The sequence below is a fragment of the Nansenia antarctica genome (genome assembly GCF_963989245.1).
Source record: "Nansenia antarctica genome assembly, chromosome: 20".
NCBI classification, from domain to species: Eukaryota; Metazoa; Chordata; class Actinopteri; order Argentiniformes; family Microstomatidae; genus Nansenia; species Nansenia antarctica.
In genome coordinates, this window is record NC_137693.1 from 11,948,375 (window position 1) to 12,020,463 (window position 72,089).

Sequence of the window (72,089 nt, forward strand, 5' to 3'; positions counted from 1 at the left end):
CTGAAGCGGGCGGTACATGCCAGATGTCCCTCCAACCTCTCTCAACTGGCAGAGTTCTGCAAGGAGGAGTGGGAAAAAAAACAACAGCAGATGCGAGACTGATCAGTGGTTACAGAAGTAATGGCTGTAAAAGGAGGTGCCACAAGCTACTAACTAAAAGGGATCACATACTTTTGCACAGGTCAAATTATCAGTTTAGATACATAATGAAAATACTTTTTTCTGTGTCCATTATTTGGAAAGTCTGTTTTACATTTAATGTGTGATTTAATTGGTGTTTGGATATACATTTAATTAGTTTTTTTTTTTTTTTTTAATACAAAAACAATGTCTGGAGGGTTCACAAACTTTCAAGTAGCACTGTATATTGTACTGTGCTGCAGAGTGGGAAAGATCAGGTGTAGGGCAGCAAATAATTCATATTAGTTGACCCTTGTTTGGTGGAGTCCTGCCACTGCATTTGACATTTCACCCTCCCAAATTAGATTCAGTAAAGTGGATTAAATCAGGTTACAAAAAATGCTGTTGTGAGCCAACAGATGAGGCCTCTCTAACACCCCTGATGTTAAGGATAACTTGGCTTTTAAAGCACACTTAAAAAGCACCCCTAAAAATATCTAGAGTCTAATGCAAAAATACTTCTTGGTTAGACTAACTTGGTTAGAGCAGCTCTCTGGCAGCAGAGGCCCATGCTATTGCATGGTAAAAATGACTTAATTCCATAGTTTATTCTCATTATTGTGTATAGTGACTTGTCAACATTAGCTAACACAAACAAGCAACCAGTCGGACACATCCCATACATTAACTGACGGATGGCTGGTGGAAGGGAGTGCAGCAACAAAAAAGGCACAGTCGCCAAGTGTGCAAAGCCTAGGGTGGGGTATGATGAGGAGATCAGCATCGGAGGATCGGAGACCAGTGCAGGGTTGGAGGGTTGGAGTAGGTCGGTGAGGTAGGCAGGGACCAGGTCATGGAGTGTCTTAAAGGTGATTCTATATTTTATGGGGAGCCAGTGAAGTTGTTTTAGGTCAGGGGTGATGTACTCCCAGGGTTTAGTACAGGTGAGGATCCTAGCAGCTAGTTTTGGACATATTGTAGCTGTTAATGAGCGAAGATGGATTTCAGATAAAGGTCAACAGACATAGCTAATATAAACAATACTAACAAATATACGATTTGAGTTTTCAAACTTTGGTGATGAGAATTTAATCTGCCTTGGTTGAAATGTGAATAAAGTTTGTTATAAATCACAGTTTTAGCTGGAATGACCATTTAAGGAAAAACCTTTCCACACTAATTCTGTAACAGACGTAAGGTAGTGACTGAAGAAGAAAAACAAGTATTGCATAATTCAGCAGCGTTACCCTTACACACAGTTTCCAGCAGCTTCAAGTTGCACCGACTTAAGACTTTAGCACTTTGTCAGCATGTATTTCATCATCAGTCATTAAACAGCCAGATAAAGTATGTCCACCATGCAACACACATAGCTTAAGACATTATGGGCCAACTACAAACATCACCACTGATATTGTTTGTAGTTAAAAACTGTTTGAGTTCTTCATTTACAAGGGATTCCAGAACGTTAACCAGGGCAGACAAATTGGAGATGGGCCTATAATTGTTTAAGACTGTCAGGTCACCCACATTACCCACAGTTACCAGTTTCAAGCTGCACTGACTTAAAGCTTTAGCACTTTGTCAACTTGTATTTAATCATCAGCCATTAAACAGCCATGTAAAGTATGACCAATATGCAACAAACATAGTGGAGGTTTCAGATATTATGGACCAGCTATGAATAGAATCCACCGTGGAGGGAAGGGATGGCTGGACTCCATCACTCCTGTCTAACCAGGGCTGGACACACACGCTCTAACCAGCTCCAGGCCCATAACCTCAGGGCTGATCCCTAAATGGCCATTCACTGGTGCACAGCTCAAATGGCAGCAGATCTGTTTTGATACTCAACTTTATATGCGATAGTCAGATAGCAATCCAAAATGGAGCCCTGCCACTGCTTGTGACATATCACATCCCAAATTAGATTTTAACTGCGGGGGCACTTTAATGGTTTAATCATGTTACAAAATGCTGATGTGGGCCAAATGGCCTTGACCACAGTGCCGTTTAAAACTATGATGAAGACTTACTAAGCGATCCCCAAAGATCCTACTGCCAAAATAACTCAAATATACTCAATAACAGTTGGTAAACTAATATAAACTGATAAAATGATCATGCATTCGTGGAATGAGTAACACAGCTAAACGTGTGGGAAGCAGCCCCCCAAAAATTGCCAAAATCCCCTGCAATATTCTTCTGTTGGTATTCACTCTCGTTTTGAGCTTCAAGTGCTGGCAGGTGTATGTCAGTCACAGGTGTGTGACTGGCACCTGAATGGCACCTAATTGTCAGGAATTATATTCTGGGGCCAGTGGCGATTCCATATCTCCAGAATCTGGGACCTAACTCCATCCTCTAAGATGACAACGCTCCCCCACAGAGCCAGGATCATCACAGAGCACCTCCAGAATTTGGGAGTGAAGAGGGTGGAATGGCCTGCCGTGAATCCAGACCTCAACCCAATTGAACACTTGTGGGATCAGCTTGGGTGTGCTGTACGTGCCGGAGTGACCAACGCAACCATGTTGGCTGACTTGCGGCAAATCCTGGTTGAGGAATGGGATGCCATCCCACAGCAGTGTGTGACCAGGCTGGTGACCAGCATGAGGAGGAGGTGCCAAGCTGTTGTGACTGCGTATGGATCTTCCACACGCTACTGAGGTCCCTGACAGTGTAAAATGAATAAAGTGTAAAAATGGCCAACATGTGTTGTTTTTTCCTTATTACTGTGGGAGAGTGCAATCATCCAATCCACCAAGCAACTCAAAACGAGAGTGAATACCAACAGAAGAATATAGGGGATTTTGGCAAATATTTTTGGGCCGCTACCCACACGTTTAGCTGTGTTGCTCATTCCACGAATGCATGATCCTTACAAGTTGTACCTCGTTGTAAAGGTGACTAATCAGGATTTCCAACGATATAAAATACAATACCAATTGGTATTATTAAAGGGGAGGATTAATCAACCAAAATAACGTTTCCGAACGTTGAGGGGTTTATTTAATTCCAGTGCAGTGCCTGGTGCAGGGTGTAGCTGCCTGATTGCAATGCACCCTCAGAGAAATTATGTTAATGGCAGATTTTCCATTTGAATGTCTGCATGGTGCGAATGCTCTCCACACACAAACAAGCCAAGTGCATTTTCTCTGAGCCCTTACAGTGGCTGAAATAGATTAGATTCTGAATAGATTCAAGAATGAGGTTGTGCAAAATAGCTGGCTGCTAGACAATCATTTAAATAGTTTAGTACACATTTGATGGGAGATACTGAACCCCTTGCAGGGCTAAGCTGACCAATGTAGAAACCCAGGTAAGCACACCACAGCATTGTATATCCCTCCTGGTGTCAACAGCAGCAGCAACAGTTCTGATAATACAATAGACGGGACTCTCCAGCTGTTCCCTTCTGGGCCTCTGGAGCCTCATTTATAACCACTGCACATTGAATGGACCCCAACACGTGTGTGCTTAGCTCCACGCAAACCTTCTGACCATGTGTATGTTTGTGAGAGGGGCTACAGAAATGAAATAGTTTCCTCTTTTTCCTGTTTATTTCCTCTGTGTATTTCTCTACCACTACTCACTGTTTTTGCCAGGTGAATAAAGAAAAGTGTTTAAAATGAGACGATACTAGCCTCTTGGCCTTCCATATACCCCAGATATAAAAGCTCTGGTACAGTCCAGGAGCTACTCCCTTTTATTGAAGAGTTCTGAAAGCTCCATGGCACCTGCAGAAACAATGGAGATCACAGAATGCTGACCTAACTCAACACTCTACCATGCAGGTGGGAGTTTTTGGAGTTACAAAAAGCTTTAAAAAGTATATTAGGGGGCGCTTAGGTGGCGTAGCGGGTTAAGCGCTGACCATGTAACCGCAGGGTCTCCGGCCGGGGACATATCCTGCATGTCATCCCTCCTCTCTCTCTCTCTCACCCATCCTTCCTGTCTAAATCTTCACTGTAACTGTCAATAAAAATGAAAAGTATGAGTGGGACTGCCCCACTCAGAAAAAAGAAAAAAAAAAAAAAAAAAGTATATTAGATAGCGTTTTATCAGAGCTCGTAATTTGGAGCTTTCTGCACACTGTAAAGTTGCATTGATGTAAATAGTTTGAAAGGTGTAGGAGCAGCAGTGGAACAAACATTTAATATGAAGATTTCATCGACCTCCATGTTAATATTTGCACTTAAAAAGAAAGTCGAACAGTTATTAAAAACCAAAACTTATAGCAACTTCAATAAGACCTCTCTACACGTTGTAAAGTTGGATTCGTATTTATAGCTTCAAAATTGAAGGAGGAGTAGCAGTGGAAACATTAAGAGAATAATAATATGTATGCAAGAGAAGCAACAATTTATTAAAGGGACATTCTTTAAAATATATATATATATTATTGCTCTGTCTGCTGACCTTTATCTGAAAATACAAGGACCTGTCCTGAGTCTGAATGGCTCTGATTTATTTCACAGAGAAGGAGCTTTCATCACATCGTTGTTGATTAGCATCTGCCAATAACGGTTGGTTATCCAGTTTTCTTATTCCTCCCATGACTGCTACAAAAAAGACTTTTTTTGAAGAAGATTTTGTGAACAACTGAAATCAGAGCGATTGGAGTTGTCTGGACGTGGCTGAGATGAATATCACATTGGAAAATCAGAAAAGGGCATAGGGATACAGCTATGTCTCTCATCCAATCCATCTCCTCTAGCAGTGTGGTCCATAATTAACTTCTGCTTCGGTAGCACTCTGGAACCAGATATAAGGAGTCTGAGACCACAACATCCTCAGGCAGATTCAACCACTGTGGTAAGACCCTCTACCTCCTTACATGATTTCTATGAGCTGGGTTATCTGATGCATTGTGAGAGTTGTGCTAGATGTTTCTACATTTCACTTGATTCGCTTTATTGTCCTGCATTAAGTCCTGCATTCAATTTGACAATAAATATAGTCATATAGTTTTTAAATTGTGATGGATAATTTAAAATATGTTTTACTTTGCATATTTTGAAAGCAAGTGGGCATGTTTATACCAAATGGACATTTAAGGTGCAATCCTAAAACCTTTCTGGTCAAATTACCTTCACATTACATTTAACACATAACACACACACATAACACTACAAGGTGCAAACCACTAGTTATACTCAAAAACAGGATGATCAGGTTACAGTAACAGCAAAAAAAAGATCTAAAAACAGTTTACAGTGTGTTACCGCATGTACCAGTTTGTCGAGATTACAGCGTGGGCCTTTTTGAGTATGGGCCGCTCAGCGGATGCCTAGTCGAGTGACCGTTAAAACCGCGAAATAAAGACTGAACAGAATGGACGAGTACATTGCATACTCTGCATGAGGCCATGTGCAGCTTTCTTTCCAAACATTAACACATACCATTGGAATAGAGGCACAACTGTGGCTTTGTAAACCAGTCGGGAGGTTGTGTGCAACATTCCAAATATTAACACATATCTAATATATCTCAATAGAGGGACACGGTATGGGATTACTTCGCCTTATGTAATACAAAGACTTTGGAAAAAATATAGGCTATAGGAAGAGTTTGAATAATGGTATCAATTTGCAATTTTCATAAAAACTGTCCTTTCAAAAGTATCATAAAAGGGTTTTTATGTTATTTAAATAGTCTGCATACAAAGTGATTGAAATAGATTATATCAAACCACACTGTTCTCTAGCCTCGTTTATCTGTTTGGAAGACACACCAACTAGATGGAAGAATTCATTTGAACACAAACCAATAACTGTTCATCAATTTGGTCATGTGCATTTTTGTTTCATATGAGAAAATGACATATCAGGAGCGTTGATATTCCTAACGTCCACAGGTGCTTTTGGAGGAGGGGAAGCATAGTAATAATGAGCCTAATTAATCAAATGTGAGCCTAACACATTGTGTGTAACTCGTTATCAATGTTACACATTTCCAAATGGGTTATTACAGCTTCAGCACATTTTGCGGGAATCGTTATTGAGCTTGAAATTTACAGTTTCAGTTTTGAATAATACAATAGGGCCTATACAATTCATTCAGGAAAATGTTTGTAAATGAGGTCTACTGAACATCAACAACGATCAAAAACTGTCCAAAACGGTGGTTATGAAATAACGCTCAAATAATGCCTGAGACTCCATACTTATTAAAGAAAAAATGCTTCAGTGTCCCAATAATTATTGAACTCTGTATTCACCCCTTATATCATTCTTGTTTAATTCCTCTTTCAGCTGACTGTCGTTGTAGGACGTTGGGTTACCAGAAAGATACAATTTCATCTGGGTGGGGAAAAGAAGGTGAGACATGGTTTGAGTATTCACATTATTAGAATACATTCTGTTAAATATACTGCCTCTAACTCTGTTGACTGGGGAGGGGTTAGTAGTACAGACTCAAACATGTTTGTTTTTTATTCTTTCTTTCCTAGTGAGCCGCCACCATGAGTACGGATGCGGAGATGGCCATTTATGGCGCAGCTGCCATATACCTTCGTAAGCCAGAGAGGGAGAGGATCGAAGCTCAGAGCAAACCCTTTGATGCTAAGAACTCCTGCTATGTGACTGACAAGAAGGAACTGTACCTCAAGGGTCTAGTTGTTGCCAGGGATGGGGCAAAAATATCTGTGAAAATTCTGGACACTCAGGAGGTAAGACTATAACCAAACTGCAGCTTCCATAAGCAGGATAAACCTTTCAACACAAATAGTTGAAAAACAAATAAAATAGAATCTTTTAGGAATAGGAATTTTTATTTTTTACTTAATTTCCCCTTTAATAGTCAAGTACAGTGGAGCATAGCACAACACTGGTATTGACAAACAAATCGATTTCATGGATTATGCTTGTAACAACAATGAAAAACAAATTAAATGATAAATATTCTATTTGTTTATCAGTAAAAAGTTATCCATATAGTGTTGATTTGAGTATTATCTAAATATCTCACTGTTTCAGACTAAAGAATTCAAAGAAGAAGACATCTTGCAAATAAATCCCCCAAAGTATGACAAGATTGAGGACATGGCCATGATGACCTACCTGAATGAAGCCTCTGTGCTGTATAACCTCAAAGAGCGTTACGCAGCATGGATGATCTACGTAAGAGACACATACACATCAGTGAACACCAGAAACCTTGCATGCATGGGCAAACGCATAAAACAAAATCATACAGTACAACAGTGTATTCAAACATACCTAAACTTCCACATTCCAGCTAATCTGATTTGGCTAATTCCCATATTTGATCCACTCTATCCAGACCTACTCTGGGCTCTTCTGCGCCACGGTGAACCCCTACAAGTGGCTCCCCGTGTACGACCAGTCATGTGTGAACGCCTACAGAGGGAAGAAGCGTATGGAGGCTCCACCCCATATCTTCTCTGTCTCTGACAACGCCTTTCAGTTCATGATGGTTGGTAAGTAGACTCATGGATGGATGGATAGTTAGATGTGTGACTTTATGATGATGCCTTGAATGCAATAATGTACCAAAATCCAATGAATGGGTATGAACAATATGTTTCGTTGCTTGCAGATAGAGAGAATCAGTCCGTCCTGATTACGTAAGTTGTTCACTAAGATCTGACTTTTCAAAAAGTGATTTTTAAAAAGTGAAATTCTTTGTATCAATGATTTGTGATTAACTGAGTGAGAATATTTGAGAATATTAACTTGGTTATGAAACAAAAGTTGAAGCAATGGCTAACCCTAAACCCCTCTTTCTATATCTATAAACCAGTGGAGAATCCGGTGCAGGAAAGACTGTCAACACCAAGCGTGTCATCCAGTACTTTGCCACCATTGCTGTGGCTGGCCCGAAGAAGGAGGGAGCAGTAGTTGGGAGTGGTAAAATAAAGGTCTGTTTTGCTTGTGTGTCACAATTTAGAGTAAATTGAGGGGGAATTATTGAAAACACATCACATTTCAGTCAAATATTTTTCATGAGGTCTGTACCTCACTACATCCACCTTATCAGCTAAACGGAACAGATGTTGTTGAAAGAAAAATGAAATAAGAGAGATTTTCAGTTACTAACGCTTTAGCAACTTTGTCTCATTCAGGGGTCTCTTGAGGATCAGATCATTGCAGCTAACCCCCTGCTGGAGGCTTACGGTAATGCCAAGACTGTGAGGAATGACAACTCATCTCGCTTTGTAAGTATGAGGGAAACACTTTGGCAGTTGTCGTTTTTTGATGACTGATTTCTAACTGCCTTGCACTACTGTAGGGTAAATTCATCAGGATTCACTTCGCTACGACCGGCAAACTGGCTAGTGCTGACATTGAGACCTGTAAGTTAGTATTAGTCTTTTCTCCATACTTATTCTACAAAAACGTTTTGCAATACTTTACATTTGCCTCTCCTGTGCTCACTATCAGATCTGCTGGAGAAGTCCAGGGTGGCTTTCCAGCTTCCTGATGAGAGGGGTTACCACATCTTCTACCAGATGATGACCAACCACAAACCTGAGATAGTTGGTACGCCAAAGCAGAGATCTGGGAAAACTAGCTCCCTGCTGTGAAAGTGAATACCCATACAGTAGCTGCTGCACTAAGTAGAGTCAGAGATGGTATAAGAATTAGCCTTTGATTGAGTTGTTGAAATATGCCTGGCAGGGGGAATTGGTAAAACAATCCACTGATTATTGAGCACATCTGTCATTGAGTAAATTATGTATTGAGTACAATATATATCTACATGCATTTAATTTAACAGACAACTTAATTCTCTGTTCTCCACAGAAATGTGCCTCATCACCACCAACCCCTACGATTTCCCCATGATCAGCCAGGGGCAGATCACTGTGGCCAGCATCGACGACACGGTAGAGCTGGACGCCACAGATGTGAGTCACACGAAGGGTTTCTCTTTGTATCAATGATTTGTTTTGTACAACACTGGAGTACCCAGTGTTAATGACTCCTCTTATAGGGGTGCATACGGCATCCACAAGAGTGTCCTGTGTAACATTGTTAAAATCCTATTCTGCTGCTAGTCTACTAGAGGAATAGAGAGGTCTGACATTTCCATCCATTGTGCTAGATTTAGAGCGTACAGAGCCGTACTCAGAGTGAGTTTGTCTTCAATTCCTCACTGTTTTCTTCCCATCTAACATTAAATCCCTCTCTTTCAGGACGCCATTGACATCCTGGGCTTCGTCGGTGATGAGAAAGCATACATCTACAAACTGACAGGTGCTGTCATGCAACATGGCAACATGCATTTCAAGCAGAAGCAGCGTGAGGAGCAGGCCGAGCCAGACGGCACAGAGGGTGAGTTCCACCTCTGGTCCCAAACATGGAAAAAAAATACATTTAGAAGTTGTTCCTCATGAAACATCAGAATAGCTCACTCAGGCCAGAGACAATATTTAGACTATATTTAAATGTAAACTTATTTGAAATAGTACAACATACATGCAGAAGCATTTGAGTGTGCAGGCCCACTTTTGTAAGTGACCCACTTAGCACAAAAAATGGGCCAAACATTGTATACATACATACACGCAGTGTGTGTGTGTGTATATATATATATATATATCTCCCTGGTATTCTGTTAATGCCAGGCTGATTGAGCGACTGAGTATCTGTGTCATTAGGCACAAACAATCTTGTATGGCACTGTCCTTGAGTCTGTTGTTTCTCCTTCTCATTCCAGTGGCTGATAAAATATCGTACCTCCTGGGCCTGAACTCAGCTGACTTGCTTAAAGCTTTGTGCTACCCCAGAGTGAAGGTCGGCAATGAGTATGTGACCAAGGGACAGACAGTGCCTCAGGTAAGGCATACATTTTTCTTCTCTCTCAATAATTCTTTAAATAATGATCCTTCTTTTAACATTTCTTTTTTGCCATATTGTTCTTATTGTGAACGATCTTGAAAAACATTTGGTTTTATAGTGCTTGCATGTAAGTGCAATCCTGTGGTTCAACAATGATGACAAATCATTAAAACACAAATACCCAAATCAATCAATCAATCAGTCAGTCAAAACCAATATCAATCTCACAGAAACAACACAGAAAAATAAAGACAAACAAACAGCACCCCTCCCTCTCCCACAAGTATATGCAGTCACAACACTTATCGTTTCTCTGATTCAGTGCCCTAATCCTTTAACCCTAAAAAACCCTCTAATGTCCATATCACCCTCCACCTGCATCACCTAAACTACACATGGTCATGATCTGATGTATTAACTCAAAGTATAACTTTTTACAGGTGAATAATTCTGTGATGGCTCTGGCTAAATCCATCTATGAGAGGATGTTCTTGTGGATGGTCATCCGTATCAACGAACAGTTGGACACCAAGCAGGCAAGGCAGTACTACATAGGGGTGCTCGACATTGCCGGTTTTGAGATCTTTGATGTGAGTATACTGTCAGGACGAGAAAATAACTTGAAATTATTAAAGATTACAGCCATGTATGACGACAAGATGCCTTTATTTTGAAATTCAATCACCAGTACAACAGCATGGAGCAGCTGTGTATTAACTTCACCAATGAGAAACTGCAACAGTTCTTCAACCACACCATGTTCGTCCTGGAGCAAGAGGAGTACAAGAAGGAGGGAATCGTCTGGGCGTTCATTGACTTCGGCATGGACTTGGCTGCCTGCATTGAGCTTATTGAGAAGGTAAGCAGCCTGTGAGGGTAATACTAATTATCAGTGTCAAAAGCAAACTTAATAGAGGTAGGTGTTTTGAGACTACTGTAAGATGTCCTCATTGTGGTACAACGCATCTTGGTGTTAGTAACTCAACATGTTAAAAATGTTTTAAAATGATTGACATGCAACCAACTGGTCAGTCAATTATTGGAATTTGGTATTGTTTGCTCTAGGCACAGGATCAGCCATAGTCGGTGCCCCCGCTTAATAGCCCTCCACGACATCCATGAAGTATCTGCCTCCATACAGAACAAATGTAACAAATGTAACAAAAGGAACGGTTCACTACAGAGCAACGGTGGCATGGAATTCATTGCCAAGCTTTTCAGTTTCAAATAATAACAAAAGTTGCTTTAACAAAACATTAAAGATGTATCTGTTTACATATGGGATACCCTGAAAACAATTAAGTGTTTCTCACTGGTGAATTGAGCTATCTTGTGATCCCAAAGGTAAAGAGAGTTATGTTTTTGTCCCTCCACTTTTCTTTCTGTATTCTTTTTCTTTATTTCGTTATGAAGTTGTCTTCAACTAAAAAGTAAATAATAGAGCTACTGTATGTATGTATGTATGTAACGGAAGTGTATTGTCTGTATTGTGTTTAAGATGACATGTTTTTGGAATGTATGGTATGAGGACCCCAGGAAGAATAGCTACTGCATATTTGCTGTATCTAATGGTGGATCTAAACAAACAAACAAACAAACATGTCATCATATAACGGTGACTGTTGAAGTAAAGAACATGCAAATATGAACATACTAATTTAATTCACAACTATTTTTGCACAGCCATTGGGCATCTTCTCCATCCTTGAAGAGGAGTGCATGTTCCCCAAGGCTTCAGACACAACCTTCAAGGACAAGCTGAACAACACCCATCTGGGCAAAACCAAGGCGTTTGAGAAGCCCAAGCCTGCCAAGGGCAAGGCTGAGGCCCACTTCTCCCTGGTGCACTATGCTGGCACTGTGGACTACAACATCACTGGCTGGCTGGACAAGAACAAGGACCCCCTGAATGACTCTGTGGTGCAGCTCTACCAGAAGTCCTCAGTCAAACTGCTACCTGTCCTTTATCCTCAACCTCCACCTGAAGGTAACATTTGCATTATGTATAAAGCATTATAACAAAGCATTAGTGTGATAATTAGCATTAAGCCAGCAGACACTACATGATTTCAGCCACAAATTTAAACGTGGGTCATCAGCAGTGAACCTTGAACTGCACACTGTGAGTTGGTCAACGACGTGAAGCGAAGACGCAATCACGTCCAATTTAAATTCGAACATGTTTAAACACGAAATCCGAAATGTTTGGGGGCTCCTTTCTACTCGTGCAGTGAGGGGTGCTACAGAGCGATATAAGAAAGTCAACCAATGGGAATCCAGGATTCTGTAAACAATGGCAACACACAAGTGCAGTTTGGGATCAAAAGTTAAAGATTGGCTACAATATAATTGTGTTAACTATTATGTGAAGAGCGCCATTTCTACTTCAAAGAACAAACATTGAAGGGAGTCTTTTAGAGATTTCTATCATTTTCTAACACTGTTTTACTCTTTGAAAAAGATACCACAAAGAAAGGAGGCAAGAAGAAGGGAGGTTCCATGCAGACTGTGTCCTCCCAGTTCAGGGTGAGATTTTGATAGTCCGGCCTAACACGGTGTCTACTGAAATGACTATGTTTTGAAAAAGTATAAATTAAGTCTGAGCTATTGTGAGAGCTCTATGGTTTGTAACCCCACACAGGAGAACTTGCAGAAGCTGATGACCAACTTGAGGAGCACCCACCCTCACTTTGTGCGCTGCCTGATCCCCAACGAGTCAAAGACTCCAGGTACAACACAGAGAGATTACAGACTAAGCCCATGATTAAAGTACTTATCATTACTATCCTTGAGTCTATAAAATATACATTGCATGCAATTGTACAGGTTTATTTAGGGGTTAAGATGCATTTTGTGTTTTCCAGGTCTGATGGAGAACTTCCTGGTTATCCATCAGCTGAGGTGTAACGGTGTTCTGGAAGGTATCAGGATCTGCAGAAAGGGCTTCCCCAGCAGAATCCTCTATGCTGACTTCAAGCAGAGGTAGAGTACACACACAAACACACACACACACATACACACACACACACACACACACACACACACACACACACACACACAGTGCCCTTTCTTGAAAAAATAGGCAACAGCTTTGAGACTAATATATTTAACTCTCCCCATACAGGTACAAAGTACTGAATGCCGGTGTCATCCCTGAGGGTCAGTTCATGGACAACAAGAAGGCTTCTGAGAAGCTGCTTGGGTCGATTGATGTTCCACAGGACGAGTACAAGTTTGGACACACCAAGGTCAGGGTTCAAATTCACCCATGGAAATGGTACCACATAACAGGACAAAAACATTAAAAGAGATGCTACGGGATGTAGTAGTAGTAGTGTCCCAAAGGTACCCGAACATGAAGGTGAAAATATTGCTGGTACAAAATATTACTACTGAATTATTACGTGACTGAATGAGGTAAAGCAGTGATAGATTATATTGCCCACACTGGAACATTTACAAAGTTGTAAGAACGCAGGCTTAAGACAGCTTTAATTCCTTTTTGAGTGCTTTGTGTTTGAGTGGTATGTCTATAGCTAATCTGTTCCATACCATTAGCAATCTGTTCTTCAAAATCTCATGGTATATGAATGTCAATGTCTAGCTCCTCCATTTGACATGTGTTTATCTGTGCTAAGGTGTTCTTCAAAGCTGGTCTGCTGGGTGTCTTGGAAGAGATGCGAGATGAGAAGCTGGCAAATTTGGTAACCATGACTCAAGCTCTCTGCCGCGCATACCTGATGAGGAGGGAGTTTGTAAAGATGATGGAGAGGAGGTATGGGATGGAAGATAATCTCTCTAGCACTATGTATTAACCACCTATATGTGATGCATTATGAATGCACTTACAGGAAATTATATAATCATATCATAATGTAGCCTGAGTTACTTTGCCTTGTACAGTACCAGTCAAAGGTTTGGACACACTTTCCAATAATGGGAAAGTCTGTCCAAACTTTTAACTGGTACTGTAACTTTGTTATCATTGAGCTGTTCAAAAGCATAAAACTCACTACACCACAATTGCCTTCCTCCTTGCCGTCAACCAGAGAGTCCGTCTACACCATCCAGTACAACATCCGCTCATTCATGAATGTCAAACATTGGCCATGGATGAAGGTCTACTACAAGATTAAGCCCCTGCTGCAGAGCGCTGAGACAGAGAAGGAGCTGGCCAGCATGAAGGACGACTTTGAGAAGTGCAAAGTTGCCCTGACTAAGGCAGAGGCCCGTAAGAAGGAGCTGGAGGAGAAGATGGTATCCCTCTTGCAGGAGAAGAATGACCTTGCCCTCCAAGTTGCAAATGTGAGTGAGCGACCAGGGCGGGCGGGCACACACACACACACACACACACACACACACACAGACACATTTTTCATATATTTGTATTGATTTGCTGTGTACCCTTGGACGAGAATCAGTTTATAGCTGCATACACTGAGTTTTGAAGCCGTTCGCTTTTTCATCCCTTCTGAAACTAGGAAGGAGACAGTCTGAATGATGCTGAGGAGAGGTGTGAGGGGCTCATCAAGAGCAAGATCCAGCTGGAGGCCAAACTCAAAGAGACGACCGAGAGGCTGGAAGATGAGGAGGAGATCAATGCTGAGTTGACAGCCAAGAAGAGGAAGCTGGAGGATGAGTGTTCTGAGTTGAAGAAAGACATTGATGACCTGGAGCTAACTCTGGCCAAAGTGGAGAAGGAGAAACACGCCACTGAAAACAAGGTCTCATAACACATGCAAACTACAATCTGATCAAACTGTCAATGTCAAACAATCAATGAACCCAACCATAGCAAAAACAATAACTAAATCCAAGTGATGAAACGAGAAGACATTAAATAGGAGTTCAGAGCAGAGCTCAGCAGCAAAGTACCCCCCTCATTCATAGCATATTCTGGACTCTTCATTCTATATTTGATATAAATTCATTGTATACACTGCTGTGTAGAGGATCACTTTTAGTATATGGTAACATTTGCAAGTTACATTAAATGCAATTTAAACTGCATTTCCCTTAGTGAGATGAAGTGATAAAAGACTGTCTATGTTGTGGCTGTTTTCAGGTTAAAAACCTGACTGAGGAAATGGCGTCTCAGGATGAGGCTGTTGCAAAGCTCAGCAAGGAGAAGAAAGCCCTCCAAGAGGCCCACCAGCAGACACTGGATGACCTGCAGGCAGAGGAGGACAAAGTCAACACTCTGACCAAGGCTAAGACCAAGCTGGAACAGCAAGTGGATGATGTGAGTGGGCAAAATAAATAAAGCTAGTATCAACCAAGATTGTAATAGAAGAGAAAAGCTCATTGTTTTCCATAAGTTAAAACACACAAGAACATGCAATAGTCCATAAGGTTGCAATTATTAGATGGCTGTTATATTATGAAAGCCAAGGTTAGTCATTTACTTCAAGCAATCATCAGGAACCTCAAAGGCATTACTTTATTCATCTAGTTTACTTTCATCAATAACATTGTTGTTCATTATTTAGATTTTGATGACAAATATGTGTTTATCTTCTAGCTTGAGGGTTCGCTGGAGCAAGAGAAGAAGCTCCGTATGGACCTGGAGAGAACTAAGAGAAAGATGGAGGGAGATTTGAAACTGGCCCAGGAGTCCATAATGGACCTGGAGAATGACAAGCAGCAGTCTGATGAGAAGATCAAAAAGTAAACACAAACAAATGACTAAAAAGTTGTATTTGATATAAATTGAACATTCATTTTGCTTTACATCGTTGCAGTAGTCAGAATCATCATTCTGTTGAAACAAAACAAAAACAACTTTTTATTGAATTCGTAAATAGACAAATCGGAAAAGATGTCTTTATATATCAAAGTGAACGGTATGATAGACTTTCCATGTACACTATCAAACTGCAATCAATGTGTTTGTGTTCTTTAGGAAGGACTTCGAGACCGCCCAGCTTCTCAGCAAGATTGAGGATGAACAGTCTCTGGGTGCTCAGAATCAGAAGAAGATCAAGGAACTCCAGGTACAGAACAGGACCGTCTGATGGCTCAGTTGGCTGTACAGTGTCTAACGACACTACAGTTAACATTGCCAGGATCACGATGGGAAACAGTGATCAATTCATCCTCCTATTAGCACTGTCTTGGTTTGCAATGGTTCACCTGATTTAAGCATGATGCTTAAACACCATACAGTGCATTCTGTATATTAACTGGAAGTTGCTTTTGATAAACACATCTTAATAATAAGATAATCATTTGTTAACAATTATTTTGTGAGCTCCATTGCTTTGATTGTGACAACTCAACTCTCTGTATGTGTCTCCCTATTGTAGGCCCGTATTGAGGAGCTGGAAGAGGAGATCGAGGCTGAGCGTGCTGCCAGGGCTAAGGTGGAGAAGCAGAGGGCCGATCTTTCCAGGGAACTTGAGGAGATCAGTGAGAGGCTGGAGGAGGCCGGAGGTGCTACCGCTTCTCAGATAGAGATGAACAAGAAGCGTGAGGCCGAGTTTCAGAAACTGAGACGCGACCTAGAGGAGTCCACCCTGCAGCACGAGGCCACAGCCTCCGCTCTGAGGAAGAAGCAGGCAGACAGCGTGGCAGAGCTCGGGGAGCAGATCGACAACCTGCAGCGCGTCAAGCAGAAGCTGGAGAAGGAGAAGAGCGAATACAAGATGGAGATTGATGACCTCTCCAGCAACATGGAGGCCGTCGCTAAGTCTAAGGTCAGTAGCAATGTTTGGATGGAGCAGCATGTGGGGGTCAATTCAAGTAAAAGTGGAAAAAAGGACAGCTTGGCACAAGATAATCATGTAATAATGGGTTATGTTTCACAACCAGGGCAATCTGGAGAAGATGTGCCGTACTGTTGAGGATCAGCTAAGCGAGATCAAGACTAAGAATGATGAGAATGTGCGCCAGGTCAATGACATGAGCGGACAGAGGGCCAGACTCCTGACTGAGAACGGTACCAATGATACTCCACATCCTGTAGAAGTTCATGTAGTATCAGCTTACCCACCCCGAATCCTACCCATGAACATTACTTAACAAACTGATCATGAATCAAACTTGACACAAATTAGAATAGCATTGGCAAGATAAAAAAAATGCTATTACTATACAGAAAATTTATATATCCTATAAACTCAGAAATATAACTGACCTTACTCCAACAACAATGAACATTAACCACCATTACACCCCATTAACAAGATGCTCTGTTCCCCACAGGTGAGTTTGGTCGCCAGCTTGAGGAGAAGGAGGCCCTTGTGTCCCAGCTGACCAGAGGCAAACAGGCCTTCACCCAGCAGATTGAGGAGCTGAAGAGACATGTTGAGGAGGAGGTCAAGGTAAGGAACTCAAAATAGAAACCAACGAACACATAGTTTGAATGACAGCGTCATGTTGACAGTGATTGTACTTTCTTTCTCTCTACTCCCTTCTACCTCTTTCTTTCTCTCTACTCCCTTCCACCTCTATTTGTCCCTCACCTCTTCTATTTCTCTCTCTAGGCTAAGAACGCACTGGCCCACGGTGTCCAGTCTGCCCGCCATGACTGTGACCTCCTGAGGGAGCAGTTTGAGGAGGAGCAGGAGGCCAAGGCAGAGCTGCAACGCGGCATGTCCAAGGCCAACAGTGAGGTGGCTCAGTGGAGGACCAAGTACGAGACTGATGCCGTCCAGCGCACTGAGGAGCTGGAGGAGGCCAAGTGAGTCACACACAACACCCTTATTCACCAGGGTTGGGGGATATGTCATTTCTATTCTGTTCATGCTGGAGATGAGTTGACACATTTTAATCATCTAAATTAATCCTAAATAGAAATGTAGTTATTTCCCAGATATATATATTTCAAGGAAGCCAAGTGAGTAACACAACAGCAAAAACAGTCTATCCCGCTTTTTGATGCAGGTTGACAAAGAAAGGAAACCAGAAGTAGAAATGTAGAAGCTCCTGAGCAGGGCTTCTTAAAGTTAAATTATCATCAGAACGCCACATCTGAGTTACTGTACACTGTTTCTCCCATCACCTGTAACAGCCAGATATACAGACATTCTCTGACACAGTCCCTCAGAGGTGAAGCTTTATAATCCCTCATCTGTCTAACAGGAAGAAGCTGGCTCAGCGTCTGCAGGAGGCAGAGGAGACAATCGAGGCGACCAACTCAAAGTGTGCCTCTCTGGAGAAGACCAAGCAGAGGCTGCAGGGAGAGGTGGAGGACCTCATGATTGACGTGGAGAGAGCCAACGCTCTTGCTGCTAACCTCGACAAGAAACAGAGGAACTTTGACAAGGTGTGCAATAACTACAAATCAAATCAAATATTTTTTTATTCATTCTAGCACCATATCGACTAATAGGGTGTATTGTTAAGTTATATTTCTCATTACAAAAGCCACATCAATTAGCTAACAGACAGGTAAAAGAAGAAAGCTAAATATTACAATCACATTTATTTCCCTAGGTCTTGGCAGAGTGGAAGCAGAAGTTTGAGGAGGGCCAGGCAGAGCTGGAAGGAGCTCTGAAAGAGGCTCGTTCTCTGAGCACAGAGCTCTTCAAAATGAAGAACTCCTATGAGGAGGCTTTGGATCAGCTGGAGACTCTGAAGAGAGAGAACAAGAACCTGCAACGTGAGTCAAACACCAGTACCGGTAGTTTTATTTGGCTCATGACACATGTCTTATTTCATCAAGCTACGTATTCTTCACAATGTTCAAATTGTCTAAAACCTTTGCAGACCCTAAGCTTTGCCACAGAACAAACATTTAAATCACACTCACTCTCCACTTTTAAATCCCACCTCAAAACCTACCTGTTCTCCCATGCATAAAACCTCCCATACCCCTAACCATCTCCCCTAACCCTGCTAACCCCCCTCCCGCCCGGACATTGCTGCATTACTGTGTTCCCTGTTCGTAAACTCTGTGTTCTATGTGCTCATGTTATCTGTTGCTTGTTCTTTTTGTGTTTTCTGTTTTTCCCATATTGTCAGCGTCTTTGAAAAGTGCTATATAAATATAATGAATTATTATTATTATTATTATTAAATGTATTCTAGTCATAATTCAATATGAAGTTCAGTGTGTTCCAATGATCAAAGAACATCTCCCTGTTCTGAATCACGTCTGTATTTCTGTTTGCAGAGGAGATCTCTGACTTGACTGAGCAGATCGGTGAAACTGGCAAGAGCATCCATGAGATGGAGAAGGCCAAGAAGACTGTGGAGACAGAGAAGTCTGAGATCCAGACTGCGCTTGAGGAGGCTGAGGTAGAAACGAATGCAGTTTAATCCTGTTCCTTTGCAACATATAGGGCCGGTTTCACAGACAAGGCTTAAGCCTAGTCCTGGACTAAATCACACTTTCAATGTAAAATCTCCATTGAAGATGCTTTTTAGTCCAGGATTAGGCTTAAGCCTTGTCTGTGAAACTGGCCCAAAATCTCCATTGAAGATGTTTTTTAGTCTAGGATTAGGCTTAAGCCTTGTCTGTGAAACCGGCCCATACTCATGTATACATATACCTTTCATTTAAGCTTTGCTTTTAAGCTTTTCTGTCCAGGTTAGTCTCATTGAGATAAAATTTCATTTTTCAGACCTGGCCCTCCTATCCTAAATAAACACATTTCCATTGCATACAATAGCAGGCCCCTTTCCAAGACAAGCCATAGTTAATAAGTGCCAGTCCACTACTCTCCCCCACAATCAACGTCTGTCAAATATTTTTGTTTTGTACAGGGTACACTGGAGCATGAGGAGGCCAAGATTCTGCGTGTGCAGCTGGAGCTAAACCAGATCAAGGGTGAAGTGGACAGGAAGCTGGCTGAGAAGGATGAGGAGATGGAGCAGATCAAGAGGAACAGCCAGAGGGTGACAGACTCCATGCAGAGCACCTTGGACTCAGAGGTGAGGAGCAGGAACGACGCCCTGAGGGTGAAGAAGAAGATGGAGGGAGACCTGAACGAGATGGAGGTCCAGCTGAGCCACGCCAACAGGCAGGCAGCTGAGTCCCAGAAGCAGCTGAGGAACGTCCAGGGACAGCTCAAGGTAAGGGGCTGGGAAGTCAGTCACTCAATGTCAACATTACCCCTAACCATGAATTTCAGATCAGATAATACAACCCAATCTTAACTATAAAAAATAAAATAATCTTGTATTGTATCAGGGGAAACTTCCTGGGTCTGGTGAACAAAAGTGAAAATGAAGAGAGGGTTTTGTCTATTTGTCAATAAAATAGAACACAGGAATAAAGTAGACTGGTGTATAAAAGAATAGAAGGGTTATCAGTGAACACAATGAATGCATCCCTTACCGATCCTATCCGCCTACACAAACACGTTTTAATACTCTACTATGTCTTTGTGAATCCCAGGATGCCCAATTGCACCTTGATGATGCTGTTCGCGCCGCAGAAGATTTGAAGGAGCAGGCAGCCATGATAGAGCGCAGGAACGGTCTGATGGTGGCTGAGATTGAGGAGCTCAGGGTTGCTCTGGAGCAGACAGAGAGAGGCCGCAAAGTGGCTGAGGGGGAGCTGGTGGATGCCAGCGAGCGTTTGGGACTGCTTAACTCCCAGGTATAGGTGATTTCTAGGCAGTCTCATCTTACCCACAGTGTGACTTTTGTATGCTTTCTTGAAATACAGTTCCAACTAATCATTGAGTTTCCTCATACAGAACACTAGCCTTCTGAACTCTAAGAAGAAGCTGGAGACTGACCTGGTTCAAGTGCAGGGAGAGGTGGACGACACTGTGCAGGAGGCCAGAAACGCAGAGGAGAAGGCAAAGAAGGCCATCACTGATGTAAGTCCCCATATTCAAAACAAAACAATACAATAAATGTTATTTGTCTCCAAAGTAGAGGTCTTTACAGATCAACCCGAACCCAAAAACTTGAGACCACGCTATATGACAGATTTAACGGAGCAGACCTGATAAACAGTTGCATATACAGTTGTCACCATCAATCCCAACTCATCAAAACTTGCACTACAGTCTAGGTGCCTCTGGCCATGTGTACCATCACACAAAGTGACAGCACATAATGAGAGAGAGTGATGGAATAAGAGATGGAGTAGGGTGAACACACGCACACATTTTGGCTATTTGTCACAATACCAACAATGCTAGAAGATATGTTCCACATCATAACATCACACATTTCAAAACCATCATGTATCATCATGTACATAATAATTAGTATTCGCACAGTGATGTTCATCATGTCGCATTCAATCATTCACTCCAACTTTATGGGTGCGTGCATCAATTACCTCTCCAAGCATCGGAGAGCACCCTGGCACACTGAGGAGGCCTTATTTACCGAGGTAGACAAAAACAGATAGTTAGGCTTCTTTCTGGTTGGAGTCGGAAATCCAGGGGTCCATTTTGAAACAGGTCCATGTCTTTTGACCCATAAAGACCTCTATGCCATGGTCCAATTGTAGTTGGGCTGAGCACAGGATCTGTGACCGTGTGTGTGAATAAAATTATTACATACACTACCTTTTCAGGCGGCCATGATGGCAGAGGAGCTAAAGAAGGAGCAGGACACCAGCTCTCACCTGGAGAGGATGAAGAAGAACCTGGAGGTCACAATCAAGGACCTGCAGCACCGTCTGGATGAGGCTGAGAACCTGGCCATGAAGGGTGGCAAGAAACAGCTCCAGAAACTGGAGTCCAGGGTAACTTTATAGAACTTATGGCATTCAATAAACCTTTGTTCACACAGTCTATCTATATTAGCTTAGTAGAATCAAACTCTACTTCTTTCCAATAACTCACCACTTATTTCACCACCTTAAACACACAGCTGTGTTCCCTCCATACAGGTGCGTGAGCTTGAGACTGAATTGGACGGCGAGCAGAAAAGGGGTGGAGACGCAATCAAGGGTGTCCGCAAGTACGAGCGCAGAGTCAAGGAGCTCACTTACCAGGTAAGGGTAACAGAAACACCATCAAACATCTTGGTACAGCACCGTAATGCAATTGAAATGGGCATTGACTTTCTTTGGTTTCTTTGACTTTCTCCCACAGACTGAGGAGGATAAGAAGAATGTTGGCAGACTTCAGGACCTGGTAGACAAGCTGCAGCTTAAAGTGAAGGCTTACAAGAGGCAGGCTGAGGAAGCGGTGAGTCACATACTACCAGTCAAATATTCTTACAGCATATAAGACACATTGTTTTGTTCATAGTCAACATACATGACCAAATTTGGTATCCACAATGAACATCGCAAGTAACTGTAAAGGAAATAATGTTTCTATATTACCATCACTATGGGCCGGTTTCAGAGACAAGGCTTAAGCCTAGTCCTGGACTAAATCACACTTTCAATGTAAAATCTCCATTGAAGATGTTTTTTAGTCTAAGATTAGGCTTAAGCCTTGTCTGTGAAACCGGCCCTATAAGAAATAAGTAAGTATACAATCAATATAACTAATATAATTTTGGTTAATTTGTTTTGACAACAGTGTAGGCTGAGTGTTATTGTCTCCCTCTCTCATTCTCTACCTCTCTTTCTCTCCCAGGAGGAACAAGCCAACTCCCACATGGGTAAACTGCGTAAGGTTCAGCATGAGATGGAGGAGGCAGAGGAGCGTGCTGACATCGCTGAGACCCAGGTCAACAAGCTCAGGGCTAAGAGCCGCGATTCTGGAAAGGTACAAAGCTGCTATCAAACCTATACCTGACTCCTGTCCAAATATGATATCATCACATCAGGTTCATTGTACACATAAGTCAATATAGGTGGGGGGAGGGGGAAAAACCTTATTTTCGGCATTACACAATGCATTAGAGTCCTCCTGTTAATGACAGATTAATACAAACCAAGCTTACATTCAAACTTAAACTCAAAGCTAAGCCCAGAGCCAAATAATTGCTTTTCCTAGTCTATTGTGTTCTTTGAAGTGATCACAGGTAAGAGGTTCATTCATATTTATCCATTATTTTCTTTCTCTCTTTTCACAGGCCAAAGAGGCTGAATAAACAAGACCACACCCTGTGGTGCACCAATTGTGAAAACATAAAATATGATTTTCATGGTGAAATTCTGAGCATTGATTAAAAATAATTTCCTTCGTGGCTTTGTGGTCGATTTTTTCTATTATTGTGGCACAAACAATGTTTGGGTTTCACGCCCTGTTCTCTCCACTATCCTCCAGCAGGCGGTACCAGAACATTTGGTCTCAGACCAACAGGTTCCAAGACAGCGTCTATCTCCAGACCATAATACTTTAGAACGGTCACCCCTAGCTGCCCAGCAGCACTACCTGCACTAGAGACTATTTGTGACAGCAGCTGGTGAAAGCTGGAACAAGTCAGCACCGACCAAATGTTCGGACTCTTATTCTGAAAAATCGTAGTTGAAAATCAATGACACACTCGCTAGTCAAACGAAAATATTGCAGTGCAATGGATACGGTGAGTACTCCCCATGACCACCTAGTTAGTGTAGAGTAGTGGGGATTAGTACAGTACACTGCAACTCATTATCGGACATTTATATTGGACAATATTTAAAGTTATTTCAATGTTGATTGACTAAGGGTGTCGTCTGCATAGCTGTGGTAGAAAAACCAAGCCAAGAGACTTGGTATAGAGCAGGGGTGGGCAAACTTTTAAAGGTTATTAACAGCCTACTATGAGCTGCCTCTCAACAGAGACTATCCAACACCAACAGAAGAGTGAATATAATACCAACAATACACAATAGCCTATATTATCAAGTAGCCTAATAACAGAGCTGTTGAATATATAATACCAACAATACACAATATATGATCAAGTCAACAGTCAAACAGAGAAATAAAACGGCCGTTGGCTTCAACTAAACGCGCTAATGACGCCCTTACCTTCGGTCAGCACACCTGCTAGCAGACCTGCTATATGGATCTAACTAACTACCTAACCTATGTGTTTAACTCCTCAACTTTCCTCAGCTTTGCCGTTGTCTTTCACGCCTCTCGTCGTCTCCCCCATGTCTGACAAACAGAAGTAGCCCCATAGTCTATTTACTGAAGGCTGAATGTTATTAAAAAGTTTCGTTTTTCATGACAGACGGAATAACTACGCTTGGACTGAGGTCTTATGAGAACAAGACACACGGGGAAGCGCGAGACACGGGGACACACGCGGGAAGCGCGAGAGTCAACGTCTTTTAACATAGGAGCCAACGGACCCACAGGTGGATCCGAAGTGATATAAAGAGTTTACCTCGATCAATTCTCTTCATCGATATCACATTTTTTTCACAACTTTGCATGCTATACGATGCCACAAATTTTTTTTCGAGACGGTAAACACGGCCTAAGTCACATCCAGTTTTCTCCAACTGGAGAATGTGTCATGTCCGGTTTCAACGCCGAATTTCCATACCATTGGTCGGCCAACCCCCAAAAAAATCAAAGATGGTGCTGTAGAATATTTTCTTTGTTTGGTGATTGTAAAAGATGAAAAAGGTCCTGAACAAAGTTTTAAGACTATTTATTCAAAAAAGGACAGGATCAGGTCATCAGGTTTACACAGGATACAAACAGGATCAGGTCGAGGTCCGCGCAACAAGAGAGACTGAGCTTTCTATGTCTTCAGGTTTTATACCGGTCCCTCAGCCAATCACATCACAGTATGTTCAATGCTTCTTGGCCAATCGTGATCCTTCCTTCTCGGCCTCTGCCCTAGTAAGGAGCGAATCGATTGGCCTATACCCTTGGGGGTGTGTGTGTGTGTGTGTGTGCGCATGTGCGACCATCGATCCCCAAATCTCCTTGCGACCATCTGTCCCTAAATGCCCTTGTAGGCCCCAAGACAGGTCAACCCTTTATACAGCTATATATCCGTGTTATGTGTGTTATATATGTGTAAAAATATACGTTATATATGTGTGTTATATGTGTAAAAATATACGTTATATATGTGTGTAAAAATATACGACACATCCCCCCTCGGACCACCCAGAGGGTGTTCCGAAACTAAATGATCACATAAACCAAAACAAAAACACAAACCTCACATATCGCAGCTAAGAAAATAAAAAAAAATAAAAAATAACAACAGACAGAAAAACCATATCAACACCTAACACAAGAAGCACAATAATACAGACCAACCCAGGATCAGTATTAAGAACCCAAAGATATCATGCAAAAAATAGAAACCAACCAATAATAAAAAGAATCTTGAAAATAACAATCACAATTAAACTAAATACAGTCCATCATGCACAAATTAATATAGAAACTTCCAACGACCGATGTTTTCTTTGTCCTTGAAGCGCCAGGGACAGAGGTTACTAGCACATGAACCCAGTTGGAGAACAGCCTTTACCGCTGTCTCAGATTGATATCCTTTCCCAGTCAAGAGCTTTTTCTTCGTTGCGCTAGGAACAGAACCTCTTTCCTATCTTTGCATAACCACCACATCACTTCTCAACTGACATCAATCACATGATATAGAAAGAACCAAACAGTAACCGAAGCAAATAATCACAAAACATCACTTAATAAACAAATCATCAAAGGAGGAAACAAAATCAGAAAGCAAAACAGAATCCAGCTTTTGCTCATCAGCTATGTTGGTCAACATTAAAGCATTAATAGGAACATCAGAAATACACTTTCCACAACATTTGATTAAAATACCAAGTAACATAATACAGATGATAATGACAACAAAAATAATAGCGACGGACCTGATCATATTACCAATACCTGAAAAAGCAGAATCAAAGAAATCTAACATATTCCAACCGTGTTCTTTATGTAAATCCTCTACACCCTTCTTGTTAGATTCATGAAAATCATACAAAGCGTTATCAGAATCCGAAATATAACTGCAGCATTCACCGCCTATCAAAGCACAAGTACCACCCTGACTGGCCAAAATAATGTCCAAAGCCATTCTATTTTGGAGAGCTACATTCTTAGTTTCAGTCAATTCAGTAGCCAGGGCAGATACTACAGCATCCGAAGCATTAATGTGTTTTTCAAGAACGGATGATAGGGCACTTAATTCAGTCTGAGAGTTGTAGACACCATAACTTGGGAATATTAGGCCAAAAAACTTCTGAGCGGTAGACAACGCCCTACGACTACGATGGGTTGCTTGTTTGTGAAGTACAGACATCTCCTCCCGAGTAACTTTCCTAATCAAAGGTATCAGATGAGCCAAATAACAAACACCCTCACTCGAAGCAGGAAGCTTAGAGAATGCATCATTCTCACACACAAGAAACACACCCTCCGGGAGTTGAAGCTCCTTACCAGGATACAAGAACATGACACCACCTATACAAGACGCGGCCCCTAGCTGACGAACCGCGCTGCTCTTGGGCCGAGATTGAATGTCAATACAGGTTGTAATATTTACGAGAGGCATGACTTTAAGCTGCGTGGTGCCTTTCTGCCGTCTGGTAGTATTGGTATCATGTAATTTCATTTGAGGCACCATAGCACAATCAACAACTTTACATTTCAATCCAGAAATAACAACTGAACCTCTCCACCGTGTAGAAGTCACACTCCCAGAACATGACAGATGAGGACTCAATGCAGTACCATTCAATTGAACGAACATAGCTTGGATAATATATATCTTCTTCGGACCTGTTGGTTGTGACAAATGTGTAAGCCTATCAATAATAACCTTCCCCACACCGCTAGGCCTATGGTGTTTGTTAACCGCTGCTGTCAGACGTTCCAACACACCAATATCCACACCTGCATAGGAAGAATTTAAAGGAACCAGAATCGTGCTGGGCTGACAAGAAGAGCTCTGGTTCTTGCCCTGTAAAACAAATGGGGCTAAACCCTGCCAATTATAATGAAGCCATTCTGCTTTAGTTAACGGTATGGGGAAAAACATAGGAGCAGACGCACTTACAGGGACCTGTTGACAAATCCAGCAATCAGAATAATTCATTTTTGAAGCAAAATCTTTCATGATACTAGTGGCAGAATTAGGGTGGGACCGTGTCCCCAGGTGATTAGAATCATACAACAAATAATCGTCAGTAGCGACTACAATCGCCTTCGTAGAAGCCTTTACAGCAACATTTTTAACCTTTCCTGGTAACACAACTGGAAAAATATATTCATGCACAAATTCCCTACAGTCCACCAAAAAGTCGTGTGGAAAGTCAGGAATGTTACTACAAACTTTGTCCTTGAAATTGTTGGATTTGTCAAACACCTGTTCACCGATATTACGTCTAGCACACCAATACGAGTTCACCTCATTGTCAACATTAGTTAATGTCACAAGTGTTGACATTAACTGTTGTGTAAGTGTAATATATTTGGCATCCAGTAAGTACCACTCAGCCGCTTCAGTCGAGGCATAGATCAAACAATCATCAACAGTACAACGTGAATGTGGGCAAATAAAAGCTCTACCTAATGTGATAAATCTTTTCTGACGTCCAGGCATAACAGTGTGTGAGTGAAGTGTAGCATTGTCCAAGGAAGTCAATGGGGTAGGAACACTAAGGGGTATATTAGTCTCTGAAACGGCATGGCTTGAGTTTCCTCCTAATTGGCCTTGGTGTTTTACGGGGTCTGTCTGGTTGGGGTGTATCACTGACGGGTCTGTGTCTCTCAATGGTACCTTGGTCCGGGCAGCCGCCCGGGTTGCTGACATCTCCGTCTGGAGCATTGTCAGGGTCGGAAGGGGTGACAACAGGGGCAACACCAGGCTTGGTAGAACCCCCAAGAAGGGTGTCGCAGTCACTGGATCCTTCACGGTCTCCATTGGCCCACTCATCTCTGGGCTGGACAGGGTCTGGGACGAGGCCCCCGGCATCATCTGCATCACGGCGCAGATACTCACCAACATCTTCGTCAGCCTGGATGTCCAAGCTGTGGACTTCCTCGTCCCCAGGGGTCTCCTCACCATCCTGCTGAGGTTCTCCCTCATCGTCCTCATTGGGTGCCTTGATGCAGTGATGAACGTGATACCAGGTGGGGGACCCCTTGATTTGGATGGCAGTCCCAGTGCACCGAACGACCTCGTATGGTCCTTCCCGTCGAGCCTCATGCCACTTCCGTCTGTAGACCTTCACGTATACTTTGTCACCCGGTTGCAACGCGTCCTTCCTCTCCTGTGCGTTCACCTCCTCTTCACGTTCCTGTTTGTGGAGCACATAAGAAGAGATACTCTTTTGCCGGTTAGTCATGTACTGTACATAGGCTTTCATGTCACTCTCCAAGAGAGCCAAACTTGGCCCTTTCCCACTGGTTCGTGCACAGGGAGCTGTCATTATTCTCCCCATAGCCAGTTCATGGGGAGTCAAGTGCAGCCCTCGAATCTCACTGGAACGACAGGCCATCAATGCAAGAGGGAGTCCTTCCACCCAATTAAGACCTGTATGCTTACAGACCTTAGAAAGACGGTTCTTAAGGACCCCGTTCATCCTCTCTACTATCCCCTGGCTTTGAGGTGAGTAAATACACCCAAATCTCTGCTTGATTCCCAACTTTTGTAGTATAAGCTTTACCGTCTTATCCACAAATTCCTTACCATTGTCTGACGATATCCTATCTGGAATTCCAAACCTAGGCATGAATTCCCTGCATAGGAACTTTGCTACAGACTGAGCATCCTTTCTTCGAGTGGGGCAAGCTTCTACCCATCTGCTGAACCTGTCTACTACAACTAGCATGTACCTGTATCCTGCAACAGGACGAATCATGTCCACATAGTCAATCACCAAATGTTTCATTGGCCCGTTTGGGGTAGGGATATGCCCAGTTCCCACTGGTATTCCAGGTCTGATATTGTTCTTCAAACAGACCACACATTGACCAAGGATATGGTCTATTTGTTCCAACAAATATGGAGCCCAAAAACCATATTCCTTGGTGATCTTGCGTCTTACCTCCCCCCTGGACACATGTGCTAATCCATGGGCTTCCTGTATCAGTATGCCTAATAAATCTGGGGGTGCCACAACCAGTCCCTCATGATTTCTCCATAGACCTGTGTCATCCTGACTAGCTCCCCTTGTTAACCATAGGTTTTTGTCTAGCGCATTTGCCTCACTCTGTAACATCAACAAATCCTCAAGCGTGACCATGCCCTGTAACTGTGCTTCATGTGTGACCAGCAGAACTTTACCTGCTTTGTCTGCTCCTGTAATAGCTTTGGCTGCATCATCTGCAGCCCTGTTACCTTGTGTGACATGTGATGAGTCAGATCTGTGTGCGGCACACTTCACTATGGCTAATTCCCTTGGTTTCATCATGGCTTGTAACAGCTTCATGATTTGAGCGTGGTGCTGAATAGGCGAACCATCAGTTTTCTTAAAACCCCGTCCCTTCCATACAGCTCCATGTAAATGACACACATTGTGGGCATAGGCAGAGTCGGTGTATACTGTCACTCTTTGTCCGGTTCCCAAGTTGCATGCTTCTGTGAGGGCAATCAACTCAGCCAACTGAGCTGAACAAGGCTGAGGAACAGCCTCGGCTTGTTCCACAATGAACTCCGAATTTTGGGATCGGACTATGGCATACCCGGCACGTAAATTTTCTCCTACCCGGTAACAAGATCCATCAGTCCAATACTCAACGTCAGCTTCCTTTAAAGGCAAAGCTAGTAGATCTGCTCTAAGCTTAGAGTACCTCGTAGCTTCCTTCACACAATCGTGTGGTTCCCCATCTTCTGGGGTTGGCAAGGTCTCTGCTGGGTTAAGTGTGTTACATCTTAGTAATGTTACATCTTCCCTTTCCAACATCCTGTAATAATCCCTAATCCTAGGCATCGTCAAAGTGTACTTGCCTTGATTCAAGAGGTTCCTTAGACTGTGGTGGCAGAGAATGGTAATTGGGTACCCCATTGTTAAGGTTGTTGCCTTCTCGTACATAAGATATGCCCCGGCCATTGCTCTGTAGCATGGCGCGAAACCCATTTCTACCTCTGAATATGCGACAGAATAATAGGCTATGGGCTGTGGACTAGGTCCAATGCCTGTTGGTTGCGTAAGAACAGCGCAGGCATACTTCCCCTCGGCTGAAGAAGAAACATACAATCCAAATTCTTTGGAATAATCTGGAAGCGCTAAAGCTGGCGCTTCTTGCAATTTGTGTTTAATTGTCTCAAACGCCAAATCAGCTTCCCTTGTCCAAGTAATGCAACATTGGAGGTTATCACTACCTGTTTCCTTAATCATCCCCCTCAATGGAGCGACTAGTCTAGTGTAATCCTCCACCCATGCTGAACTATACCCAGTAATGCCCAAAAACATCATCATTTCCCTAACCGTTCGTGGTTTTGGAGCCTTCTGAATAGCTTCCAAATGTTCATTAGTGACACTGCGATGTCCCTGTGTAATGGATTGTCCTAAGTAAGTTACCTTTTCCTGACAATACTGTAGCTTCTTTTTAGACACCTTGTGTCCCTTCTCCGCCAAAACCTTTAACAGTTTAACGGAATCCCTGTGACATGTTTCTTCATCTGGGGCACAAAGGAGTATGTCATCCATGTACTGAATGGCAGTACTACTTATCATCTGCTCTAACCCGTCTAAGTCCTCCTTCAAGACCTGATTAAAAACATGAGGACTGTGTTTGTACCCCTGTGGCATTCTGGTATATTGATAATGCTGACCTTTGTAGGTAAACCCAAATAACCCCTGACTTTCTACACTAAGAGGTATAGAAAAGAAAGCCCCGCATAAATCAATCACTGTAAACACTTTGGCTGTAGATGGAATCTGAGTCAACAGCACATGAGGATCAGGAACTTCAGCTGGATAGCTGACAACTACCTCATTCACAGCCCGTAGGTCATGTACCAGACGATATGAACCATCAGGTTTCGTCACTGGCAGAAGAGGTGTATTGCTTAACGGATATTGAGTTATCTTCAGGACTCCTGCCTCTAACAGTCCTTTGATCTGTGGCTCAATTCCATCAATTGCTTCCTGTTTCAATGGGTATTGGTTTTTCCAAGGGGGTTTTGCACCCGGTATGAGTTCAACTCTCAATGGACGAGCTGATTTCACAAATCCAATGTCTGTACTGTTCTTTGCCCACAGGTCGGCTGGCACATTCTGCATCATTTCTTCTCTGAGGTCTCTTTCAGCTTGTACAGGAAGGATTAGCTGGTTCATTAGCTTCACAGTCTGCGGATGTCCTATTCCTTGAGCAGAGATCATCAGTTTTGTGAACTGTCCATCAATGCTCCTCCAGATAGCAGGGTTTTCTTTTGTCGTTACAAATCTGGCTTTTTCTGAGTCTGCCATCATTGCCCCTAAATGCTTCTGTTTATAGTGTTCAGATATCATAAGTGTCACATGAGGGATGCTACCCTCAATCTTATGCTCCTGATCTAGATAAGTGTCACTGTTTATCTTCATAGCCACTCCCTGAGGGCCTAGGATTATACAACTTGTACTAAGCTGTACCTGTTTTGGCTGATGCTTCAGCCACTCATCTGGGGTTGCATCTGCAACTTCTCTAAAATACTGGAGTGTACAATGCAATGGATCAGTAGGCCTTCTGGCCTCTGCCATGTGTGCCAGGATATAATTGTCCCACATCCTTGCTGGTTCCATTAGGTCTGGGCTAAGCCCTCCCACCCAATATACCATAGATGCGTTGTTGTCCATCATGACAGACAGCTGTCTGTTCTCTTGTGGCACTGTCACCTGACAGCCGTCAGGTGTGCATTTCACGGTACAATTTAATTGGCATAGTGCATCTCTCCCTAGTAGCCCTATTGGCGTGTGTTCTGATACAAGTATTGACAGATCTGCTCTCTGTCCTTTGTACTCTAAGCTTACAAGCTCAGTGGTAGGGATCAGCTGTTTAATTCCCTCGAATCCGATTGTCTTCACATATTTCCCAGACATAGGAAGGTGCGTGGCGTCTTCAGGCTTCAGACAGGTGTAGGCTGCTCCACTGTCCACCATCAATTCTAATGGACGTTGGTTGACCGACACCCATATTGTAGGTTCATCTTCAGGCCTGTTTGTCACCACCAGCTGGCACCCCCCTCTCGGATCTTCTGGGCACCCCTATAGCCCAGCTGCTGGGCCTCCATAGGGGTTCACCACTCCTGGAGCCGGTGCAGCAGGGGGCCTATATCCTCCTTTTTGTTTCCCCCCTGCGCCCCCCTGGTTCTTCTTAAAGCAGGTACGTTTTAAGTGTCCATACTGGCCGCATAGGAAACATGGTCCTAGCATCTTCCTCCCTGCTGTGGTCCATCCCTCTTGTGGTGGTCCTTGGCCAGGCTGGTTGTATGGCTGGTATGGAACCACTTGCACCCCTGGTGGCCCCTGTGGGTATGGATACCCCCCTTGTGGCCCCTGTGGGTATGACTGGGGAGGGACAATTTGCAGTTGCTGTGGCTGAGATGCAGTGATGCCGGTAACGCGATACTAAGTATCGCGATACTCTAATCTGATTACTTTTCCCAGTAACGACTATTCTATCGCGATACTATTTCCAAATCAGTAATCTGATTAAAGTTACTTATTCGAGTGACTGTGCGTTACTATTGCGTTACTACCTCATAACTTAGGCTAAATGCAGTATTTCTTTGTAATGTTCGATAGTAAACAAACATTTATTGCTTTTCTCGCGTCTTGGGGAGTGACGTCAGTGATCACGTTTTCAACACGAGGTGCAGCAGAATCGCTCACGTGTATCACCACGCTGATTGCACAGTGTAAACAGAAGCGTATAATGGAGCGAGAACAGAGATATGCGTTAAATAGCTGGAAATATAGGGATTATTTTGAGTTTGTGTCAGCAAAGGATGACAAGAACATAAATGTTCGTTGTACACTCTGTGCTGGCAAGAAAATATTGTCCTGTGGTAAAAGCCTGAATGGTCAGGGTAGGTTTTAGGTTTTGTGAAACCCCTCCTTGCTAGTTACTGTTAAGGGGAGGCTACCCCCCCTAGACTTTGCCAATAGGCAAAAAAAGAAAGAAAATAGATATCACTATGAACACATTCCCAGTTTGTTATGTACATAAAAACTATGAAAAAATGTATTGCAAGTTTTCTGAATTTATTATTGTTTATGTTTATTATGCAAATTAGATGCTAATTGGACCCAAATCTCCAGGATCACTCACACCATCATATTTGTCAATTTTTTTTAATTTTTTTTTTATTTATGTTGACACATAAGAAAACAAACTTTGCACACAGCAGATTGTGTCTATGTCCTCGTATCAGCCCATACATCAGGAAATACTGTCCATAGTCATAAAAAAATCTATTTTCGCCATGGTTTTGGTATAAAATGTACTATAAACAGGGCTATGAATGATATATCATCAAACTCTTGTGTGCAGAGAAGCAGAATATGGATAGGAAGAAATGTGGAAAGTTTGGTCTGTTTTGGTGCAAGGAAAATCCTTGTGTGTGGACAAGTGTGTGGACAAACACATAAAAACAAATTTTCGGGAAAACAGACTCAAAGTTTTGTATTGTGAAATATGAAACATTTTTATTTGAAACTGCTATTCACAAACACAAAACCTAATCAAACCATTAGCAATAAACATCCTAAACACCTGACTGATAACTGAATAACATAAACTGAACAGAAATGCACACAGGCTACAAATAGTGGCTGTTATGGAATAGAAAGTGTCTCCCTCTCTCACAAACCTCTGGCACCACCATGTAATCAGCACACAGAACTACAGCCAGCCAGCCAGCCACACACACACACACACACACACACACACACACACACACACACACACACACACACACACACACACACACACACACACACACACACACACACACACACACAGACACACACACACACACACACACACACACACACACACACACACACACACACACACTTGTGTCAAGCCTAGTTACAGAACCTGGTACTGGTGTGTGAGCACATCTGCCTCTCCTGTGTGTGAGAGAGGGACAGAACCTGGTACTGGCGCCGCAACCGAGTCGGGGCTCGGATATGTGTTCGGCGGGCCCGAGCCGATTCAGGAAATATTAGAACGGCGTCTGTGGCTCGTACGGTTGCGACGCAGCGGTACTTTGACCTGAAGTGCCTAGGCCGAGAAGCCTGAATTTGAGTTATTTTTAAATGCTTTTCGGTCAGCGCGGCCGTTCCGAGGCGCAGAGACGCACCGTTTTCGACGAGGTCATTCGTAAGGGGCTTGGCACCCGTACTCTGTCGAGTTTTTTCTGCTAGGCGCGACCGAAGATGTTCGACATTTGTGAAAACCAGACCTCTAGCTCACTCAGGAGGGGAGTTATGAATTCTGGCCACAGGAGGCCATACAATGGGCTAGAGACTTGAAATCACTTTTGTCTGAAAGCTGGCATCCCACTGATGGTGTGTGTCTTTTTCTGTTCCCCTGGCTACATAGGAAGTGTCCCAAAGGTGAGCCTAAAGTTCAGGAGGTCGCCAATGTTAAACGGCTGAGTGGGGAGGGGTAGTGAGTGACTAAATTGAGTGCTGTTTGGTGATACATTGGGCTAGAGATCTGAAATCACTTTTGGCTGAAAGCTGGCATCCCACTGATGGTGTGTGTCTTTTTCTGTTCCCCTGGCTACATAGGAAGTGTCCCAAAAGTGAGCCTAAAGTTCAGGAGGTCGCCAATGTTAAACGGTGGGTCACAGTGATTGACTAAATTGAGCGCTGTTTGGTGATACATTGGGCTAGAGACTTGAAATCACTTTTGTCTGAAAGCTGGCATCCCACTGATGGTGTGTGTCTTTTTCTGTTCCCCTGGCTACATAGGAAGTGTCCCAAAAGTGTCCCTAAAGTTCAGTAGGTCGCCAATGTTAAACGGCTGAGTGGAGAGGCTAGTTCCGCCTTCCGCGTCACATGGGACACGACAACCAATCACATTCGAGAATTTTCGCATCAACCAATAGAATCGCGTATTCTAAAAGAATGCAACCTATCTATTTTAGTGATTGGTTGCTGATACAAGGGGCGTTGTAAATTTTGGAAGCGGCCATTTTGAGCACAAGAAACACATCTTTCAAACAAGGCCAGGCTTGATGTATTTCAGACAGCAGCCGTTTCGGTAACGCTGTGCGTAAACTACTAACTTTTGGCGAATTTATGAGGATTTTACGGACGCATGCACCACAATCAAGTAAAATAAACAACCAAATGTGTTTTTGTCGACGTTGTATTGTCACTAATATGAAAGAAAACATGTTTAGGAGGCAAAAGAGCAACTCATCTCAAAATCGGGGAAAAATGGGAAATTGCGTTTTGAGGGGGGTAGCCCCACTTAAATAAAGATTATATTTATTTTATTGTTTAAAAACAAGTATTTATGTTGGGTGAGGCAAAGAAAGACTCTTTATTTTGTTGTTTTAAGTTATTGTTTAAAGTTTAATTATGTAATTTAAGTTACTGTTAAAATAAAGTGAGTTTTGGCAAAACCAGTTTTCATTTTTATGTTGCGGGTGGGGGGGGGGGGGGGGGGGGTCGGGTGCCTAGGCAGCTGCCAATAGTAACTAAAAAAGTAACTAGTAATCTAACTTAGTTACTTTTAAAATCAAGTAATCAGTAAAGTAACTAGATTACTTTTTAAAGGAGTAATCAGTAATCAGTAATCAGAATACTTTTTCAAAGTAACTGTGGCAACACTGCTGAGATGGGACCTGTAGGGCTATAGTCTGCACTCTCTCTCTGGTTTTCTTGCCTTCAGTCAATTGCACTTGAGTTAGTTTTCTGAGTGAGTCCTCGTCTTGTGCCTTCTGTGTCTGAATCTTCTTTCTAAATAATTCTACTTGGTGTGCTATGTTGTCTATATAAACAGCCTTGCTCATGTGTCGTAGCCCCACCACTTCTGCTAACTTGTTCTTAACTGGGGTAGGGAGACCTTGTTGAATCTTTTCCCTGATTATGGCTTTTTCTAACGGGTTATCTTCGGCATCCTTCCCTGTCACACTTCTCCATTGAGAGTGCACACGGGCAACAAACCCCCGGGGATTTTCATCTCCCCCCAGTGGCTTCACAATGACATTGTCTGGGTGAATGTGAGTAGGGTATGTTTCTCTGATTGCCTTCCACAGCTTGCCTCTGTTTGCTGCGAAGAGCTCTGGGTCATAAACGGATGTATCGATATATCTATGAAGTCCTGCCTTCATCAATATTTCCTGCATGGTGTCCAATCCTGTAATGGTAGCTAAGAGTCTTTTCAGGTCTCCCATAGCAGCGTGCGTTCCTGTCAATCTCACGTCGACTTGCGTCGTCCAGGGGTGGCCACCATCTTCCAGGACTGGGAGTTTTTCTATCACTTCTGACAGATCTGTATGATTCCAAGGACGATATTCCATCTGGTTACCTCGAATCAGCACTGGGAAGTTCCCCTGAGTTGCCTCTTCTTCCGGTGCCCTCCCCCTGTTCCCCGCAGAGTGCCTTGGGTCATAATCGCTTACTTGTGGCTCCGTTTTTACGTCCCGCCTTGGTGTCGCTCCGGACCTTGGGGAGTTCAACCGGGATGTATGTGATGATGCCGCTCGAGATTGACGATGCGTTTCTCTCTCTACTTCTAGGTCCTGCATCTGTTGTCTGTAGTCTTCTTCGTCTCTTAGGATTCTCGCATGGAGTTTTCTTGCCCTCCTTTCTTCCTCCTCTTCCTCCCGCTCTTCCTGCAGCTTCTTCTTCTTTTGCTTTAAGCTCTCTTTTCTCTTCCCTACGTTCAGAGACTTCTGCTCATCTTCAGAACTATTTTCTTCTTTTCCCTTCTTATAGCGCATTTTCCCTCCCTGCTTTTCGGCCCTGGCTATTAGTTTTCTCATCTGAGCACTGTAGCCTCCTTGTGCATTGCTGTCATCACTGGAATCTTCGCTATCACCTCCACTGCCATCTTCACTGTCATCCGTCTTGTCCCTCCTGTCGTCCCCTTTTCCCCTCGGCTCCTTCTTCTTCTTCTGTTTGGCACCTGACCTGTTCTCTGGTTCGAAGTCCACGGTCACTTTCGCTCTTCCCCTCTCTAGTACATTTTCATCCTCATCTTGGATAGTGAAGGTTCCGCTCGTACTTAGGACAGGGACCTGAGGGTAGATCCGCTGAGAATTGTCCTCCAGTCTCTTGGCATAGGGAGGAGGACTGGAGATTGGAGCTGTGTGTGAGAATGGAATGTTCACTTTCTCTTCCATTGCTTTGGCCAATTCATCTCTTTTTTCTGGATCCATGTGAGCTGTTTTCTCATTCCAAGCTAATGCTACTTTCTGCCCCTCTACCTTAAAGAGGTCTAAGATGTCTAATTCTAACTTGCGTTTCTCTGACCTATTTTTCCCTTTCTGATTTGCCTTGTGTACATTGATAAGTATCTCCAATGTTGCAATTAATTGTAAGTCAAAGGTGCCTTCCTCTGGCCATGGTTGTTCAATGTTTGCCCAACGAATATTCCATTTCGTTGACATTTTGCTAATTTCTTTAACAAGAGGATTCATTTTTTCCACTATAGCCACAGGGGATAAGGTTGCCAATATTCCACTAGCTGTAGTAACAGCCGTTACAATTTTAGTGGATGCAGCTCCCATGTTAAGCTGATTGATTTATACTGCTCAATATGCTGATAATATGCTATAAGGTGTACTTTTCTTACAACCCACCTTCTGTTGCCGTATCTGCTAAACAGATGCTAGTCCAACTTTTAACTGTGTCAACTGTCTACACAGAACACTACAACTCCAGAACAACGGATTGTTTCAGTGGTATTGTGTATTATTGACTTAAATGTAATCTATGTGTGTGTGTGTTTTAATCTAAATGTTTTTCCCTTATTATGTATGAATGTGTGTCACTTAATTGCTCAATCAATACTAATTATAGTTCAGGTCAACTTAATTATTAAACTACAAAGGCTGTTCAACACAATTATCAAATTACAAAGGCAGGTCACGCTCTAAGTCTTTCTGATCCACAACCCCTTGATTGATCAATCCTCAGATAGAAACTGTTCTGCTATTCTTTAATCAAAAACTGTGAAAAAGAACTTAACTTGAAATAAAAAGATGTAAAACACGAATATTAATTACAACCTGTAAAGAAATCGACTTGTTATTTGAAAGGAATGCATAATTAATTAGACTTAGTCATTGACACTTCATTGATGTAATCCTGTGAAAGAAAACGTTATCATTGGACTATTATAAACCAATTGATCAAAGTTTTGTGAAAACAGAAAATGAAATGATCTGAATAATTAATTCAATCAATTTGTAATTAATTAAATTAAATTAAAGTAACCATCCATTTATTATTGTAAAGGACTATTTCATCGACCTCAGATGGATGCACTGATGGAGGACCAGTGTTCCAAAATGTCTTATCGTGTTCCGTCCACTAGAGGGCAGCAAACAACTGAAAATGTCTTATCGTGTTTTGGCCACTAGAGGGCAGCAAACAACTGAAAATGTCTTATCGTGTTCTGGCCGGCAGATGGCAGCAAACAACAGCTCTGTCTCACAAAATGACTCTATCTTACCTAAAACTCACAATCTATCTTTTACTTTTACAATCTATAAAGGAATGAATGACTAGTTTGAATTATTCATTATATCATCATATACATTGATTTAAAACTTGTGGAATCAATCAATTGTTTTGGGAAACAGAAAATGAATGATCTGAATAATTAATTCAACTGATAAGTAATTAATTAAATGAATGTAATACTGAACAGTCATTCACAACATCAATCTATGCATTAACCTTTTAGATTCTTTCACCAATATTCTGTAAGCAGGCACAGAGCCGCTTTATTGAGGGTCCCGACTGGCCTATTCGCTTCGCGTGCTCTCTCTGTGTGTGAAATGTGCCTGCGCTGTCCACGCGCGAGTCCCCGTGTAAACTCCTCTGTTTTCCGAGTAACCTTACCTTTAAACTTATTTAAAATACCCCGAGATCAATTCACTATATCTCTATCTTTATCAATACTAGTCTATGTGTATGGATTTATCTTTATCTTTAAGAGATGAATAATGAAATCAATCAAACTCGCGCGTGTGTATTTGAAAAAATGGAGGTCAAAGGGGGAAGAAGGCAACCCAACAATCCTTTGTCCTACTTACCGCCTCTGAAGAAAACCGCTGTGGACTTCTTAGATTAATCTTTACAACACAACATTGCTTTTCCACAATAATTATTATTTTCCACAACACAGCAATTTCAAGATTATCTTTCAATGCAGTTAAACGTATTATTTGCCAAAATAATCTTATTCAAATACTCCTAAAATGGCGTATGCTTTCTACTAGAGGCCCTGTGTGTCCACGTGTCTGAACATGCGTTCACACAATGAAAAATGGCGTCCTTTCTACTAGAGACCCTGTGTGTCCACGTGTCTGAACATGCGTTCACACAATGAAAAATGGCGTCCTTTCTACTAGAGCCACGTTTTTTCTCCGTGTTCTCAAGTAAATTAACAATGTATATCTTAAAATAGCGCTATTTCCTGCTCACAAACACGGACTATGCTCTTTCAAACTAGGAATTCAGATTCCATACAATAGAATAGAGCTATCTCCTGCTCACAAACACAGACTATGCTCTTTCAAACTAGGAATTCAGATTCCATACAATAACACAATTATCAGTTCTGTTCTGATCCAACACACTTATATTCACAAAATACTTAATATTACCAACCCATCAACCCGACGTCTCAGGTTGATTTTCTGTCAGCAAGGCCTTCACAAAAGGACCCTATAACAGTACGTTTTCCTGTTATACCACACACACGATAAAGTATCGTACAATTAAAACGTTTTTACAAATACAGGCTTCACAACCCGGCTCTCTGTCTAACCTCTACCCAATCATATACTTCAATACATCAAGATTCTTTTAAATATAGCTTATCTGATATACACAGTCTATTTTGCACAGCTCCGCCTTGTCCTGGCGAAAATCCAACAAAGAAGAGGTATTCAGCAGAAGACTCACCTTTGTTGAATTGAAGAGTTGCAAAACGGCCGGTCATCCAAAGCTATGGATTCTCCTGGCTGGCTCGCCACTTTGTAGAATATTTTCTTTGTTTGGTGATTGTAAAAGATGAAAAAGGTCCTGAACAAAGTTTTAAGACTATTTATTCAAAAAAGGACAGGATCAGGTCATCAGGTTTACACAGGATACAAACAGGATCAGGTCGAGGTCCGCGCAACAAGAGAGACTGAGCTTTCTATGTCTTCAGGTTTTATACCGGTCCCTCAGCCAATCACATCACAGTATGTTCAATGCTTCTTGGCCAATCGTGATCCTTCCTTCTCGGCCTCTGCCCTAGTAAGGAGCGAATCGATTGGCCTATACCCTTGGGGGTGTGTGTGTGTGTGTGTGTGCGCATGTGCGACCATCGATCCCCAAATCTCCTTGCGACCATCTGTCCCTAAATGCCCTTGTAGGCCCCAAGACAGGTCAACCCTTTATACAGCTATATATCCGTGTTATGTGTGTTATATATGTGTAAAAATATACGTTATATATGTGTGTTATATGTGTAAAAATATACGTTATATATGTGTGTAAAAATATACGACAGTGCCAACATATCTCCAAATGGCCTAAACATATAGGTGTCCGCCTAAACATACCTGTACTAAAACAGGTACAAAGTTGCATTTGCTCACATTACTAGCATCGACTTTGGCACAAGTACTAATAAGACCCTGGAGTACTGATTCCTAGATGATTTGGGCTTCGTCATCAGGTTTCCAAGGTGATATTTTTTTTAGGCGGAGACTGAATTTGAGATGTTTTATAATGTTCTAGCTCTATTTACTCTGACACAGTAACATAGATTTTGATTCTGACACTTCTACAGCCACTCCACAGGTGTTAGCTTTCATTTGATAACAGATCATTATGAAGGCCCTTGTGATTGTGGAGATATTCTATATTCACTGTGGGCATGTCATTTCGAGCAGAAAACCAGAAAAATTAGGTGGATAAGATCTGGTTAAGCCAAGTGAGCGGGAGAGGGCAGAGGAGGGTGGCTTCTCTGTAAGTTGCATTTGTAGTGAGGCTGATAGGCATAACAATTGTGCATTTTATGACTAAAGCATGAAACTTTCTACAGTGTTTCTATAGACTGTAAACTTCATTTTTAGACGTGGAACCACTTCAGATTTGACCTCTGGCGTCGGGTAGACTAAAGGTAGACGCTAATTTTCAGGAGTAAAATATTTCTGCAAATCATTCTAGAATTTTGCTGTGCAATCTAGAACTTCCATTAACTGCAATGTATAATGTCTGCTTGAGTGCATTATGACATCAAATTGAATATTTAGGATGTATGCAACATTCTTAGAACATGGAAGCAATTTACCATGAGAGGAAGGGGGTTGTGGAGTCATTTACCACTGGTACAGGGTTGGAAAACCCTGTGATCATCAACCCTGTGATCAACCCTATGATCATTCTATAGTATAATATGATATATTATCATTCTAAGGAAAAAATAAATAACGTTTTTAAAAAAAGAACATAGTAATATACTATATTCTTTTTCCATTTTTTTTTCACTTTATTATTTTTTAAAAATCATTTTGATCATTCTATAGTATAATATGATATATTATTATCATTCTAAGATTATTATTTTTTTAAGGATGGATATATTAATGGTGGGACACATGACAGAACGGACATTGTAGGAGGTAACTGCCTCCAGCAGAGGGCAGTAATGCAGCATCAACGACGCACGCTGCCGTTAAAACCAAAAGAAGAAGAAGAAGACGACGATGACGTGATCTATTCCCGCGATACCAGGGAACGAGAAGTCGATCTAAGATGGCGGAGTCAGTAAACACACACTTCTCCGGTTACTCGACACGAAGGACACATCACTAAACATCTGGGATGCGAGATGCCGCTAAACCCAAAAGAACAAGACGAACCAGAACGGTTAGAATAGTTACATCTCTGTATTTGGTTTCCTTTACTGCGGAAAACATCTCAACAGACAACGAGGAGAACGGGAGACTCTGAGTGTCGAGGTCAGTAGAAGCCTTTGTCTCAGCTCGCTGCCTATGGCAAGCCGTTTTAACATGTATTAGCTAAATTTGACTAGTCTTAAATCGTAATTCGATTTTTACCAGTCTAAATTTGTATTCAAGATATCTATAACGTCATTCTGACTAGTCAAAATTGAATTACAGATATCAGCAGTGATGTCACCGAAAACGACACTCAACTCGTCACACATCCTTAAAGGACATTGCCGATATCTGTAAATGAGTTTTGACTAGTCAAAATAATAGTTGCAGATATCTCAAACGTCATTATGATTAGTCCGAATTGTATTGCATGACGATGCTCATGATGGAGGTATCTCATGATATTGGCGGGAGCAGCAAAGCATTTGATGAGTGTTGGCAGAAGCAATGGCGGTTGCTGTGGTGGATAGGATAGCGCGAAAATGCCATGAAATGGAGAGAATCAAGGGATTTGTGGTGAACGTGAGATTCGTTCACTAGATGCTTGTATTCGAAATCTACAGCGCATTGCAGATGTGTTGTCCCCAGACACACTTGAGGAAGCTGCTCCCGCGTTTTCTGACGACAACAGACATAAGGTTCAGAGATAGGAAATGTTAGAATAGGTATAGCATAGAGTACAGCACAGTGTTTTATTTGTGTAGTATAGTATAGTGGATAGTGTACATAGCCTTTATTTATGTAAACCAGCTCTTTTCCCTTCTTGTTTTTAGTTTTTTTCCAAGCACCAGGGGAGCCCCCCCTCCCAAATTTCGTTGTTTGGTACCTGTACTGTATTAATGACAATAAAGACCATTCATTCATTCATTCATATCTGAAACGTCATTTCGCCTAGTCTAAACTCTAATTTAAGATATCTGTAATAACATTTCGACTAGGCAGAATGAAAGTTAAAGATATCACCAATTTGAGATATCAATCATTAAAATGAATATCAAGATATCTATAACTTTATAATAGATATCTACAATTAAATTACGACTATTCCTAATTCCAGTTTGAGATATCTACAACTTCATTCAAGATATCTTCGACTCAATTTAAGATATCTTAAAGGACAATGTAGATATCTTGAATTAATGGGAATTAAAGATATCTTGAACTGGAATTATGACTAGTCAGAATGAAACCGTAGATATCTGAAACTGTAATTACAACTAGTCATAATTCAGTTGCAGATATCGGCAATGTGAATAGCTGATATCTACAACTGAATTGTAGATATCTGTAATGACAAACCCCATACACTTGAATGGCAAAATACATTTGAATCTTACTAGTCAAAATATAATTACAGATATCTAAAATGTGAGTTTCGATTAGTCAAAATATAATTAAAGATATCTTGAATTTGAGTTTTGACTAGGCAAAATGATGTTGCAGATATCAGTAATGAATATCCATTGTAGCTAATAAATGTTAAAACGGCTCACCTCACTGTCTAACATGTTACTACTGACCACTTCTGTCTGCAGAGATAGGCTATTCTGTCCACTACAATGTTGTTATATATAACACTATATAATGTTGTTATATATATATAACACTATATAATGTTGTTATATATATATATATAACACTATATAATGTTGGCGGAACTTGTTATCAGTTTATGTCCGTGTCGCCTGGTCTGGACGAGCACACGGAGGTACTGATGGCGCTTCTCCACTATGGAAGGCCATCAACGCAAATAACGTCAAGAAATCCTGTGTCCACATGTAGCGCCATTGAAGTAGATTTTGGCACACATGCACACATAAACCGTATAAACTGTATGGTTTGCCTTTTGCTATAAGGACCCTCCTGACTGGGGGGGAGGGTAGGGTTTACGACCCTTTTTCGCACCGTGGGCTTTTCTACAGTAAAGGTGATGGGATATTATTTGAAACTGTATTTACACATCATTGTTTACAAATAGGGGAGTGGAGCCAGGGGGTGAGGCTCTCTTCACCTCAGCCAGCCCCTCACCACCAGCAGCAGCTGCTCTTGTAACTGTTCCTTTGTTTAATAAATAGTCTGAGAACTCAGAGGTTCTACTCGTGATCTGTTCCAAACAAGTTAACAAGTTAACAACACCATAAAGGAAATAAAGTGAACCTGGTTTGTCTTGATTCGCAAGGCGAACATGTCATCATTGTGTAACGTCCTGTCTGATAACATGTCATCATTTTGTAACGTCCTGTCTGATAACATGTCATCATTGTGTAACGTCCTGTCTGATAACATGTCATCAAATTGCTTGTTATCCCGGATGACATTGGCTGACTGCCAGTTTAGGACAGAATGCTTCAGAGCATAACAATCATATTATTATGACGTCATATTGTTTGTTATATTTACATATATGGGTTAGGGTTGGAGAGGTTTTAGGTTTTATTTCCCCATGCCAGTTATCCGGTATGACATGTTGTGAGTAAAGAGTCTAATAGCTCTTGACCTTTGTAAGGCAGTGAGGGTATGTCCAGCATAGTGTCAGTAACACTAGGCTATGCTACACCCTCAAAACATTTTCATATCATTTAATAAACAGAGATTAATAGATTAAATAAATGTTTTTTTATAAAGGGGTTTGGACATCACGTCACGTCATTGGGCCAGTTGCTTTTGGTCCTTTGAAAAGGAGGGGGCCACGTATTAAAGAGCTGTAACATCTTAACCATTCCTCCAACTTGGATCTGGATACCCTCAAATTAAAGAGGGTGTTTGACAGTCTGCACTTTAAGGCCATATTCATTCTATGACTATAACTTGAATATGTTTTGGTAAACAACTAAAATAACAACAGTTCTGTCAAAGAGTCCAAATGGACCTAACTGTAGTTTGGCTACTGTTTTCCAATTCTGGAAAAAGAAATGTTCAATGTTTTGATAAAATTTCGTCTCTGTTTTAATATTTTGATAATCTGTGTCGGTAGGATTCCCTGCACTGTGAACTGTCCATCTGGGCAGTTTGGAGAGATGGAGGCTTCTGCTTACTCAGTGTCAGAGAGCCAGAGGACACACCTTGGGTCCCCTGATGCAGAGGCAGAAGGACAGAACCACCAGCAGGACAATCTTATTAGGCTCCAGCCACCACCGCCACCTCCCACCCACAGGGACCATCACTCTCCCAACATTAAAGAAGAGTACGACACACCGTGGGACAGGTTTCTACGGGACTTTATCAAAAACCAAAAGGCCAAAGATGAGATGCTCAGTAGAGATACGTCAGGGCGTCTGAGACACCTCTCTGAAGCAGCGAATGACATGGATAGTGACAGTAATGACATGGATAGTGACAGTAACGGCAGTTCAGAGGTCAAGACTGGAGGTCAGGAGGTCAAGATCGAAGAGTGCTATGGTAAGAATTCCTCTCAGCAAAGGCCAACCACAGGCCGCGCTCGAGCTGACCAATCACATCCTGAGTCAGGTGGTCACAAGAGCAGCTCAGTGATTGGATTACAGGAGCAGCAGAGAAGGACAGCGGCAGGGCAAACCTCTGAGCAAAGGAAACATAGTTGTGGTCATGAGGACATGCGCCAGTGCTACGTCCAGTGTGGGAAGAAACTAAACATGGCGGATATTGTGAAAATACAGCAGCGAATTAGAAGACCAGACCAACACCGTTGTGCTACAACTGATCAGTAAGTCACATGCTGCTAACCCCTAACACATGCTGCTAACCGCTAACACATGCTCAGTGTTTCCTCCAGGATTTTTCACATTAGTGGCGGAGCGGTTGAGATTTTTTTCCCGCGTGCACGCGCATAAAACGCGCCAAAAACTAGAGGGTGGCAACAATTATAATTTCTTAAATAGCGGTTAAGTAATTAAAGCCGAGCAGGTGATTTTATATAGAAGGTGATCAAATACCAATATATCCTACAGCTGCAGCGGAACATGCGGAACGCGCATTACACACACACACACAGAAAGATCAATACGAAGTAGGCCTACGTGAGAGTGCACACACAAAACCGGCTAACGTTACTCATTAACTGTTTACACAAGTAAAATCACAATGTGACAGTCAGATGGAGCATTCGGTAAACAACAACAGCAAGGTAATGCTATCAGTTGAGTTAAAGAAAACCAACTCTTACCTTTGAGGACACCAACATGAGCCCTGCTTACCCGTACCTCCGCCGTTCTGTTCGTGGTGATTTTAGAGGCAATAGATTATTTTTGCCCCGCGCTTATTGCTATGAATAGTTCGAAGCTAGGTGCTTGCACGTTAGGTGCGAGAATGCTCGGTTAACCCATTAGCGGGAACATTATTTGTTTCACAAAATAGGCTGATTTAATTGACCATGAACATCAGAGACATACATTATGAATGTTCATTTAAAATACTCTACTGAGCACTGGTATAAGAACATGAACCAGAGAACAGCAGTAAATGCAATAACCCACAGTCGTCGCTGATGATGTTGCATTTTCGATTAGGATACGGGATTAAAGGCACCGGCGACGGGCTAAAAGAGAAATCCAAATGTCCCGCTAAATTCGGACCAATCACAAAACTGTTTTGAAAGCGCGTCGCCGCACGCCTGTTGAGAGCGATTCAGTCTTGATTGCAGTGCGAACACAAACGACGAGGTTAATTGCAACATTGTAACATATTGTAAATAACTACGCCCTAAATCGTAACGAAAAGGTTGGTCTGGAAGCGGCCTAAATCTAGCTTCAATCTGCTTTTTTTCTGTTCTCCGGTCATAATAACTCGTTGCCTTTCTGCGCAGCCTGAATCAAAGTGGACTGTCTGAATCAATTAGTGGCGGAACAAATTCATTCGTGGCGGCCCGCCACGAATAAATGCATATAGAGGAAACACTGATGCTGCTAACCCCTAACACATGCTGCTAACCCCTAACACGTGTTGCTAACGCTAACACATGCTGCTAACCCCTAACACATGCTGCTAACCCCTAACACATGCTGCTAACCCCAACACATGCTGCTAACCCTAACACATGAAAGGGCAATTGGTAATTAAACAGTAGGTAATTAAACAGTTGGTAGTTAAAGGGCAGAACTATAAGCACGTCTAACAGATGAATGTCATGTATGATAAGGCAGCAAGCTGGCTTGGAAGGGAGCTGCCAGTCAAGCGTGCAAAGGCCACGCCCACACAGCCTCAGAACTGTCTGACTAGGAAGTAGAGCCTAACTAGAAGATTATTTTCATAGTTTATTATGTGTTAACATTTTTCCTGGACACAAAATACAATTGGAACCATTTAATGTTTACTTTCCAGACCCTTAAATTACATCAAATGCCATCAGTAATATTATTATTGCATTTGCAGGACGTGTCCTGTCAGTCTAGATGGGAGTTCAGTGAACTGTTTGTCTGTCATGTCTAATCGACCTGCGTTGTTTCTGCCTCCAGTGTTTCCAGCCGCAGGTCCTCTTCAGCTCATGTAACCATGGTAACCATGTATGAACCAGAATGCACAGAGTCCCCCAGATCTGTCTGTGGTTCTCCAGCCCCGAAAAGCCCACAGTGGGGTCCAGAGATGGTGGCAGTGAAGCTGGAGGAAGAGGATGTAGAGGAGAATGGTGTGATGGTGAAAGAAGAGGATGGAGGAGACCAAAGGAGGGAGGAGGGAGTGATGGTGAATCAAGAGGACAGAGGAAGAGTGGAGATGAAAGACAGTGAGATGGATGGTAAGTCTTTGTTACCGGTGAGGGTCATTGCACTGTTGTAAATCCAATGCTGCCAGTGCAGTGTAAGTCAGTCAGTACCTGCATCGTCTGACAGTCCTGCTCTCTCCCGCTGTGTGGGGTTGATATATCAGGGCTGGTTCCCCAATCTAACCCAGTCCTGGACTACAGGACAGCCACATGTAAACACCGTTATCCCCAATCTAACCCAGTCCTGGGGGCCATTCCACTAAAGGTGGATCAGTATAGCGGCGATATAAATAAATGCGGCGATCAGGCAACTCGAGATTGGAATTCAAGCCTCAGGTGATTCCTCGAAGGAGGATCAGCCTTGTGTGATGAGTGTTCACAGAAGACAGGCTTACAAATCTTCGATATGGGCGCGTGCACGCTAGGGATGGACGGTTTTTCGGTTATACCGAAAACCGGGGTTTATAAAACTAGAAACGTTTTTTTATCAAAACCGTCTGAAACCGGATTTTTTTTTTTTTTAATTTTTTTGAAGAATAAAATAGAATAAGAATAAAACTGGAACATGTCACATGTTTGTCGTGTGTGAAAATAACAATGATACAGTCTGAATCTGCTGCGCAATGAGTGAGAGGTTTGGTCAGTTGTGAAGAATAACTGAGGATTAATATCTAATTGGGATTATATTTAAGGGTAACGAATCACTCTATGGGAAAGATAGTTGCCTTCAGTTATTGGTAGATAGGAAAGGTTTTTTACAATTACTCGCTTACATTTAATAAGATCATTTTCGCTGCTCTCTGTAAAGCGCATTGGGTCACTTTTGTGAGAAATGCGCTATAGAAATAAAATTTGATTTGATTTGATATCAATCAATCAATCAAACTTTATTTATGTTCTATAGCACAAATCATGCATTGAATGTAACTCCAAGTGCAGTGTTTACTAAACCACTAATAATAAAATATACAATATAATAAAACAAGAGCTATACGGATCAAGAGTGTTTGTGCACAGCGCCACTGTGTGTGAAGGCGCTACTGAAAGTGATGACAGAACGCATGTCTCAGAAGATACGCGGTCACTTAGTGACGCAAAGGTAGTTCTGTATTTATCTCTATCTGTAATAGTACATTTATTTTGAAAGCTCTATTTTGACAGCTCTACCATGGGCACTTTTATTTTGATGGGGCATTCTTTGTTGATTGACTTACGTTCAGGACGAGTCAGTCTCGCGGCATGTGGTTTTTATGAAAAGCTTTAAGTATGTTCACTGCATAATTCTAAGTCTAATATTTCAGTGATTATTGAGCAGTATTCAAATATTTAAATACATTGAGCAGCAGCTGAAACTTTGTCTAAGAACCAAGATATTGAGAAAGCAGTTCATTCAATGAAGACGCTGTTCCAAGAGATGATCTTCCGTGCAGGCGTGCACCCTGGATCAGCGGAGCTGGTGTGTTAAGTGTTCATGTGTTTTCTTGTATGGTGTAGCTTACAAAAGTCTGCCTTTCCACTTATATTTGTGAAACTAAGTAGCCTAAATGTGTTGCGACTGTGCTTACGGTGTTTTAATGGTGTTCGAAATGAGTGTATTGTAGCAGTAGGGCTCAATTATTTGAAATTGGCGGGGGGTTTTTTTATGAATTTTTCGGTTAACCGGAAAACCCCGGTTTTAGTCTTTCAATAATTGGAAACCGTCCATCCCTAGTGCACGCAGACGTAAAGAGCCCAGAAGAGTCGATCTGTCGAAATGAAGATACTCCACTCTGCAGGGGTCCTACATTTGCACAGCATTCCCGAATTATTGATCTTTATGAAGACGGAAAAATAAGATGTAAAATAGTGCAATACTGCCGCAATTAACAAGGCGAGGGAAATGGTTTGGCAAGACATTGCTGACCGATTAAATGCATAGGTCATACTAGCCCCAGTTATTGTTATATGTTCATATTTTAATAAATGAATATTACTACTGTGGTGATATCAGCAGCAGGCTACAAACCGTCATATCGCCACAATGGCCTAGTGGTATCGACCGCTGCCACTGGATTTATTCATCATTTTTAGACGTGGTTCGAATCCCTCTTCAGGCGCACTTTTTACTGCATTTCGTTGTCTGAATCTAATCTAAAATCTCATCTAAAAAAGTATGTAGGCTATAAAATTATGGTGCAGGCTAATTTACAAGAACTGACACGATTACAATGGTGTTTGAAGCCTTTGCATGAAGGCTTCGGTTAAATGTAAAAAAATAATAATAATAAGTACTTAGTCAAGTCTCGAACTCGCAACCGATGATGATGATGAAAACCTTTATTGTCCCCAATGGGGATTTTTTTTTGTCAAACAGCTTTGTTAGGGCAGACAGAAAACATTCATTAAATAAATAGATGAAATAGATAAAACAGTGCAGGCTCAATAAGTAAAAAGTTCCAAGTTCCAGCTCCAGGTCTCCCCCACCCTGCAGGGCCTGGTTGTAGAGTCGGAGTGCAGCTGGAACAAAGGACTGTCCAAATCTTTTTGTACTTTGACGGGGGAGAACAAATCTTTGGCTGAACTTACTCCTCATCCCCGCCAGCTCGCAGTACATCGGGTGGGAGGGATTGGCCAGCATAGCCGCCAGTTTTTTCCCCATCCTCTGTTCTGCCACCACCTCTAGGCTGTCCAGCCCGGTCCCCACCACAGAGCTGGCCTTCTTCACCAGTTTGTTTAGCTTCGCAGCATCCCTGGCACAGATGTTTCCACCCCAGCAGGCCACGGCGAAGAACAGAACGCTGGCAACCACCGACTGATAAAACATTCGCAGCAGCTTGTTGCAGAACCTTTGGGACTCCAGCCGGCTGCCTTAACCACTACGCCAACCAGACAGCTGTGATAACAGCAATGCAAGTTGATAGACATACCTAGTCATTTTATTTTATTTTTTACACTTTAATTTATGTATCCATCGATCTATCTATCTATCACACTTTCAAAATATCTAGTTATCTATCACACAATCAAACTATCTATCGATCGATCACACTTTCAAATTATCAAATTATCTATCTATCACACAGTCAAACTATCTAATCTATCTATCTCGTGTGAAGTGGGAACTAACTACTATTTCCTAAAAGACACATGAGGAACTGTCGTTCGGGGTTTAGTTTCCGCCTGTGAGCCTTTTTTGACGCGCGTCTTACTATAGCCTGTGTTTTAGCCTGGTCGCGAATTATATCTGACTCAGAAGGAGCTCAACCAAGCAGCGAATTATTTGAGCCACATTGATGGAACCGAACGCAAGCTAACATTATCGAGGCTTAGAACTTTATCGAGCTTCGTGGAATAGCCCCCTGGACTACAGGACAGCCACATGTAAACACTGTTATCCCCAATCTAACCCAGTCCTGGACTACAGGACAGCCACATGTAAACACTTTTATCCAAAGTGACTTACTACACATTTGTCTAAAGTAAGTGAATCAGTTTACAAAATTGGGGAATAAAACATAATAAAAACAGAAAAGAGAGAAATATGATAGAAAAATCAATTTTAGGAATAGCAACTGCACTCTACTGCTCTCTACTGCCCTCTACTGCTCTCTACTGCCCCCTACTGCACTCTACTGCTCTCTACTGCCCCCTACTGCTCTCTACTGCTCTCTACTGCCCTCTACTGCTCTCTACTGCCCCCTACTGCTCTCTACTGTCCTCTACTGCTCTCTACTGCCCCCTGCTGTTCTCTACTGCCCTCTACTGCTCTCTACTGCCCCCTACTGCCCTCTACTGCCCTCTACTGCTCTCTACTGCTCTCTACTGCCCCCTACTGCTCTCTACTGCACTCTACTGTCGTCTACTGCCCCCTACTGCTCTCTGCTGCTCTCTACTGCACTCTACTGCCCTCTACTGCCCCCTACTGCACTCTACTGCTCTCTACTGCTCTCTACTGCCCTCTACTGCTCTCTACTGCACTCTACTGCACTCTACTGCCCTCTACTGCTCTCTACTGCACTCTACTGCTCTCTACTGCTCTCTACTGCACTCTACTGTCACACAATTATTCAGAGCTTTGAACGAGATTATTAACACCCGAACAGCCATGGGTTCGGTCATTAACACTAGAACAGCCATGGGTGGGGTCATTAACACTAGAACAGTCACGGGTGGGGTCATTAACACTAGAACAGCCATGGGTTGGGTCATTAACACTAGAACAGCCATGGGTGGGGTCATTAACACTAGAACGGCCATGGGTGGGGTCATTAACACTATAACAGCCATGGGGTCATTAACACTAGAACAGCCATGAATGAATGAATGAATGGTCTTTATTGTCATTGATATAGTACAGGTACCAAACAACGAAATTTGGGAGGGGGGGCTCCCCTGGTGCTAGGAAAGAAAACTAAAAACAAGAAGGGAAAAGAGCTGGTTTACATAAATAAAGGCACTGTACACTGTCCACTATACTATACAAATAAACACTGTGCTGTACTCTATGCTATGCTATACCTATTCTAACATTTCCTATCTCTGAACCTTATGTACCCGAGGGTTGTCATATTGCACATAGTGTTATTGCACATTCATTTAAAGTGTCGCAGTTTGCAGGTTTGAAATGTTCACAGTTGTGTTTCAGTATTGCACTTGATTTCAATCTAGTAGCTGCCATCAAATGTCTAGATCAGTGTTTCTCAACCCTCTCCTCGGGGCGCCCCAGCCGCTCCACATATTTGATCTGTTCCACCACCAGCACACCTGATTCAACTAATCAAGTCCAAATCATAATTGCTTTGGACTTGATTAGTTGAATCAGGTGTGCTGGTGGTGGAACAGATCAAATATGTGGAGCGGCTGGGGCGCCCCGAGGAGAGGGTTGAGAAACACTGGTCTAGATTGTCCAGGGCCTAGAACCTAGGTCTTTGCTGTGTTCAGGGCCTGAATGGCCCTGGGGTAGAAGCTGAGCTTCAGTCTGTTTGTCCTTGCGAACATGGTCCTGAACCGCCTGTCCGAGGGCAGCCGAGCAAAGTGTTAGTTCCCAGGGTGGGATGGGTCTCTGGAGATCTTGGAGGCCTTCCTGAGGCAGCGTGTGTTGTACAGCTCATCCAGAGAGGGGAGGGGGGCGCCGGTGATCTTCTGGGCCGATCTCACGACTCTCTGTAGCGCATTCCTCTCTGCGGCTGTGCAGCTGGAGAACCACACGCAGATGCAGTAGGTGAGGATGCTCTCCACTGCGCAGCGGTAGAAGGTCACAAGCATGTCCTGGCTGATGTGGTTTTTCCTGAGGACTCTCAGGAAGTAGAGCCGCTGTTGTGCCTTCTAGATGATGGCTGCTGTGTTGGTCTTCCAGGACCGGTCATCCTGTATGTGCACCCCCAGGAATCGGAGGGTTGAGACTCTCTCCACGCTCCCTCCATCGACGAGCAGGGGCTGGACCTCAGATTTTTTCCTCCTGAAGTCCACGATGATTTCCTGTGTCTTTGACTGGTTCAGCAGCAGGTTGTTAACCTTGCACAGCTTGCCCAGCTGCTCCACCTCATCCCTGTACGCCACCTCGTCCCCCCCCGAGATGCAGCCCACCACGGTGGTGTCGTCTGCAAACTTTACGATGGAGTTGCTGGGGTGGACGGGGGTGAAGTCGTAGGTGTAGAGGTTGTAGAGGATGGGGCTTAGCACGCAGCCCTGGGGGGACCCAGTGCTGAGTCTGAGGGCTGTGGAGGTGTGGGAGCCCACCCGCACCCTCTGGGGGCGGTCAGACAGGAAGTCCTTGATCCATGCACATATAGAGTGTGATAGTCCCAGGTCTAGTAGTTTGGTCACTAGCCTGTCTGGAAGGATGGTGTTGAAGGCAGAGCTGAAGTCCACAAAGAGCAGTCTTGCGTAGCTGTTTCCCCTCTCCAGGTGGGATAGAGTGGAGTGGAGAGTCGTCGCGATGGCGTCCTCTGTGGACCTGTGGGCTCTGTAGGCGAACTGGTATGGATCCAGGTTGGGCGGGAGGCGTGTGACTATGTGGGCCCGGACTAGTTTCTCGAAGCACTTCATGATGATTGGTGTGAGTGCCACCGGGCGGTAGTCGTTTACGCAGCTCACCGTGCTTTTCTTCGGGACTGGGATGATAGTTGAGGTTTTCAGGCAGGGTGGGATGGTGGCCTGGGACAGGGACTGGTTGAAGATGTTGGTGAAAACCCCGGCCAGCTGGTCGGCGCAGTCCCTCAGCACCCGTCCCAGGACGCCATCCGGCCCTGAGGCTTTCCTGGGGTCCACCGCCTTCAGCACGCGTCTCACTTCATGCTCTGTGAGGGTGAGGCTGCTGAGAGCTGGAGAGAGTGGTGTTTGTGTTGTGGTTACCTCCGTTCGCCCCTCGTCGAACCGGGCGTAGAAGGAGTTCAGCTTTTCCGCCAGCAGGGGGTCGTCCTCCGCGGCTGTGAGCCTGTTGGCTCTGAAGTTTGTCATGTGCTGAACCCCCTGCCACACCCGCCTGGAGTCGTTGCTCAGGAAGCATTCCTCAATCTTCTCTCTGTGGTCTGCCTTGGCCTCCTGGATGCCACGCTTTAGGTTAGCCCTGGTGGTGCTGTACAGCAGTGTGTCCTTCGCTGAGAAGGCGTTGTCCCTCTCCTTGAACAGTTTTTGGACCTTCACAGTCATCCATGGCTTCGTGTTGGGGTAGACCCGGACATGTTTGTCCACGGTGGCTGAGTTGGTGCAGTTCACTATGTGGTTCAGAACCAACGACGTGAACTGTTCCAGGTCCTCATGCTCATATTCCTGCCATGAGGTGTCATTCAGGCAGATCTGCAGTGGAGCGGACCCTGCTGGCCAGGTTCTGACAGTCTTAGTGGTGATGGGAGCACTTTTCCTCATGGGAGTGTAGGCTGGGATCAGGAGGATTGACACGTGGTCAGACATGCCTAGATGAGCTAGCGGTCTAGCCTTGTAAGCAAGCTTGATGTTGGTGTATACCTTATCCAGTGTTTTTTCTCCTCTTGTTGCACATTTAACATGCTGATAGAACTTGGGTAGTACTCCCTTCAGGTCAGCATGATTGAAGTCCCCGGCGATTATATGAACTGCCTGTGGGTCTGCGCTCTGTCCACTACTGATGACGTCATGTAGCCACGCCAATGCTAAGCTACCATCCGCGCTAGGCGCTATGTAAACAGATGTTATGTACACCGCGTTGAATTCCCTCGGGAGGTATGTGGGTCGGCATTTAACAGTCAAGTAATCCAGGTCTGGGGAGCAGTGGCTACTTACAGTTTTCGTGTTTAAGCACCAGCTGTCCTTCGTAGATATAATGAGGCCGCCTCCGCGCGTCTTCTCACTAAGCAATGTCCTGTCCGCACGGTGTAAAGTCCGGCCTTCTAGCCCGACGGCCGAGTCCAAGATGGAGTCGTTGAGCCAGGTTTCTGTGAGAATAATCACACAGCTGTCCCCCACGGTGTTATTGGAAGCTACCTGCAGTCTCAGTTCGTCCATCTTGTTGGCCAGAGACCTGACGTTGGAGAGAAAGATACTCGGCAAAGCAGGCTTATCCGGGCTCCTCTTTAGCCTAGCTAGCAGGCCTCCCCTGCGGCCTCGGCGTTGTTTACGATCTCGATGCCGACGTTTGCGCCTCAGAGACGGGACTGAGTACCATTGTTCTCCCGGTGACCGAGCAATGTCGAGTGGGATCTTTTGTTGTTTCAAGAATTCCGTTGTTACAGTCCTCTCGTTTTGCGCACCAACTTCTAGTAAGTCTAGTCTGCTGTAGGTACTATTTACACAACCGTTCCCTATAAGTACTGACATAAAAATGTACATCCAAATGTACTTAAAAACACTAAAAAGCACCGATGTTAGGAGCCCCTCTAGCCTCGCGTCTGATCGCGCCGCCATCTTGGAACAACATGGGTGGGGTCATTTGACCTAGTGAGTAAAAATAAATTCTACCTTTAAAGTCGATAAAATTTCAGGACCCTCCTTTCATGACTTTTCCGAGATAAGTGTGTTCTACCACCCAGTATCCTTTTTTAAAAATCTACCTAGTATAAAGCTATTTCTATAACAGGGTTTACCCAAGTTACATACGCAGTAGTATATTGTTATATTATATGTCTATGTACAGATATTATATGTCTATGTACAGACAGTTATGAGTGATAAACTGTACAGTAGGTCTCGCTATAGCTATCGCAGCAAAGTACTTGCAGTAGCCTACATTTGATTATGTCTGTAATCCTCAACGGATTTTCATGGAACAAATACAATTTTATTTATGATGCAGTATATAATGTGTATAAAGTGTATTTATGATGCAGTATATAATGTGTATAAAGTGTATTTATGATGCAGTATATAATGTGTATAAAGTGTATTTATGATACACTATATAATGTATATACAATTATATTCAAATATTAGCATATTTATGACTATTATTTTTTAATAATGATAATCAACCTCTTCTGCATCATATGTGCAGCCACTCCCCGTGATAATCTGACCGTAATCCTGTATGGTGGTACGATGCTTGTAGGAGGTGCAGAGGTTTATCTCTCTGAGAGACATACTTAGATAGATAAACAAATGTTGATATTTAATTTCTCTATATATATGTTTTTCTTAATATCCTAATGCTGTATGTAAAGCACTTTGAATTGCTGTATAAAATAAATGTGCCTATGTAAACCTGTATCAGGGTTTCCGTTAGAAAAATTTGCCGTCGGACATCGTGTCCGGGAAGAATTCGATTTACCGGACAAACGTGATATATTCCGGTCATCATATTAAAATATAATAAAAAATTTTTTTTTCTAAATCATAATTTTTTTTCTTCAAATCTAATATAGCTGTTTGTCGCGGTGATTACTGTTGTGTAGCGGCCTATATATGCCATTTAATGTCTATTTCTCATCCGATACGATTAGATGCGAGCTATATAATATATAATAATATAACATGATTTGACGCATGCACGCTATGCCATGCGTCAAATCCAGCGCTGAACGGGTCCAGCGCTGAACGGGCGCCTCACTGGGAACTGAACAGACAGCATCGATCAATGAACGGACTCCACATTACGTTAACTGAAGTTTGTTAAATTGTTTGGGATTAATGTGAGTTTTCTATTTTCTCTTTCCAGTTTTACCCTTTTTTTTAATCAATAAAACAACGTCATTTCTATAACCAGGTCTCGCTGGTTGGGAAGGCATTTCGTTTAGCTCGGGAGTATGACAATGGGGAGAACATAACTGTTTATTGAGAAACAATTGATAGGCAGTCTGGGATACGTATATAAAGAAATACCACAATGTCTAGATGTATAACATTTTATTGAACAGTAACAGTGCAAGCATGTAGGCTTCTGGCGTGACATGGCTAGCCTAATTTCCGTTCATATGCCTTTTATCAGATAAAATAAAATAGAATAAAACTCTTTGAAAATAAATAGGCTTTAAATTAACTTGCAATGCGTATAGGCTAATTTCCGTTCGATGTTACAGCCTAGGCTATGCCTTTTCTCAGATAGATAGGGGATAGCCCTGTAAGCTCATACGGGTCTGTATGTCGTCCTGAAGACCGGCTGTTAGATCATATCGCTGAAGTTTGTCTCCATCTTAGTGTAAATGTTGTCCGTTTCGTTTGTTATCCTTGTTATTGTCCGATAAAGTTAAAGCGCTCCGCTTCGGGACACCATTTTCAGCTGAGCACCAAACACACACACAACACTGTCCGAGAGAGAAGTACCCGCCCCCTTTAGTTAGCCTATAGCCTATAGGCTAACTAAAGGGGGCGGGTCCTTCTCTCTCGGGCAGTGTGGTGTGTGTGTGTGTGTGTTTGGTGCTCAGCTGAAAATGGTTAGAGGGAATTATTTTCACCGGACATTTATGTCCGACGAGTTTTCTATTTGTCGGACTTCAATTAATTTTACCGGACAAAGACCGGGAATTACCGGTTAACGGAAACCCTGACCTGTATATGTTCCTATTCTTACAGACCAGCAGAGCTCCAACCCAGGTTCAGACAGCGAGCCCAGCTCCACCACACCAGGAAAGCGGAAGAGTTTTAGTGAAGCAGGAGCCCTGAAGAAGCATCAGAGAATACACACCGGAGAGAAACCATACCACTGCTCCCAGTGTGGGAAGAGTTTCAATCAATCAGGAAGTCTAAAGATTCACCAGAGAATACACACAGGAGAGAAACCATACCACTGCTCCCAGTGTGGGAAGAGTTTCAATCAAGCAGGAGCCCTGAAGAAGCATCAGAGAATACACACCGGAGAGAAACCATACCACTGCTCCCAGTGTGGGAAGAGTTTCAGTGAAGCAGGAAGTCTTAAGCTTCACCAGAGAATACACACCGGGGAGAAACCATACCACTGCTCCCAATGTGATAAGAGTTTCAATCGAGCAGGACATCTAACGATTCATCAGAGAACACACACAGGAGAGAAACCATACCACTGCTCCCAATGTGCGAAGAGTTTCAGTCAAGCAGGATACCTGAAGATTCATCAGAGAACACACACAGGAGAGAAACGATACCACTGCTCCCAGTGTGGGAAGAGTTTCAATCGAGCAGGACATCTAACGATTCATCAGAGAACACATACAGGAGAGAAACCATACCACTGCTCCCAGTGTGGGGAGAGTTTCAGTCAAGCAGGATATCGAACGATTCATCAGAGAATACACACAGGAGAGAAACCATACCACTGCTCCCAATGTGGGAAGAATTTTAGTCGATCAGGACCCTTGAAGATACACCAGAGAATACACACAGGAGAGAAACCATACCACTGCTCCCAGTGTGGAAAGAGTTTTAATCAAGCAGTACAACTAACGGTTCATCAGAGAACACACACAGGAGAGAAACCATACCACTGCTCCCAATGTGGGAAGAGTTACAGTCAAGCAGGACATCTAACGATTCATCAGAGAACACACACTGGAGTGAAACCATACCACTGCTCCCAATGTGGGAAGAGTTTCAGTCAAGCAGGATACCTGAAGATTCATCAGAGAACACACACAGGAGAGTAACCATACCACTACTCTGGAAACGATCGTAGCTATACGTCGGGTATTACCTACTGGTTATGCAGAGTTATTACAGGCATGTGAGCCGCACTGCCTAGTGTAATTCATGCGAAGTGAATGTGGCTCGTAATAAAATTAACGATGTTGTTATCAGCTGAGAAAATTAGTTTAATTCAAGATTTAAAGGGAACTGGGGCAAATTTTCCTGCAATTTTGGGATTTATAAAAACTGCGCACCTCTAGGCTACGCACACTGTGATCCATGCGTACACGATGAAACAGGAGAAACGCTTTGAAATGGATACAATTTCCACCAACATAAATCGAAATATTACCTCACATATTATGTGTGTGCACTCAAAGAATATACGTGCACACTGCACATCTTATTCTCCCTTGTCCTGTACCCATCACAATGTAGCCTACATATATCTTTGTTCGTATATAGATATTCATGCAAATATATAAACTTTTTATATTCATATTCATTGCACGAGGCTGGACAAGTTGAGCACCGTTCCTGATTCACTGTTCCCGAGTGCTCAGTGGGTAACGTCCCGATAAGTCCAATGATCGCAATATCCATACATTGAAGAACATGAACAATCCCACTGTAGACAATTGACTATCATCCCCAAGCACACCCCATCTATACGGACTACGAACATTTTAAGCGCACAGACACTTTATTACTGAGCTATCTATTATTACTAATTGCACCACCAGTGTATCTTGTCTTACTTAATCTGTAATTATTAAACAATACTTGGATGTTATGACATTAAGGCTGCCACGATTAGTCGACTAGTCACGACGACGTCGACTACCAAAATCGTCGCCGACATATTTGGTAATCGCCATAGTCGCACGTTTTTTTGGAGCTGAAATAAGCGTTTTTTTTTTGTTGTTTTTTTGCCTAGCACCAGGGGAGCCCCCCCCTCCCAAATTTCGTTGTTTGGTACCTGTACTATATCAATGACAATAAAGACCATTCATTTCATTCGATAAGCATTCGTTTTTCTTCCCTGAAGCTGCCACTGGCTAGCGTCTCCCAGTGTCTTTGATGTACATGCGCAGTGTCGGTCATCCGGGGCACACGTGACTTCCCCGGAAAAACAAACAGAGAAATGTCTTCCTGTCCTCGTACCTCTAAAGTGTGGGAGCATTTCAACCACAACGTTGAAAAAAATAATGTAAAATGTAACATTTGCAAAGCTGAACTCGCTTATCATGGCAGCACGTCTATGATGCGCGAGCATCTAAAAAGGAAGCATGTTGTGGCAGATGACGAGGAAGACGATGGCTCGTCTCGGTAAGCTAGTTAGCTTGTTGTTGGCTAACGATATCGTTACGTTAACTCTTTGACTGCCAGCCATGTTCAGAGCGGAGAGCTCCACACTGCCAGACTTTTGGGGCATTTTCGCTGAACTTTGAAGACCCACCAAATATTGACTTTTCGGACTACATAAACATTGAACATATCTACCAAAACTTTAGACTCTCTTCTTTCATCAGAAAAAGAAAGTTTGTTTCTAGCCTCTTTGAGTGTTTAGAAATCGGCCGTAGAACATAGGGTGGTTTCAGCAAAAACACCTGATTTTGACCAATAAACAGAGAAAACGAGCTTTTTCTGCAGAATTATTATTTTTTTTGCACTTTTTCTGTATCATCCGACTCTGAACTGTTTGAAGAGTCGCGCGATGGCCGCGCTGCTCCGCGATGCGCCGCGATGCTCCGCAATGCTCCGCGCCGCAATGCTCCGCGCCGCGTTTGGCACATACCCTGATCCGTTTCGCCATTACTACAACCCACAGCAAGCCACTTCCTTCTCCAGGCTTTTATCGAACTACTGCCCCCATCTGGGACCGAAATACATTACACCCAAGTCTGAAATTCACTCGCTAGGTGTAGAACATGTCAATAACGCGATCCCCGCGGGAAAAAAAAAACATCTATAAGACGCCAATTGGCGTCTTTGGCAGTCAACGTTACTATTCTATAAGACGCCAATTGGCGTCTTTGGCAGTCAATGAGTTAAAAGCCTTCTTACATTATTTTATGTTGTCATCAAAGCGATACTTATCAAATAGCTAAAAATGTTGTCTTAACGTTACAGTGCTAAGAAGGCGCGTTCTACTATGAGATGAGTGAAGCAAAGCAAAACTTTTGTACTCTGTACAAGTATTTATTTTTGTTTTTGTATTCTTTTGGTTGCCTAGTGCCTAGCCTACCTCATTTTACTCATTAGTTTGCACCCTCTACTACTCTTTACATTACATTACATGCAAGTGATGCCAGAAATAAATCTGCAAAGTTCATTAAAATATCTATTTTTGAGTGAACAATCATTTTAATTGTCTTTATTTTTAGTTAGCACATGCCTACAACAACAACTAACAACTTCAAGCTAAATTTAGAAGCTGATTTAGAAGATGATAGCTAAATAAGAGCGATTGAGTAACTGTGCGATAAGCTGTAATTTATGATCCGATTAGTCGACTAATCGGTGACTAGTCGACTATGAAAATAATCGTTTGTGGCAGCCCTATATGACATGTATTATCATGAATAGTAATGTGAACAGTAGGACGAATCATGTTTAAACTGACTCCGTTGTTGAAGCAGTCTGGAACATAGATATTATATAGACGAGAGAAGAGAGTTTCGTTGTACGCAAAGCAAGAACATTTTGATTCTGATTTATAAAAGAATATAACGTGGTTATAGAAAGTTTAGGCTGTAAATTGTCAATCCCATCTGGCAACCCTGTGCGCTTTCAGCCTCGTCAAACTGCGTCATACAAACTTGTCATACAGCTGTTGTTTACATTGTCCGATAGCCTGGGAACCGAAAGCTTGCAATAAACATCGTTTTTTGCACATATTTGAGTGTGCAGATGCTGCTTTTTTGCACTCTATTTGATACTCTTCAGCTGCAGCACCCCAGCTAAGTCTGATCACGGATGAGCGGTGGTATTTTCACTATACTGGGAATTAACATGGTGAAATGCATTCTTAGACAAGGCTACGTCATCATGATTACAAATATGCCATTTGAAATGCATGAAATCCAAGGTTATTTGTGTCTTACACACATGTTTGCTTAGTATTTGACTGTTTGTAGCCCAATCACGAATGATCCCATTATGGTAGCTTCAGACGGACAAGTTGGTTGTAGGGATGCTCCGATTTATCGGCCACCGATTTAAATCGGCCGATTTCACTCCAAATGACTCGATCGGTGATCGGCAAAAATGGCCGATCGCAAAAACCGATCTTTTTTTTTTTTTTTTTTTTTTTTCCTGGGGAAGACAGATAACTGAACAGAAAGCATAGGAGGACGTAACAGTATGTAAACCATGAAGGCCACGTTTATGATGTCTTTTATACAGCCATATCGACTGACTTGGGCTTCAGGCCCTAACTGGGTGATAGGCCAGACCTTTACTATGCCATAAAAATGGTTCTGCGACTCTGCGTTTGCTTGGTGCCTAATGGATCAAAACTTTTGTCTAAAAAGCAAAAAATATGTAGGCTATCCAGTCAGTAGGCCTACAGTTATGTATTTAAAAAAAAATCGGTATCGGTATCGGTTGATCTTGAGGAAAAAAATCGGTGATCGGTATCGGCCCCAAAAATCCAGATCGGAGCATCCCTAGTTGGTTGTAGTGCTTGCCCACAACATGTTATTGCTCATAAATATTTATTTTAATCATGTTCTCTTACCAACTGTTAAGACAACAATATAGTAAACTAGTTACTTGAGCTAGCTAAAGATATTGGCCCCCCAAATAATTTTACAACTTGTTGTAATCATGTTACGATGTTTCTGTCGAACTCCGTAAGTGAAGGTAAGTAATGCAGGGTGCGTTCGTAAATGCGCTCTGAGAGCGCCGGAGCGTACACTGGGTTCAACGTCATAAAGGGACCAGGTAATTTGATTGGGCAAGAGGCATTCGTTGAGTGCTGATCAGATTTCCAGGGCAAATTTACGAATGCAGCCGTAATATAGCTAGGAACAGAAGACGGAAAAAAAAACGTCAGGGTTATTTTGGTAAACTGGACACATTTTGGGAATATATGTGCTTACTTTTTCGCCTGAAAACATATTAAAACTTCATAAAATGACATGTTAACACTTGTAAAACCAAAAGTACAGTTTTTAGCTAATGGAGGTTTAAAATGGAGGTTTAAATTCGAAGGCTGAATGTTATTGAAAAGTTTCATTTTTCATGACAGACGGAATAACTAAGCTTGGACTGAGGTCTTAGGAGAACAAGACACACGGCTGGAAGCGCGAGAGTCAACGTCTTTTAACGGCTCCGTTTAATGCCAAATGTGTAGGATTTAGTGGTGAAAATGCCAACTAGCTTAGACTACGTGAGAAAATGCATTCATATTTAATTAATAACAATAACATCGATGTGTCATCTTCTCTCGTGAGAGACAGTCTATAGGCTAGGCTACCTAGTGGTGGTCTAGTGGGGGTAGTGGTGGTCTAGTGGATAGTGAGTTGGACTTGGGATCGGAAGGTTGTGAGTTCAAATCCCGCCTGAAGCCACACCACTACTAGTGTGCCCTTGGGTAAGGCACTTAGCCCTCAGTTACTCCAGGGGGAATGTCCCTGTAATTCGTAATTGTAAGTCGCTTTGGATAAAAGCGTCTGCTAAATGGCAAAATTATAAATTATTACCTTTGTTGGCTACTTTTGCTCCAGACGACTGAGGTGAGTGAAAGGGTTTTTACAGTAGGCCTTTACATTAACCCATCTCCATATGCCTAGGGCTAAAGACGGGCCATTGAAACCAGAGAATTAGCTAATTAATTACTTCATAATTACTTAACTTCATATATACACGGTTTATACATGTATCCTTAGAGCAGGCATATTCTCATATTCTGAAAAAGTGCTGGATGTAGATAGCTAGCTAGCTATTCGTCGACAGGCCTGTAGCGGCTTACCTGAACTCGGTCCGCTGTTCATCCTTTCGACGTTTGTCGGGTGTTCCAAGTGTTGCCAAACGAAATAAGTCCCACATTCAATAAAAGTGTGGAAAAAATGTAGCCTGGAAACTCGACTTAACTAGGCCTATGTGACTAAAAAAGTTGTGCTATATACCGTAGTCTAGCTTGTTTACATTTACATTTTTGGCATTTAGCAGACGCCTTATTCCAAAGCGACTTACAATCAATACATTTGAATACTAAGCATGTGAATCAGCAGTCCACCATTCGTTTTAGGAAGAGTAATCTAGCTCGGGCCCGGGGCCACTGATAGAAGAAAAAACCTTCTCCCTATCGCCTTCTACTAAATTTTTTTTTTTTTTTCTGGAGAAACTGAGAAACAGTACAAGGGGGGCAATAGAAGTTCTTAGGGACACAGTAGAGGGGAAAGCGGGTGTCTTTAGGAGACGTCGTGGTGAGGGTCAGAAGATGTCTCAGGAGGAGCAGTTAAGATGTAACCTGAAGAGATGGGTCTTCAGTCTACGACGGAAGATGGGTAGTGACTCAGCCGTTCTGACGGCCGTGGGGAGCTCATTCCACCAGCGGGGAGCCAGTGTTGTGAAGAGACGTGATCGGGCAGCCCGACTGCTGTGTAGAGGAGGTGGGGCCAGTCGGCTAGCCGAGGTGGAGGAGCGGAGTGAGCGGGCAGGGGTTTGGGGGGTTACCATTTCCTTCAGGTAGGCAGGGGCTGTCCCTTTAGCTGCCTGGTATGCAAGCACCAGGGTCTTGAATCTGATGCGAGCTGCTATCGGGAGCCAGTGCAGGGTGCGAAGGAGAGGGGTGACATGCGAGTATTTGGGGAGGTTGAATACCAGCCGGGCAGCAGCATTCTGGATGAGCTGCAGAGGTCTAATGGCTGAAGCGGGGAGCCCAGCCAGGAGTACATTGCAGTAATCCAGGCGGGAGATGACCAGTGCCTGGGTCAAGAGTTGCGCTGCCTCTCTGGTAAGGAATGGTCGTATCCTTCTGATGTTGTAGAGGAAGAATCTGCAGGAGCGAGCCGTTGCTGCAATGTTCTCCGCACAGGATAGTCGGTTATCCAGGATCACTCCAAGGTTCTTGGCTGTCAGGGAGGGGGTTACAGTAGAGTTCTCCACTGTGATGGAGAAGTCTTGGAGAGGGCAGGCTTTCCCGGGGATGAAGAGGAGCTAGGTCTTGTTAAGATTGAGCTTGAGATGGTGGTCAGCCATCCAAGTTGAAATGTCAGCGAGACATGCTGAGATACGGGTTGCCACGTGTACATCAGACGGGGGGAAGGACAGGAAGAGTTGAGTGTCGTCTGCGTAGCTGTGGTAGGAGAGCCCATGTGAAGAGATTACCGAGCCAAGAGACTTGGTGTAGAGGGAGAAAAGTAGGGGCCCTAGGACAGAACCCTGGGGTACTCCAGTGGAAAGGGTTCGTGGAGAAGACAGCGATTCTCTCCAGGTCACCTGGTAGGAGCGGCCCGCCAGGTAGGAAGAAAACCAGGAGTGTGCGGTGCCAGAGATGCCCAGGTCTGAGAGGATGGAGAGAAGGATCTGGTGATTGACTGTGTCGAAGGCAGCAGACAGGTCAAGGAGAATGAGAACAGAGGAGAGGGAGGAAGCTTGGGCAGAGTGGAGGGCTTCCATGACAGCAAGGAGCGCAGTCTCAGTGGAATGCCCAGCCTTGAAGCCGGATTGGTGGGGGTCTAAGTGATCCATCTTCCGGAGATAGTCAGTCAGTTGTTTAGATGCCGCGCGTTCAAGGGTTTTGGAAGGGAAGGAGAGAAGGGATACAGGTCTGTAATTGTGGACAGCTTGTTGTTGCTGTTGAAGACTGTGGCCCTGAGGTGACTAGAAAAGGCGGCAGGCGCGAGGCTGAGTTTACATGTCAACCCTCCCGTTTTTCCTGGGATTCTCCCGTATTTTACCTCTCTTACCCGCTGTGGTCCCGTTTAAATACTTTCCCGTAAATCTCCCGTATTTTTAACTGCCTCTCAACAGAGACTATCCAACACCAACAGAAGAGTGAATATAATACCAACAATACACAATAGCCTATATTATCAAGTAGCCTAATAACAGAGCTGTTGAATATAATACCAACAATAGACAATATATGATCAAGTCAACAGTCAAACAGAAATAAAACGGCCGTTGGCTTCAACTAAACGCGCTAATGATGCCCTTACCTTCGGTCAGCACACCTGCTAGCAGACCTGCTAACTCCTCAACTTTCCTCAGCTTTGCCGTTGTCTTTCACGCCTCTCGTCGTCTCCCCCATGTCTGACAAACAGAAGTAGCCCCATAGTCTATTTACTGAAGGCTGAATGTTATTGAAAAGTTTCGTTTTTCATGACAGACGGAATAACTAAGCTTGGACTGAGGTCTTAGGAGAACAAGACACACGGCGGGAAGCGCGAGAGTCAACGTCTTTTAACGGCTCCGTTTAATGCCAAATGTGTAGGATTTAGTGGTGAAAATGCCAACTAGCTTAGACTACGTGAGAAAATTCGTTCATATTTAGTTAATAACAATAACATCGAAGTGTCATCTTCTCTTGTGAGAGACAGTCTATAGGCTAGGCTACCTTTGTTGGCTACTTTTGCTCCAGACGACTGAGGTGAGTGAAAGGGTTTTTACAGTAGGCCTTTACATTAACCCATCTCCATATGCCTAGGGCTAAAGACGGGCCATTGAAACCAGAGAATTAGCTAATTAATTACTTCATAATTACTTAACTTCATATATACAAGTTTTATACATGTATCCTTAGAGCAGGCATATTCTCATATTCTGAAAAAGTGCTGGATGTAGATAGCTAGCTAGCTATTCGTCGACAGGCATGTAGCGGCTTACCTGAACTCGGTCCGCTGTTCATCCTTTCGACGTTTGTCAGGTGTTCCAAGTGTTGCCAAACGAAATAAGTCCCACATTCAATAAAAGTGTGGAAAAAATGTAGCCTGGAAACTCGACTTAACTAGGCCTATGTGACTAAAAAAGTTGTGCTATATACCGTAGTCTAGCTTGTTGTTGCTGTTGAAGACTGTGGCCCTGAGGTGACTAGAAAAGGCGGCAGGCGCGAGGCTGAGTTTACATGTCAACCCTCCCGTTTTTCCTGGGATTCTCCCGTATTTTACCTCTCTTACCCGCTGTGGTCCCGTTTAAATATTTTCCCGTAAATCTCCCGCATTTTTAACATATTTTGGAGTATGCTAAGATGTGAATGGTAGGCACTTATTAGACCCAACAGGGGAGGCTGGTTCATTAGGGGCAATTGGACAATGCCCCACCAAAGGGAGAAGAGAGAGATTTTTTTTCTATGACTTCTAGACAGTGTTGCTTCTGAATATCATAGTCCAATCAGCTAGTGTTCTGTGGAGTATATCATAGTCCAATCAGCTAGTGTTCTGTGGAGTATGTTCCAATCAGCTTCAAGTCCCGCCCCTTTCAGGGCAACTTTCAGTCTACTCGAAATTGCACTAGGCTGTTCTCGTAGACTTGCATGTAAAATCTATTTTGGTAACTTCAGGCCATTCGGTCATTTGTCTATGGGGTTTTGGGACATGCACAAAGAATGGTACGTGCTTACGTCATGTCATACGGCCGGCGTAGCTTTAACCTACATTTCAGATCACGTTCGTTCACCTGCGGTTGAATCTTTAAAAGAAACACCGTTCAGCCGTCGTAGCAACCAGGAGAAATTAACAGTAAAGGAATTAGGACCACCCAGACCAAATTTAATTATAAAGCAAGTTTATACAAAGGCAGGGGAAATTGGAAAATCGTATAACCGAGGATTTACGAGGGGTTGGTATGAGAAGAAAACATGGCTAACGGGATGTGAAGTAACAAATGCGTTGTTCTGCTTTCCACTACCGGACTTTGTAAACAAATTCAAATTGAACAAATGGATTAGAAGGAGGCATCTTTTGTTCCCAACTTGATGATATTGCAACTGGACCTATTACCGAAGTCAAACTTGTGTAAGTAAGTGAATCATCTGTCCTTCAGTCATGATAGGAAAACCAAATCGATGCTGGGAGAAGGAATGGCAGACTGTATTCTGATTGTATCTTCTATGCTCTTTGTATGTTTCTATGCTCTTTGTATGTTTCTATGCTCTTTGTATGTGTCTTGGTGTAGGAGAAACGTAGGACCACGTTGGAAACAAGTGTTTCGGTACACGTTGACGTGTAGAAACTGTAGAGAAAACTGGGGGGGTAGAGGTGATGAAGAGGTCTGTACAGGGGGGGTAGAGGTGATGAAGAGGTCTGTACAGGGGGGTAGAGGTGATGAAGAGGTCTGTACAGGGGGGTAGAGGGGATGAAGAGGTCTGTACAGGGGGGTAGTGGGGATGAAGAGGTCTGTACAGGGGGGTAGAGGGGATGAAGAGGTCTGTACAGGGGGGTAGAGGGGATGAAGAGGTCTGTACAGGGGGGGTAGAGGGGATGACGAGGTCTGTACAGGGGGGTAGAGGGGATGAAGAGGTCTGTACAGGGGGGTAGAGGGGATGAAGAGGTCTGTAGAGGAGGGTAGAGGGGATGGAGAGGTCTGTAGAGGAGGGTAGAGGGGATGGAGAGGTCTGTACAGGGGGGGTAGAGGGGATGAAGAGGTCTGTACAGGGGGGTAGAGGGGATGAAGAGGTCTGTAGAGGAGGGTAGAGGGGATGAAGAGGTCTGTAGAGGAGGGTAGAGGGGATGAAGAGGTCTGTACAGGGGGTAGAGGGGATGGAGAGGTCTGTACAGGGGGTAGAGGGGATGGAGAGGTCTGTAGAGGAGGGTAGAGGGGATGGAGAGGTCTGTAGAGGTGGGTAGAGGGGATGAAGAGGTCTGTACAGGGGGGTAGAGGGGATGAAGAGGTCTGTACAGGGGGGTAGAGGGGATGGAGAGGTCTGTAGAGGTGGGTAGAGGGGATGAAGAGGTCTGTAGAGGTGGGTAGAGGGGATGAAGAGGTCTGTAGAGGTGGGTAGAGGGGATGAAGAGGTCTGTAGAGGGGGTAGAGGGGATGGAGAGGTCTGTATAGGTGGGTAGAGGGGATGAAGAGGTCTGTACAGGGGGGTAGAGGGGATGAAGAGGTCTGTAGAGGTGGGTAGAGGGGATGAAGAGGTCTGTACAGGGGGGTAGAGGGAATGAAGAGGTCTGTACAGGGGGGTAGAGGGGATGGCGAGGTCTGTACAGGGGGGTAGAGCTATTCTCATGCTAAAATTGACTGTAAATCCAGATTTTAAAGTTGATATTCTTCCCCGTGGAGCATGCCCCCATAACCTGTGCCCCACCCAAACATTTTAGCACCAGCCGCCACTGAGACCCAACAACGTCATAAAGGGACCAAGTAATTTGATTGGACAAGAGGCATTCCATGAGTGCTGATCAGATTTCCAGAGCGTATTTACGAACGATTATCGATTATCTCCGTTTTGAAATTATGTCTGGTAGCATTGTGCCGCTCTTTCCCCATTGACATCATGGTGTTAAGTAATGTATAAATAAATGTGCTGAATATGCCCTTTTGTGTTTTCATGTATATAATGCATTGCAGGGATGTTCAAAGTATTTCACTTTCAACCAGGTATCTGATTCTGACCACCTGTAGTCACTTACTTAATGTAGGAACTAGTACCCAATTATGTTTGCACTGAAGCAGGTGGTTGATTGACTGTGTATATCCTTGTCTAAATGTAAGAGGTATCCTATGGTTGCCTAGTGGTGATGTTAGGATTGACTGTGTGTACCCTTGTCTAAATGTAAGGGGTATCCTATGGTTGCCATAGGTGTAGTTGATGAATCCTGCAGATTGACACCTTAACCCTTAAACGGCCATCCTGATTGGATATCAATAATAATTGGTAAACATCATAACTGTCACCTGTTCACTGCCTTTGACATTGCATTGAACATGGTTCAGTGTCCTCACACACACCTTCATATGGTAATAATAATACTTGTATCTCTTTTGAAAATGCATGGTCACTCCTCTAAAATGGTTCATTTAATTAATCAATTAATGAATTCCCTGCCCTGGGTCTATACACTGTCAGGAGAAGGCCCCCCAGCGTCGTGTTCCCTGGTGAGCGGTGTTCTGCTGCGGTGTTCTGCTGCTCTTGAATTGTTCTTTTCTCTGGTTCCTTTGTTGTCTTCTGCAACACTGCCACCCTCTGCTTCAAAAGCTTGAGCTCCGGGTCGAAGAATTCAGTGGCAGTAAAATCCTCAAATGGCATCCTTGAATTGACTAGGCCTTCTACTGCGTATGTCTGGGAGACTTTTGTAGAGCACTAGAAGTCCTTCACTTCTACAGTTTGATAATAAAAAAAAAGTGAATGGAGGAGCCATCACCAGGGTGGCGGGACTTGGGGGCTGGCCAGTGGCCACACACGGGACAGTTCCTGGTTCTCTTTTGTTGCTGCTGCTTCTGTATGTACTCCTGTAAGATCCTCTCGACTGTTTGGGTTGCAGAGGCATCCTGGGATGGGTTTACCAGTGGTGGGTTGACAGGTAGCAGGTGGCAGGGGTGTGAATGAGACACTATCTGTATCTGCCACAGCTGTTGTGTCTCCAGGAGCTTCTCTGGGCTGGTGTTAAGAGCAGAGCTGGTGTTCTTGCACTTGGCTAGATGATTAACATACCTCTGGTCTGGAGATATGTTGCCTTGTGGTGATGTGCAGGAGGCTGTTTGGGTCAGTGCACATACTCTGCACCAGAGCAGCATAGTCCCCATCCACACTCCAGGATGTCTTTCTCCTGTAGGGGTTTCTAAATCTGGGTAGCTATTTAGAGGTAAGCTGTGACATTGTCTAAATACATTTTTGACTAGTGAGCTGGGCAGCTAGGGGTGACCGTTCAAAACTATTATGGCCTGGAGATAGAAGCTGTGTTGGAACCTGTTGGTCTGAGACCAAATGCTCCGGTACTGTCTGCTGGAGGATAGCAGAGAGAACAGGATGTGACACTCAAGGGTGTTGATACTCAATGTGAGGGCTAAGGAATATCAATGTGTGTTTTTTACCCTGCATAAATCTCCTGAAACATTATTTGTGCCACAATTCATAGACAAAACGACCAACGATCACAAAGGAAACGTTTTTTAATGAATGCTCAGAATTTGACCATGAAAATCATATTTTATGTTTTCGCAATCGGTGCAGCACAGAGTGTGTGGTCTTGTTTATTCAGCCTCTTTGGCCTGTGAAAAGAGAGAAAGAAAATAAACAATAAACATTCATGAACTTCTTATACACGATCACTTCAAAGAACACAATAGACTGTTTAGGACAAGTGATACGTTTATCAGTGACTTCCAGGACAGTTGTGAATGTAAAAGTCAATATTGACCTCTATGTGTACACTGAACCTGAAATGGTGTTGTTGATGAGGTCATATTTGGACATGAGTCACATATAGGTTTGTTTGCAGCTTTGTACCTTTCCAGAGTCGCGGCTCTTAGCCCTGAGCTTGTTGACCTGGGTCTCAGCGATGTCAGCACGCTCCTCTGCCTCCTCCATCTCATGCTGAACCTTACGCAGTTTACCCATGTGGGAGTTGGCTTGTTCCTCCTGGGAGAGAAAGAGAGGTAGAGAATGAGAGAGGGAGACAAGAACACTCGGCCTAAAATTGTACACTGCGATGTACATTATGGATACCAAATTTGGTCATGTATGTTGACTATGAACAAAACCATGTGTCTTATATGCTGTAAGAATATTTGACTGGTAGTATGTGACTCACCGCTTCCTCAGCCTGCCTCTTGTAAGCCTTCACTTTAAGCTGCAGCTTGTCTACCAGGTCCTGAAGTCTGGCACCATTCTTCTTATCCTCCTCAGTCTGTGGGAGAAAGTCATAGAAACCAAAGAAAGTCAATGTCCACACTTGCATTCAGGTCAGGTGCCTGACTGTACCAGTATGTGTGAAGGTGTTTTTGTTACTCTTACCTGGTAAGTGAGCTCCTTGACTCTGCGCTCGTACTTGCGGACACCCTTGATTGCGTCTGCACCCCTTCTCTGCTCGGCATCCACCTCAGTCTCAAGCTCACGCACCTGCAGGGAGGGAATACAGCCGTGTTATTAAGGTGGTGAAATCAGTCGTGAGTTATTGGAAAGAAGTAGAGGTTAATATAGATATAGATAGAAAAAGTTTATTGAAAGTAAAAAAAAAAGTTACCCTAGACTCCAGTTTCTGGAGCTGTTTCTTGCCACCCTTCATTGCCAGGTTCTCAGCCTCATCCAGACGGTGCTGCAGGTCCTTGACTGTGACCTCCAGGTTCTTCTTCATCCTCTCCAGGTGAGAACTGGTGTCCTGCTCCTTCTTCAGCTCCTCTGCCATCATGGCCGCCTGAAATGGTATCCGCAATGTGTTACAGATCACGTGATCAGCCCAGATACAATTGGCCAATGGCGTAGAGGTCTTTACGGGTCAAAAGACATGGACTTGTTCTGAATGGACCAGTGGATTTCTAACCAGAATGAAGTCTAACTTTCTGTTTTGGTCTACCTCTGTAAATAAGGCCTCCTCAGTGTGCCAGAGTGGTCTCTGATGCTTGGAGAGGTAATTGATGCACGCACCCATGAAGTTGGAGTGAATGATTGGATGTGACTGTGCAAACACTAAATATTATGACGTGATGGTTTTGAAATGTGTGATGTTATGATGTGGAAC

At 43.1% G+C, this 72,089-nt stretch overlaps 1 pseudogene across 1 annotated transcript; it reads left to right on the top strand.

The window, feature by feature from the left end:
- Nucleotides 1–6,586: 6,586 nt before the first annotated feature.
- LOC308174739 (myosin heavy chain, fast skeletal muscle-like) lies at nt 6,587–19,830 on the top strand (annotated as a pseudogene). Its single transcript has 32 exons — nt 6,587–6,793; nt 7,101–7,244; nt 7,408–7,564; nt 7,684–7,711; nt 7,888–7,981; nt 8,192–8,302; nt 8,377–8,440; nt 8,529–8,627; nt 8,892–8,995; nt 9,284–9,422; nt 9,808–9,926; nt 10,370–10,519; nt 10,618–10,788; nt 11,613–11,916; nt 12,391–12,455; nt 12,571–12,658; nt 12,794–12,911; nt 13,054–13,177; nt 13,568–13,704; nt 13,979–14,234; nt 14,411–14,653; nt 14,995–15,171; nt 15,451–15,596; nt 15,832–15,922; nt 16,235–16,624; nt 16,740–16,866; nt 17,133–17,251; nt 17,414–17,610; nt 18,012–18,195; nt 18,366–18,531; nt 19,045–19,169; nt 19,638–19,830. The product of its transcript is annotated as a myosin heavy chain, fast skeletal muscle-like (transcript).
- The last annotated feature ends 52,259 nt before the right edge of the window (nt 19,831–72,089 follow it).